This window comes from Adiantum capillus-veneris, chromosome 22 (genome assembly GCF_014529385.1).
Source record: "Adiantum capillus-veneris isolate H3 chromosome 22, ASM1452938v2, whole genome shotgun sequence".
Classification (NCBI taxonomy): Eukaryota; Viridiplantae; Streptophyta; class Polypodiopsida; order Polypodiales; family Pteridaceae; genus Adiantum; species Adiantum capillus-veneris.
The window spans coordinates 54445283-54517371 of NC_140952.1; the positions used below are offsets into that span (position 1 = coordinate 54445283).

General features: G+C 41.7%; 3 protein-coding genes and 1 pseudogene across 3 annotated transcripts; all 4 read left to right on the forward strand.

Annotated features, from left to right (window-relative positions):
• The first annotated feature begins 38493 nt into the window (after positions 1–38493).
• LOC147429377 (uncharacterized) lies at positions 38494–39088 on the forward strand (annotated as a pseudogene).
• A 347-nt stretch (positions 39089–39435) lies between these two features.
• On the forward strand, positions 39436–40459 carry LOC147429378 (uncharacterized). The gene is made up of 3 exons (XM_086495011.1): positions 39436–39570; positions 39612–39903; positions 40065–40459. The coding sequence occupies exons 1-3, from the start codon at positions 39436–39438 to the stop codon at positions 40457–40459; spliced, it is 822 nt and encodes a 273-aa protein (XP_086351137.1).
• Positions 40460–40497: 38 nt separating this feature from the next.
• On the forward strand, positions 40498–41355 carry LOC147429379 (uncharacterized). Its single transcript, XM_086495012.1, has one exon. It carries the CDS (start codon positions 40498–40500, stop codon positions 41353–41355), a length of 858 nt encoding a protein of 285 aa, XP_086351138.1.
• Positions 41356–42612: 1257 nt separating this feature from the next.
• LOC147429380 (uncharacterized) lies at positions 42613–44021 on the forward strand. Its single transcript, XM_086495013.1, has 2 exons — positions 42613–42838; positions 42937–44021. Exons 1-2 carry the CDS (start codon positions 42613–42615, stop codon positions 44019–44021), a joined length of 1311 nt encoding a protein of 436 aa, XP_086351139.1.
• Positions 44022–72089: the final 28068 nt, after the last annotated feature.

The following is a 72089-nucleotide window of genomic DNA, read 5'->3' on the forward strand; positions in this document are numbered from 1 at the left end:
ATTTCTTGGAGCAAATGGGACGTCTCTTACCAGGCTGCTGTCTTTTAGCATTGGCTATGGTTGCTAAAGAAGCTTTAGGGACCCACTTATATATTTTCTTTGTTATATGAGGATGAGTCCCGTCAGAAGCTATATGCATTGCTTGTAGCATTTAAAGGTACAGGCATTTCATCCCCCTCAGGTTTTACCCAGGTTGTCCCCCTGTTTCCCCAAGTGTCTATGGTTGCTGTTAGGTGGACCCAATCCACATTGTCCGACTCAGTCATCCCAGGTAGTACATCCATATAAGGAGAATCTTCCCCAACATCAGTGTCCGCTTTACACGTGTAACAATACTGCAATGGGGCCGAGTGAACTGTGGTGTCCTATTTATGATCAATTATAAACCTGTTTCCTAGAGGATGTGCTCGACCCGTCACAAGATCCACTCGAATGACAGAATCTTGGAACTGCAAGTAGACATGGTTTTTAGACTAGTCATGCACCATTTTTGCTTCCCTCATGAAAGGACGTCCTAAGATCATCTCAGATGACATAGTGTGCTTGGAGAAATCCATAACAATGAAGGTAACCCTTATTTTATGTCCAAACACCTTGATCTTGAGATCTTCTAGCATCCCAATAGGTTTAACAATAGACCCATTGGCCATCTTCACTACTATGGTTGTGGTCGCAAGGTGAGGTCTTCCCATAGTTTCCCAGCAATTTTTAGTCACAATGCTAAACCCAGCGCCACCATCAAGGATTCCCTTCACAGTTAATCCCTTAGTAGTGATTGGTATGGTCACATTGGATTCATCATCCTCAAAGTATTGTCCCAACTTGTTAACAGTTATTTCTATAACAAGTTTCTCATCTAGGTTGGGTTGTGGATCTATGTATTCCTCCTCTATTAGCATCTCTCCAGCTCCATCCATCTGTGCAAATTGTGGTAGCCCAAACTTCAGTTCTCCATTGAGGAAGGCTCGAAGAGCTGAGACTAGCTCAGGGTCTTTATATATTTTGGACATGATGGTGGTTCTAACTTCTGAAGACATGAAATCCATCAATTTGGCAATGTTTAACGGCACCTTTTGGCCTTGAGTCCCTTGACGTGGGGAAGATGGGATCTCCATTTCTTTGATAGGATCAGGTAGTCCCTCTGTAAACATTCTTTCCATCAAGAAGTGACTACGCCCACTTTCCCATGACTTTAAGTCACTTTCTTCTTGGATGACACTAGGTATGTCCAAGGGTCTATGGACTTGGTGAGGTTGTTGTTGCGTAGGGAACACGATGTCTGTAATCTGGATCTTCCTAGGTGTTGGTTCTAGATCCCTTTGGGTATCTTCTACCAAACTTCTTAAATGCTTGACTCGCTCAATCTCCTCTGTAGGGTTTGGGTAAGTTCCTATCTTCTTTTTGGATCCTGGCCATTTGGCTCATGAAGATCTTCCTTGTTGGTTTCTATGTTAGTGGTCGTTTTGGTCTCCATGGTTTCACCTGAATCAGAATCTTCTTCAGCGTCGTTCATATATACGGGGTCATCACCAGTCCCTATGTTGGTCTTTGAACTGGGGTCTGACTTCGCTGCTTTTTGGATCTCTTTCTTCGTGTTTTCTTCTTTTTCTGAGATTGGGCAATTGATGCCGTGTCTCTTTCCTCAAGAATATAATTTTGTTTTTGGAGCATCGATCGTGTGAGTACATTTACTGGTACCACGGGTGTACTTGGTGATGGCTCCTCGGTAACTTCAATCAACTTTAATGGCGTGATCTTCAGTGCATTTGGATTATTTGGACATTGGGCAATCAAATGATCTATGCCACATCGATTACACATGAGTATCGACATTGTAGACGTGCTCGCTTGATTGGTTTGCATAAGTGTGGCGTTCTTTTGTAGCCTAATAGGACACTCGGCTACACGATGTGGACCTCCACACTCATAGCATTGAAGAGGTGGTCTCTTAGTAGTGTAGTTGATATTTTGGCCTCTTGCCGCAAGAGCAGCTACTTGATATATAGGTTTGACTTGTCCCCAATAGTCCTTCATGTAGTATTGTGGACTTTCTTCAAGCGCATCCATCCCATAGGAGATATTAGGATCTATATCTTCCTCATAGACTTCCAAACAAGAAATAGATGACTCACAACCCACTTGATTCACAGGAGTGATTCTCGGATGTGGTGGTTGCAGTCCTAGCACTGGAGGTGGTAAGGGTGTTGTTTGAACAACATTTTGGGCCCTAGGGACCATGTGTTGTGCTGTTTGTTCAAGAGGTGGGGCCGGCATCAATGCAGGCACTCGAGGTGTGTCTGTCCATGCTAAGGTTTATTGGCCATCGCACGCTTAAATACTATGCAATCCTTAGCTTGATGACCATACCTCCCACATGCATTGCAGTTCCCATTGAATTTTACTCTAAAAGTAGGGCATTCACTGGTACTATGCGGTCCATAGCATACTGAGCACCATTGCTGCTCCCTTCTTGGATACATATGATTGTTTTGCGGAGCACGATTGTTCTAAGACTCTCTTGAATAGCCTTGGTGAGATCTGCTAAAGTCATCTCAGATATCTTTGGCTCCTTAGCAATAGGTTTTAGGGTCATTGGCTGATGCCCCGATGCTTGTGAGCTAATAGATTTAGGCTCAATAGACACTCTTTCTCCTTGAATCATTAAATTATCCTCCAATTGGATCGCATTGGTGATGACTGCTTCCCAAGTGGTGATACCTCTAATGACTATGCCATTGTAGATATCCTCATGTCGTAATCCCCTAATGAATCTATCAAGCAATTGGTTATTGTTGAAGCGCTCATTTGGATTACAACGAGAGTTCAAATGCTTCAAGCGACTTATAAAGTCTCTCACCGACTCTCCTTCCTCTCGTTGGGCTTTCTGGAGCTGAGAGGCTACACTCCAAAGCACTTCCTCTCGTATGTATTCTTTTAAGAACAATCTCCTAAGAGTAGGGTAAATCGTTTTTTCTTCCACCCTTAGGGTTCTATACCAATCCCAGCCTTTCCACTTAAGGTTAGGCTTAAAGCATTGCTCTTATGTAGGTCATTGTGTTCTCCTAGAGAATCGCATATTTGTTCAAACACTTCGATATGCTTTCTCACATCCCCGTCTCCACTAAATTTTTGTGTGAGCTTGGCTATTTGTACTGCCTTACTTCTAGGCTCTCTATCAGGAGCGTTACGCATATTCTTAGCAATAGATCGACCTATAACTTGAGCAAATGTTGCCAAGTCACCTAAGTGAGCATGTACCGTGGGTGAAGGCGCTCCAAAGACTACATGTGGAGTAGGTATTGGCATTGGGCTTGGCGCATAGGAAGCCCTTGGGTTCCACGTTGGGTACGATGTTGTGCCATGTGGTGGTCCATAGTTCATATGAGTGGCCCTAGGCATAGCAGACGTCGGATGTGACATGCCAATGCTAACTGGTATAGTCCCATGGAAATAAGAACTTGTGTATTGTGGTTGTGGAGCATAGGTAGTTGAAACAATGGGAGGGATAGGGACTACATGAGTGTGAGCCATAGGTGCATACGATTGGTACACCCTTGTAGGTACTGTTGTTGCAGGCATTGAGCTACCATGTAGTGGTGCTTTACTAACAAATGAGGTCCATGGCGTGTTTCTTGGCATGCCCATCATTGAGGTAGGCATGGTAGCTGTGGTGTCATCAAGGGAAAGATGAGCTAGACTTGGAAAAGTAAAGCTATCACTTGTGGGCTCAGATTGCATTGAGACCCCTGGCAAAACAACATATGGGGGATCGATGGGACTCACTGGGGGAGTCTCCATTTGTGATAGAGTGGGTTGTTTCCCTTTGCCCGTGTCTAAAAATCGCATAGGAACCGTCGAAGGTATGTTTATTTCTTGATTTTGCCTCTCAGACTGGATAATCCTATGGATGACATTGCAGATCATGTGTTGTTGTTCCTCTAGACTAGTGGCACTAGATGTGGATTGTACAACTTCTAACCAACCCACATGGTATGTGTAGCCCATGTATAGGTCGGTCAAAGTCTCTGTGTGTAGGTCATATTCCCAATTTTCATTGAGAAATACCCCGTCCAAACTTGGTGTACTAGAGGGTTGCCGTGAGGTGGATGCAATGCTGCTTCCCGTGTTTTGACTTTTAGTCATCACTGCTACCTTAGAGGCGACTTTGGAAGGTGGTAGCTCGATAGGGCCCTCATTAAATGAGGTAGGTAGAATGTCCACATGGACACTGTAAGGGAGTGTGGGGTCTACAGGAGATGTGAATGGTGATTCTACTTCCCCACCCCCTTCGTTTACTTCACTAGCCGTAGGTTCAGAGCGCATAGCTCTACTAAAAGTTTCCATCAAACGGCTAAAAACACTAGTTCCAGGTTGTTGGGCCCCACTAGGTATGGTTTCATTTGTTCCCCCGAGGCTTTGTGTAAGATGCTCTTCCATAATATCGTAGTCAGAGGAAGAGTCGCTAGCCGCTATATTTGGGTCTTGGGTTGCACTACCTTGCGTCCCGGCCGAGGGTGTAGACCCTAGCGTGGAAGGATAGTGAGTACCCCGTAAATCGAAGCACTAGCTAGTTGTTCGGACTCTAGCACACGACCAGAGCGTAGATACATGTGCTTTGGGTGCCGTACAAGTGTCGGCAAGTACCCTCAAAGGTTACTTGCTTTGTTTTGTGGGTGTTTTGCACCCCGTTTTCTACTTGATTTTTTCTTGTTTTTGATGTTTTTGAAATTTTGATTTTTTTGATTAAAGTGTGTGATAGCTCAAAACGAGCGTATCACTTAAAGGGTCGCTGTGTGCTTTACAACACAATTTTCGGGCATCTGACGTTCCGTTGGTCCTCAAAAAATCAATTTTTAGCTATGTGTGAAGCTAAAATTCGTTTTTTTTAAGGCGACTGAGGCCTAGGCCAGAGCGTGAGCTTGGGCTTGGGTTTGGGAGATATTCCCGATCTCGGTTCTACCTTTAAATTTTTTTTTTCTATTTTTTAAATTAATTTATTTTAAGGATAAGGTCGCCGCGGCCTGCGCGAGAGCACACACACACACACACACTCTATCTACCTACTTCTAACTAATATACCTACTCTTACACACTAACACACTCTATTAACTCTCACTAATCTACTTCCTACTTACTGTACACAGAAAACTAACTACCTTAATACACAGAGAATAAACACAGAACCTTTGAAATCTCTATTAACAAAGAAAACTATCTACCTTAATACATAAAGAATAAACACAGAACCTTTGAAAACTCCATTAATAAAAAACACACACAGTATAACACCAAATCCCTCTTCTCAACACACACACACACTCCTTCCTTACCTTTCCTACAATAGAAATTGCACCACGGAGAAGCACAGAGTGCTACTCGAGCTTCATATATGGCATTCCCCGGTAGCGGCGCAAAAAATGTGCGCGAATGTCGCACGTGTCAATGCAAGGAACTTGCCGATACACCGTGTGCGAGCCACAAATGGCTCCAAGCACACAACAAGCCTAAACTAGTAAGCTCAAAGAAGGCGATGGTGTGTCACTCACCGCTCTACGCTTGCTTCGTGGAGGATTCCTCGCCGCGAAGAAGAAGGAGACGCCGCTACGCCGCGCTCAACCGCTTCACCGCCGTCGTGCCTTCGTAATGCTCGATCGCCCACACACTCTCTCTCTCTCTCTCTCACACACACACACACATACACACACACACAAGGAGGTGAAGAAGAAGAAGATGGAGATGGAGCAAGAGCACTCTTCTATTGCACAAATGAGAGAATAAGTGAATTTTAGGGTTACTTGACTTTTATATGAGCTTGTCCCATTCACACTTGAGCGCCCATGCTTAGCCAACTAATCCCTTGAATGTTCCAGTTAGAGTGCGCCTCTCATCGGCGATCACTCTTACCCTTTTCCTATTGGACTGACAAGCCCAGTACCGACTCTACCAAATAAATAATACAATGTTTGCCGTAGGTTACAACGTCCGTCGTAGGTGATAGGGTGTCCGTGAGCCATGAGGGTTAACACTCAACTTAAATCCACTTGTCATGAGATAAGTCCCTTAACATGATTTTTTTTCTTCATAGAAACCAATGCTGATAAAAGTTCTCGTCTGCTTGAGCTTGACGAGAACAATACAGAATTGTCTCAACTTGACAAGAACAACATAGAGCTATCTGAGGGTTTCCAGCATGGCAAGGCTGTTGTAAAAAGTGGGGATTGAGTGGAGGACCCCAAGGCTGAACCCTTCGTGGTTGAGAACTATGGCAAGGAAACCATTTGACATGACTCCAGCAAGCTCTCAACTGACAACTAGGAAGGTAATGAAGTGCATATATGTAGTGTTTCATTTTTGTTCGAGCTGATTTCAGTTTTTTTCCCCTAAGTCTTATTGTGATCCCAGAGGATAAAGTGGAGGATGCAAAGGAGGTGGAGACATTACTAGTAATTGTAGATACCTTGAGGAAGAAACACAAGCGACAGCAAGAGGAAGGAGTGCATCCTTTAGATCCAAAGAAAAGTACTAATCAAGACCCCCCCAAAACCCGTGCACATCAAAAACTTTAAGTTCCATGTGCTTTTTGTGCTATTAACTTATTTTGAATATAAGATATATTTTTTGTCTCATGGTGTCAATCTTCACTCCAATTTAGCAGGTGTGTTTTTTTGGGCGCTGTACTAAAAATACAAGTGATTGGTAATGTTGGGCACTGGCATTATGCTCAACGAGACCTAGGGCACTTTGATCGGGAGACACCTCTAGTAACTCAGTTTCATGTCCCTCACCTTTCGGAGGATAATAGGCCTGCCTTGATCATTAATTAATGATCTGCTTATTGTCACTCATGACAAGAGAGAGGGACCAAGCACGCCTAACGTGGACATGATGCACTTTCGGAAGGTGAAGCAGGACAACAATATGAACCACTATGTGCACCATTTTGCAGAGTGGTTTGTTCTTGGGGCTAGCCAGATTGTTGAAGTGTACGTCTGGAACACAAGCACTTATCGAGATTTGGAAAAGAGGTTAGAATTGTGGTTCCCTCAGGCCCGCAGGTGCTTGAATGGGTGGATTGCAAAGGAGGAATGCAGTAGAAGCTCATGGCTTGACGAGCAAGGGGAACATATGCTCTTTCTAGTCTTGGGCACTTTTTGGAATGAGTTTCCACAATTCAACAAAGATAACACCCTCCTACTAGATGAAAAATATCCCAAGTGCTGCTTGAGCGATGAAGACTTTATGTTATCTTGCCTTCTCTAGAGGACTAGACAAAAGACCAATGGAAGAGGTTTATGCATCATGATGTTTTGCCATTTGTCTATGAGTGGAAGAAAACGGATAATCGATCAGAGTTGATCACTGCTAGTAAACTGGATGCTAGAAGAAGAGGGCGGCAGACTCTTTGAAAAGCTGAATGTATGAGGGAAAAATGAAAGTGCTGCCTCCATCACCTCCACAAACACGTTATAAAAGGCCGCCTTCTTCTCAACAGAAATCTTAAGAGTTGTGTACCTGTGATCTTTTATGTAAATACCCATGACGAGTTTGATAGTGTAGCTCATGATGAGGATTTCTTTTTGTAAAATAGGGAAAAAACCAACATTGTATTGCGGAATTCAATACCGATTTCTAATGTAGAAACATGATTTGCTATTCAATCGACCATTTTGTTGTGTGCCTTGTAAGATGTCTTATTATAAGTTGATTTTAAATTGTTTTATCAATTTTTCTTAGGGATTTTGTAGAAGATAATTATGAGCGGTTAGTGGGCACAAGTGCAAGCTATACCACTTGTGAACTGTGGACCACATGCAAGTGGTTGACAACCATTTGCATTATGTAAACTAGTAGTCACAAGCAAGGGGTAAAGAACCACATGAAAGAGGTTCTGAACCACTTGCAAAGGCCTTATGGACCACTTGCTAGGGTTTCTATTCCACTTGCAAGCACTTTGAAAGTGGTTCTGAACCACTTGCTAGTGGTTAAGATAGCAATTGCCAGTGGTTTTGAACCTTTTGCTAGTAGTTAAGATAGCTCTTTCCAGTGGTTTTGAACCACTTGCTAGTGGTTAAGAACCTCTTGCTAGTGGTTCAGAACCACTTGCAGTGGTTAAGATAGCCTTTTGCCAGTGGTTAAGATAACACTTGCTAGTGGTTCAGAACCACTTGCTAGTGGTTCTAGATAGCACTTGTAGGTGGTTCTGAACCACTTGCCAGTAGTTAGGAACCACTTGCCAATGGTTAAGATAGCACTTGCTAGTGGTTTAGATAGCACTTAGTAGTGGTTCAAAAGGAACATAAGTTTTTATGAGGAACAGATACAAGAAAGCGGTACCCAATTATACTTTATGAGGTCAATGTGTTTTAAATCGGTTTGCTATCAGAGGGCATGCTATTGTAGATGTGCTCATACACGGTATCACTCAAAGTGTAGACATTAGGTGCATTTCTCTCAGGATACAAGGGGAACTTAAGGCATTGAGCCAGGTGTGAGTACATGGAAACAGGAGGCCTATCCCCTAATAACAAATATCGATCGGAGCGTCCCTTGACTTTATCGTAAAAGTGCCCCTCAGCATAAAAGGAGTTCTTCTTTATCTGATTGTGCCATGCATCCTTCTGAGTTGCGATGAATAGCCTCTTTTCCGTGCAACACCTCAGTATATAAAAATCAAAGTCTTCCTCCTCAGTGTTGATTGCAAAGTTATTTCCAAGTTGTAATGCATCACTCAAATCATTGTGATGGCCAGCATACATAGGTGCATCAATCTCCTCGTCACTTGAAACATCTTCATCTATGTTAGCCTCTATTCGTATGATCCTCATGTACTGCCATGCTTCTACATGAACTTTGTTTGCACATCTTCTCCATTGACCATGCACACAAGCATGACAGAAGCAAGACAGATTTCTACAGAGCAGTGCATTTGTATATGTTGAAGAGAAACCATTCACACAATTCATCGAACGTGATCCACTGATTTTCTTGCAATCGCATTCTATATCTCTCAGCACATCACCCACCTTGATTTCCCAGAAGACCCTATCAACCTTGTTTGCGGACCAACAGTCTTTCCTATTGTTCATTAGGGTGAGGTAATTGACCACTATTGGTGCATTATATAGGGGGTGTCCATCCACCTTCAATTGCACATGGGTTAATGTCCTCTTTATGAGACTGCATCAGCACCGTCATGTTCACCTTTTCCATGACCTCACCCAAAATAGTTGTGAACCATTCACACAATGCATTGAACATGATCCACTGATTTTCTTGCAATCCCATTCTATATCTCTCAGCACATCACCCACCTTGATTTGCCAGAAGACTCTATCGACCTTGTTCGTGGATGACCAACAGTCTTTCCTATTGTTTATTAGGGTGAGGTAATTGACCACTATTGCTGCATTATATAGGGGGTGTCCATCCACCTTCAATTGCTCATGGGTTAATGCCCTCTTTATGAGACTACACCAGCACCGTCATGTTCACCTTTTCCATGACCTGACCCAAAATAGTTGTGCATCATCTCAAGCCCAGTAAGCCGAGAAAACCTTGCAATAAAGAAGAAAGGCCATCATGCTTTGAATTGTGATGCTGCACCAGACCATACCTGTAAGGAAATGGGTCCTATGGGCAAGGCCATCGGCACGGCCGGACAGTGTGTACGCTAGGGGGAGGCTATAAGATAGCACGTTTGGGTGGAGACTAGCACACACATTACCACCGCCCTTTCACTGGTATCGGAGCTATTTTTGGAGAACGGGAAAAGCGGGTTGCATGTGCATGTGACACACTGCTTCTCTCCCACATTTCGTAGAGAGCGACGTCTCCGTTGTACAACAAAAAGAAGGTAGGCACAGACACTAGAAGGAAAGGGAAAGCTTTAAACTTCAAGGAAGTAGTTTGTGAAGAATCAACAAAGGTGTTCTTACGACGAACAACATGAGAAGCGCTACAATTCCCGCAAGGCGAGGTTTGCATGCAACGCAAATCGCAGAGCGTACAAAACACAAAGACTTCAATTTCACAAGGTACAAGTTGACTTTTTTTTCCTCTCTTTATAGTAGTGTGTGTTTACCATGGCCAGTGAGGATATCCCACCTACATACACTTTTGATTTTTAGCACGTAGATCAAAATCAGGGCACCACGGGTGCTGGTGACACTAATATGCATGACGACGATGATCTAGGAGATCATGGCCTTGTAGATATGGCTGATTTCAAGACTTTGAAAAATCGCCAAAGCGTACTTGAACGCAACCTCTTTGCACTCAATGCAAATGTTACCAATCTTACGGAGTTACTTGTGAAATTTATGAATTCACAGACGGCTCAAGGAGCCACAAGTGGCACGGTTCAAGGGAACCAAGCTCGCACGACTCAAGGAGTCCAAGAGACAAGTGCTTCTGAAGATGCAGAAGGTAGCAATGCATTACTTAAGAATATCACCATTCCTGAGTTTCACGGGGAAGAGCGTGATCGCAACAAGGATGCGGTCAATACGTTCTTACATAGATGGAGTGATATTCATAGATTGAGACACACCCCGGATATAAAGACGACTATGAAAACAAGTCTATCTCTTAAAGGCAAGGCCTATAAGTGGTGGATGAAAATTCCAATAGATGCTCGTCCTCCGTCTGGGGCTGCATTTCAAGCTTCTTTCTCCAAAGAGTTTTTGGACTTCAATGAAGGAGATAAGAATTGGTTAGCATGGGATGCATACCGCATGTTTGGCCTCTCTCACACAGTACCTTTCAAAGTATCGAGAAATCATATTAAAACTGGAAGGTCTAGATGAATTCCAAAAGATACAGGGTTTTAATAGGGATCTTGACAAAGACTATCGTCTTCATGTCAAGACCCAACATCCAAAAACTTTGGAAGAAGCCAACAGTCATGCCCAAAGATATGAAGATGACCAAGAGGAGAAAGGAAATGTTCCTACTCTAAGGATAAGTTTGCTAAGAGCAATGTGGCTAAGAGCCAATGGCGAGAGAGATCTCCCACACGTTCCAAGAGGAATAAGAGACAATCTACCTCTCCACACCCAAAAGAGAGCTAAGAAGCCTAAGCAATCACGAGATACTCCATGTAGGTCTCTCAACACTGCTGATTTTGAGCGTGCGAAGAAACACAATTTGTATTTTAGATGTCTTTTGGACCAATATAACAATAAACATTGTTCTCTTTTGCAAGGCAAAGAAAAGGCCATGCACACGGTGCAACACCTCACATTAGATTCATCTCCTAAATATTGTGTTATAGAGGTTCTTCATATGGAAGAAAAGCACAAGTGTTGTGTGCTTGCTTTAATGTGACAGCCCACCTTTGGCCCCCGTGATTTGATTCGTATGCATGGCACTATTAGCGGACAATGTGTTCCTATTTTAGTGGATGATGGTGCAACTCATAACTTCTTGAACTATAAGCTAGTCAAGAAATTGAAGCTTACACAGACTCCCTGCTCTCACAAGTATGTGGTGGAGCAGACATCTGGGAATGATAAAGAAGTATGGGACATGGTAGTTCAAGGGGTTGAACTTACTGTTCAAAATCATACGATGACCCTTGATGTAGTTTTAGCACGGGAGTGGCTGCATGGTTTAGGAAACACATTGCACACTAGTTATGAACACAACTCCTTATCCTTTATGGCCAATGGTAAACATGTGCTTTCGCTTGGTGAAAAAATATACCATCTGCCCCTCTTATATGTACAGTCGAGTTTTCTATTTTAGAGAAAGCAGATTTAATAGATGAAGTCTTTTTGTGTTACTGCTTGTCTCCAAGTCTTGTGACTTCTCAAGAGCAAAGTGCCGTGAATTTTAGTAATGGTATGCAAAGTGCAATGAATTCTAATGATAAACAAAGTGTTAACAAATCTAACGAGCAAAGTGCTCTCAATTTTAATTCTATAGAGCAACGTGCAACTGTTGTAAAACAACCATTACAAGAATTAAAAGATTCTCCATCCCAACATAACTCTAGTTTACTTTCTCCTTTTGCACGGCAAAACCTAACTCACTTACTCATGGAGTATAGTGATGTATTCACAAGTGATTTACCATTGGGTTTACCCCCTACACGTGATGTACAGCATGGCATAGATGTCTTGCCAGGTACTAAACCGGTGACTAAACCACTTTATCGTATGAGTGCTATAAAGAGGCCAAGGAGGTTGAGAGTTAGTTGGCTGACTACCTCGCTCGTGGTTTCATTAAACCTAGTACTTTGCCTTGGGCATCACCAATTCTATTGGTAAAAAAGAAAGATGGTACTATGTGCATGTGCGTAGATTATCGCGGATTAAATGCCATAACCATCAAGAACAAGTATCCTCAGTCTCGAGTGGATGAGTTTTTTTATCAACTCCATTGGGAAAGATACTATACAAAGATAGATCTTTTGTTTAGGATACCATGGTGCGTATCCTTTTGCAAGATATCTCCAAAATTGTGTTTAGAACACGGTAGCTACGAGCTCATGTGTTGTATGCTAAGCAAAGCAAGTGCGATTTCTTTAAAACAGAGATACATTACCTCGGTCATGTGATCTCTTATTCTGGCATCAAGATGGACACTGACAAGGTCGCTGAAATTCTTCGATGGCCACATCCCAACACGGTTGAGGAGCTTCAAATATTTTCAGGCATGGCTGGATTTTATCAAGAGTATATCCGTGATTATGCCAAAATCATTGTTCCTATGACATATCAACTTAAAGCAAAAGGTAAGACCTTTTCTTGGGAAGAAGCCCAAAAACGCAGTTTGGAACAGCTCAAGGTAGCTATAGCCACTTCTCCCATCCTAGCAATCGTTGACCCACTTAAGCCGTTTGTGGTAGAAACTGATGCTAGTGATAAAGCAATTGGTGCGGTACTTCTCCAAGAGGGAAGACCTATAGTCTTTGAAAGTAAAGAGTTAGATGGAGCTCAACATAATTATTCTGTCTATGAGAGAGAGCTCTATGCCATAATTCACGCTTTACGAAAGTGGCGACACTATTTATATGGTGCCAAGTTTGAAGTAGTTTTTGACCATGAGAGTATCAAATGGTTTACTACTCAAAAGGACTTGAAGGGCCGTAAAGCTAGATGGGCAGAAATCCTTCAAGATTATGATTGTAAGCTCCGATATCGCAAGGGGCGATATAATGTAGTAGCGGATGCACTAAGTTGGATGCCTCATATTAATTCACTTGCTTTCACGGAAATAAAGAGTGGATTTTTGGAGTCATTAGGTGGCAAGTGTGCACAAGATCAATCATATACTAAAGTGTGGAGTGCAGTTTTAAAAGGGATCCCTCACACTCACATGTCTCTGTACATCCAGATCAACATGTCTCTACACGCGCAGATAAAAACTCCAACACATAGAGCTCCACCCCTACTCAGGAAGAGCTTAAGTGGAAGAATTTTTTTCATAGATGATGGCTACTTATTCCACAAGGGTAGAGTATGCGTGCCAAAGGACTTAGACACTAGGCGCCAAATCTTATTTTAGTGTCACAATAGTCCAAGTGCTGGTCATCCAGGTATTTGTAAGATGTATGCCTTAGTTCGACGGCAATTTTATTGGCCAGGCTTACATCATATTGTTCAAGAGTACATACTAAACTGCCAATAGTGCCAAGTTAATAAGGCAGAGTGCCTCAAGGTAGGTGGCCTTTTACATCGTTTTTAGAGATTCCACAAGGTAAGTGGGAGATTATCTCTATGGATTTTGTAGTAGGACTACCTACTACAAATCGTGGCCATGATGCCATATGGGTAATTGTAGACCATCTCACAAAGATGGGTTGATTCATTCCCACTAAGAATATGGTTCAGCCACCGGAATTAGCACGGCTATTTGTAGAGCATATATATAAACTCTACGGTCTTCCAGCTAGTATCATTAGTGACAGAGATCAAAAGATCGATAATCACTTCTGGAGAGCTGTGTTTCAAAAGTTGGAAACTAAACTTAATCTAAGTACGGTTGATCATCCAAAAACAGATGGTCGAATCAAGTGCTAGAGGATATGCTACGAGCGTACGTTGGCAAGAAGCAAACCAATTGGGAAGACTACTTACCTATATTGAAATTTGCTTATAATAGTTCAAAGCATGTGACTACAGGGTTTAGTCCATTTATGCTTTTATATGGATTTCAACCTAGATCACCTGTTTTGGTGGGGTTGGCTAAGGAGAAGATACAACAAGCGAAGGATTTTCTCCAAGACCATTTTGACATGCTTCGAGTTGCTCGACAGAATGTTAAGCAAGCTCAAGATCGATATAAAAAGTACGCAGATGAGCATCGTCGTCTTGCTACTTTTGAAGAAGGAGACAAGGTTTTCCTCAAAGTTCCGGAGCATTCAGAAAGTCTGAAGACGGGAAAAGTTGCTAAACTTTCACCACACTATTGTGGACCGTTTACCATTCTCAAACGTATAGGTCAAGTGGCCTATAAGTTAGCTCTTCCAGAGCACTCACGAGTTCATCCTGTTTTTCATGTTAGCTGTTTACGAAAATAGCTAGGACAGAATGGTAATGTCATTGACACAGGTGTGTTAACTGACCTTATCAAACCGCCAAGCATCCCTCATGAGCCCGAAAAGATTTTGGATTCTCATGAGCTTTGCACTAGACATCATGTCAGACGACAGTTGTTGGTAAAATGGCTAGATAGACCTGAAGAAGGTTCTACATGGGAGAATGTCTCCGCACTTAAGAATGTTTTCCTAAATTCATTTTCAAGTACAAAAACGATTCTCCAAGGGGAAGGTAATGTAAGGACATGGGTCCTATGGACAAGGCCACCGGCATGGCCGGATAGTGTGTACGCTAGGGGGAGGCTATAAAATAGCACGGTTGGGTGGAGACTAGCACACACATTACCACCGCCCTTTCAATATCCAGTGTCGCTTTAAACAAAAACCCTGGTCCTTCAACCACTGGTCATGCAAAAGAAAGCAGTGTTGAATGAACAATGTGTCATGCACATTGTCATCGGATATATAAAAATGGAGAATTTTTATGATGTCGCCCATTGTCGAGCGCACATAGTAGATGTGGACCAAAATGCTCACGTGACCAGAATACAAGTACATGGATTGGAACTCATTTTGAATTCTAAAACTGTAATTTTCTGCAAAGTCCATGATAGAGACAACGACATCACTTGGAAAACTCTGTAGACACTCTTTGAATTGGTTGGGTTGCCATCTGTAGATGTAGCTATGTTTGATAAACTTGGTTAGCTTGTCTTTTATGAATGAAATGAAAGTGGAGCACCCAATCTCTGACTAACAAGATCTTTCCTTTTGTGGTGCTGGCCATTTTCATGTATAGATTGTGTCTCCACACCAACAAAACCTTTGCAGCCACCTGAAAGTTGTCGTTGTGTACTTCAAGAGGAAAACATCTGAGTTGTTTGGCACCGCACTGATCGCATTTTCCCATCAAGCAGATGTGTAAATGAAACATGGAATTTTTTGGTTTGGGACACAAAAAGGACTCCCATAGTGTTGTGAGGCTCTCAAATTTGACTTTGCAGCCACACATATACTGCCACTTATTGCAGGGTCACAAACATCACAAGCACAACGAAAAGATTCTTCATGTACTCCAAACCTACCTTGATGCATTTGGTTGAAAGCAACGTAGACACCTTGCACATGATATTCGCAGCACCAGGTATTGCGGTCCTGCAATTTTCGAACAAAAAAGCATCTCAGCAAAATGTACACAGTCGGATGCATTTCTTGAAACCGCCTGTAAAATTCCACCTGCACAAAGAAACAGGCAATAAAGAGTAATGTGACAACAAATAACCAAAATGGTTGGTACCATCACCTACAAGTTATAACACCCACTCTCGTGTTTGTGAAAGCACATAAGAGGAACATTTACCACTAAGAAGTTGTTTTGCATGTTTGAAAGGGAGTTTAAACTTCTTGAAACCATTTGAAGCACTCTAAACCACCTGAAGGTGATTGAAAAATGTCATCAAACCACTTTCAATCACCTTCAGGTGGTTTGAAATCTTCCAAGTGCTTACATAGGTTCTCACTTAAGCACTTTAAACCACCTATAGGTGATTGAAATTGTCATTTAACCACTTTCAAGTGGTTGTTTACCACTCTCAATCACCTTCAGTTGGATAACACCCAAATCTTGGGTTTTTAAAAGCATTCAAGAGGAGGAACATTAACCACTTAGAAGTGGTTTTGCATGTTTGAAAGTGGCTTTGAACTACTTGAAACTACTTGAAGCACTTAAAACCACCTAACGGTGATTGAAAAAGTTCATCAAACCACTTTCAATCACCTTAAGGTGGTTTGAAATCTTTCAAGTACTTACATAGGTTCTCACCTGAGTACTTCGCTGATTTCAAACCACCTGAAGCACTTAAAACCACCTGAATGTGATTGAAAAGGGTCATCAAACCACTTTCAATCATCTTCAAGTGGTTTAAAATCTGCAAGGTTCTCACCCAAGCACTTAGCAGATTTCAAACCACCTGAAGCACTTAAAACCACCTAAAAAGATTGAAAGTGGTCATTAAGTGGTTTGTTTTTCACTTTCAATCACCTTCAGGTGATTTGATAACTTCCAAGTGCTTATGTAAGTGCTCAAATAAGCACTTGGAGGATTGCAAGTGGTTTTTTAAATACTTTAAAGTGTGACAAACTATTTTAGCACTTTGCAAAGTACAAGCTTCCGCACTAAGGGGGTTGAAAGCAATATTTTAGGTACTTTAAATCACTATCAATACTTTAACTGCTTTGCAAAGTACTTGAAGGGGGATTCAACCACTTTTCGATTAATTTCTCAGTTCTTAGAGGTTTTTTACAGTTTGATAGTGGTTAAAAACGCTTGAAAGTAGTGAACAATGGTCACTATACTACTTGACGGTGGGTTTTTTATAGTTTGATGGTGGTTGTGGTAGCTTGACAATGGTAAACATTGGTCAATATACTACTTGGAAGTGGCTGATAATACTTGAGGTTGATCCAGCAAATGCAATGGACGCATAAGGACAGCCTTTCTGCCGATACGCCTTTGGCATATGTCCTTCTTGTTTGGAGAGACTCGGGTTAACCTCCTTAATGTCCTCTGTGATGTTTGTAGAATGATGAGCTTGCCGTTGACATGCTAAGACTGGAAAAGGACCGTTCTCATCCTCTAAATGGAGTCGTGCATTTGCAAAACCGATGTTTCTTATGTGTATGCCCAAGGACTTTGCAAGTGCTCTATCCGTAAAGGGATGTGCATCTAACTCGTCCCTCGAGTTAATGCATGCCATCACTGTTGCCCTCTTGAAAAGCATTTCTGTGGCTGAGTGCGTGGCTGAGTGCGGGACCTTGACTTTTAACAAGGTGTTGCGAATGTTGGAAAGAACTGCTATCTGTATAGAATGTGCCGAGTTCTGCAGGTTGCAAAATACTGGTTGTTGGAGTAACTGTTCAAAAATCTCTCCTTGAGGTTTGGTTGTTAATCCTTGCATCTGTTCTTGCCAGCACCTTGACATGGCACGAAGAATCTTCCTTTTCTGCTTCTCATTGAGTTGGACATCATTCGGCTTGTCAACATAGAAAGTCTAGTACCTTTGCCTCTCTCTTTGTTACCTTTTCTTTGCCACCCAGTAATTGCATAAGCAACCTGTGAACTGCTCGGGAAACTCTACTCAACTGTGTACTGGTAGGCACGGGGCCGGATCAAGAAAAGCTGAAGAAAAAGAGCTCAGTGCATGAACATACATCATGAAGAGCCCATACATCAACAAGGCCAAACATGTCAGAGACACACACACCTAACTAGCGAGAAGGCTCCATGCTTAGAGAGAGAGAGAGAGAGAGAGAGAGAGAGAAAGTAATATAGAACAAAGGATTTCCCAAAAAAAAAACGAGAGAGAGAGAGAGAACTAAGCACACATAGCAGAGAACCGCACGTAGAGGAAAGAAAGTGAATGTGCTGCAGAAACACCGCATAGAGAAGGAGAGAACGGCGCTTTGCTCTATGCAAAAACCACGCACAGAGAATACCCTAAATTTGTATGCTTTGTGCCCACGCAAAGAAGGAGACAAAGGGGGTGCTCGTACGTCCAACACGTCCAAAAACTACACGGGGCGGGTAAAAAATGCATACCCCTCTTTTAAAAAAAATTCCCCCCATCTTTATTACTCATCATTGAGTTTCCTCCCCCAAAAATCAAATGTAGACTCAAAAGTTCCCCAAAACTACTATTAAAAGGAGTGTCCAAGACAACCCTTTTTGGACCACCTATACATGCTTTCATCGAGATGTTCAGGGTGCACATTGGCTAGCGAAGACCTCGGCCACCTTTTCATGGAATGGCCGTCTATTAGAGGCCTTGCAAGAAAGATGTGCAAATGGATACAAAGGATGTGGAAGATAGGGTTTTTCAAGAGGAATTTGTGCCTTGGTGGCAAACAGTTTCGAAGTTCTGCACTGCTATTTTTTACTCAAATTATCAGATATTGTTTCTTCAGTAGTATCTGGAAGGCTAGGAACTGTCGTGTCTTTGATAGCAACCTCTTTGTGGCTAGCTTCTCAGAGATTGTACAAGAAAGCAAGGAGATAATATATGTGGTAAGTAAAAGGTATAGCTCGGATGGTTGGCTTAGGGCAACCCTCGCCATCAAGTCGTGCCCTACGCAATAGTAAGCTACTGGGTACTTGTAACTGAGCTTTGTTGTAACCCTCTGTCCCTCAAGGCTCGGTATGAGGTTGAGGCTGATTTGTATATCTATTGGTGACTTCATAATAAAACCATTCACAATTGTGAGTTTTGCAAAAAGAGAGAGAGAGAGTTTTATATCTATAGAATATCAACCAATGAAGTATAATATCACATCCTCAGTAACCGTTTTCACAAAAAATTGACCTTTAGTATATTTTTAAAGAGCAAAACTTGAAAATTCACGGCTACTTTGGAGGGTCACCTTGATGGAAACCAACTAAGTTTGGAGGATTTTAGTGCAAAAACCGGTAAAAGCCCTAAAATTTTCACTTAAAAACGAGAGATCTTCAATATGCTCCTTTTTTCCATTGGTTGCTAAAGTTTTAGGTGAACGTTGCTCACTAACTTGAGGGTGTTAATGACATTGATACCTCAAAGATGTCGATCATTAACAAAGGAGTCATCTACAAAAAGGAATTTGAGTTTACTGTTTGTGGTAGCTTTTGCAAGTAAAATGCGTGGTGGTTGTCATATTCAATTTGAGTCATGAGCCATGACTCTCTTAGGGTGCACAAAGGCTCTCTTAGGGTCGCAGATGCAATGCTTCCGACGTCCAAAATGGTGAGAAGTGAATCTTGGCCTACTGCCAAGTGTTGCATGAACCTGCCCATTTGAATCGCAGAAGCCATTGGCACCTCCCCATTGCCATTGAAATTGAGAGGCCTTTGTCCTAACTGTCATTGTTGGTGATGCACGGGTTGCTTGATAGGAGGATCTTGCATTGGCCTGCAATGCTTTGCACTATGTCAGAAGGATTTTTTAGCTCCCTCTCTCCTCCTTTGTCTCACTATGATGGCAATAAAATGCCTGCATTTGCTCGAGATGCAACGGTAGCCGTCTGCTTCACATAGTGATTGTTTTGACACCGTATATAGTGCATGTGCTCAATCTATCTCTCTCTCTCTCTCTGTCTCTCTCTCTCTACAAGCTGTGGGCAAACATCAACTTCCAAGTAGGGGAGGTTCTCTAAGCCTTTGTCTCTCACTCAACTCCCATGGACTCCCACCTGCACTCTATACCTATTTGTGGGTAGTAGGCATGTCCTCTATTGCGACCCAATTCTTTGTTGCCTCCTATATTGTCTACTCTATAGAGAGAGAGAGAGAGAGAGAGAGAGAGAGAGAGAGAGAGAGAGAGAGAGAGAGAGAGAGAGAGAGAGAGATGAGAGTCTTGCAATCTTTGTTATGAGCAATTACAGAGGCAAAAAAGCCAAGGATGAACATCAAACCATCACGTCTCAAGCAAGAAAACCAAGACAACATGTGAGCATAGCCATGCTCAAATTCTTGTCCTCTTCCTTCTCAATTGATGGTTTTCTACTGACCTGCTTTGAATTCCCTTTGGCGATTCAAAATTGGAGCTAACAAAGGGGAGGCTATGGGCATAGACGACATTGTTTTAATGAAAAAGGAGATTTCAAGGGGCTTATGGCTTCACCATGAGGAAGAGATCCGTTTGGAGCTTCCGACTAGAATTAGAGGGAACTAGAGTGCTTGTTTAGCTACGTTTGCATATCGAATTAAAGTTGATAAAAATATTGAATACTACATATGCCATCTCAAGACTTCTCAAATGAAAAAAAAATGATTATTTGATGCTATTAATTATGTCTAAGATATTTATTAATTGGGAGGAGAGACATCAAAATGAAGAGAGGAAGAGAGAGAGAGAGAGAGAGAGAGAGAGAGAGAGAGAGAGAGAGAGAGATTTTTCTCAAGCTCAATGTTCTTGATCATACAAGATGTTAATGTTATTAATTGTTTGTTGTTCCTTTTTTATGTTAAAAAAAAAAGAATGAAAACATGCAAGTCTGCTTGCATGGGGGAGTTTGCACAGTCCTCCTTAATTTTTATAATACGAGGGAACATGCCATTCCCATGGTAGCATGCAATTTTCAGTGCGTTCATTAACTGCATTCTGAGTGTCAAAAATATAAAAAAATATAATGCTTGCTCATCGTGCGATTGAATGTCTATCGTCGATGTTACGAGACTGGGCACCCTCCTGTTGCATGTGGTTAACTGCAGTTGGGGTAGCTGGCTTAATGGTTAATTTTGTGTTGTCTATTTGATTTTACTACCAGTGAGTGTATGATTATTTGTAGATTGGAATTTTGGGAGTTGAGAAGGAGGCGCCAAAAAATAATAATCATCTCAGTCATTTTATTCTTGCACAATATTTTAGATCTTTTATCAATAAGCCACTATGGCTGCTTTGTAAATAGGACAGCGAGAACTCACCCTAAGAGGGTCATGCAATAATTAATGTGTTCTACTCATAGCTAAAGTGTGTTTAAAGTGTAAAAGGCTTGTCGGTCCAATAGGTGTGTAGGTGATCGCCGATGAGAGGCGCACCACTTATCTTATTTTTACAGTAGTTTTACAATGATCGGCCACTGTGAGCATCCGTGTGAATGGGCCAAACTCTTATAAAAGGTCCATTTGACCTAAAAATCCTCATTCTCTGAGGTGTAAGCTAAGAAGTGCTCTTGCTCCATCTCTATCTCCTTCTTCTTCCTGTGCTTACAGGTGTGTGTATGTGTGTATGCGAGAGAGAGAGAGAGAGAGAGAGAGAGAGAGAGAGAGAGAGAGAGAGAGAGAGAGAGAGAGAGAGAGAGAGAGAGAGAGCATTGCGGCGACGAGGCGTTGAGTGCGGTATCGACGGTGGCTCTTTCTTCACAGGACAGGATCCTTCACGACGGAAGCATTGAGCGGTGAGTGACACACCCCTACCCCTTTGAGCTCGCTATGCTCTTCTAGTTGTGTGTTTGCAGCCTTTCAAGGCTCACACACAGTGCACATGCAAGTTCCCAGCTTCGACACATATATGAAAAAGCGTACATTTTTGGCGCCGCTGCCGGGGACAACCTTACATTAAGCTTGAGGAGCACTCAGTGTTACCTTTGGAGGCTTTTCTTCCATCTGTTTTCTATTTTTTGCCGAGTCTGTGAGAACTATTAAGTGACTATAAAGGACAAATTAGCAGGTTTTTGTCAAATTTTGCTAGTAGTTGTAAGCTCTGTTAGTGCTACATTATATTGGTTTTTGCTGGTTTTGCAAGATCTGTATTGTGCAGGTGATAATAGAGCTGTTAGTGAGTGTAGACAGTGAGAAGTAGAGTAGATAGTGAGCAACAAAGTTGACTGTGTGTGAGTGTGCAATTCTGTGTTAGACAATTAATTAGTTGCAAGGAGGTTAGACAGAGCTCCTAGGAGTTGCTGTGTGTGCGTGGGAGCTCGGCGTCCACGCGGCCACATTATCCTCAAAAATGTTAAAAAAAAAGTAAAAATAAAATAAAAAATAAACATAAAAAAAAAACGCTCAGGATATTTGCGACTCAAAAGAAATTCGGAAATTAAATTTAAGAAAATATTATTCTAAAAGAAAGGGCCCAAGCCTAAGCCCCAGTCCTCAATCTTATGATATACTACTCACACTACCTTATATATAAAGACTAGGATCTCAAGTGAAGGGAGGGTATGTGGGACAAGTTTCTCAAGTCTTCCACCATCCCCTTCACACCCACCCTTTGGACTTACTAATTCTAGCCCTCTCCCCACCTAGAAAAAGACTAGTTTTAGGATTCCAAGGCCTGTACGTAACCGAATTGGGAGTCGTAAAGCACGACACATTCCCCTAGCTAAGACACTCGTTTTGAGCTATCACACGCCATATTCCATGGCTTGGTTAAAAAAAGGGACCAAAAATACAAAAACAATTGGGTTGTAAACACCTAAAAAACTAGGTGAGCGGCCATCACGGGCACTCATCAACACCTCTAGAGTGTTGGCGTCACATGCACCTATTCTCTGGTCGTGTGCTAGAGGATGAGCACATCGAGAATGTCTCCGTTTACGCGGACACTCATTATTCCTCTACCTTAGGCTCTAGGCCCTCAATAGGAACCCAAGGTAGTACCATTCAGGACCCACATATTGCGATTAGTGACTCTTCCTCTGACTACGACGTCATGGAGGGTCACCCAATGCCTAATCCTGATAGCTCAAGCCAAGACATGCATGCCATGGGTCCACGGTCTAGGCCGAGCGTGCTTAGCCGCTTGAAGGAAACCTTTAGTAGAGCCACTCGCTCCGAACATGGGGCTAATAATGTAAATGAGGGGGGTGAGGGAGTAATATTTGTCATTCATGACCAATATAGACGCCATGCTGCTGGAGAGTATGCACAGGAATACTCCATTCACTGCACCCCCTTACTCTTTAGAGCTATCCCCCTTTGAGGTTATATTACCTGATGGTAGAAGCCTTGCCGAAGTGCAAGAGGTTGAGTGGTATATCATTGCAGCTAGGGAAAACAGAACCAAGAACTTACGTAGGGTAGAGCAAAGGAGAGATTTAAAAGCGGAAGCCCCTATGTCAACATCTTTGCCAGGCGAGCAATCGAGTGCTCCTGAATTAGCGACCACTAACGGTGAACCCATAGAGAGCCACATTGCATCTAGTTCAAAGGACGCCCCTAGCACCTCAATCCTAGATGGAGCGTTCTTAAATGAGAACTAGGAGTATGAACTACAAATGGAAACTCTAACCGACCTATACACAGGTCACACCTATCACGTGGGTTGGTTAGATGTCCTACAATTCACAACGGGTGCTACTAGTGTAGAGGATCAACAATAAAGAGTTTGTGAGGTCATCCATAGGGTTATTGAACATGAGAGACAGAACAAGGGGATCCACATGCCTTCAATGGGTCTCATGAGATTCTTGGATACAGGGAAGGCTAAACAACCAACCTTATTGCAAATGGAGACTCCCTCGGTGAGTTCAATGGATCCTTCATATGTTGTTTCGCCAGGGGTCTCAGTGGAATCTGAGCCCACAAGTGATAGCTTTACCTTTCCAAGTCTAGATCATCTTTTCCTTGATGACACTACGACTACCATGCCTACCCAAAGATGGGCATGCCAAGAAACACACCATGGACCTCTTTTGTTAGTAAAGCACCGCTACATAGTAGCTCAATGCTTGCAACAATATCTACAAGTGTGTACCAATTATATACACCTATGGTCCTCGTACCCATGTAGCTCCTACCCCTCCCATTGTTTCAACAACCTATGCTCGACAAACACAACATCCAAGCTCTTATTTCAATGGGATCATACTGGCTAGCATTAGCATGTCACATTCGATGTGTGCTATGCCTAGGGCCACACATATGAACTTTGGGCCGCCACATGGCACAACACCGTACCAAACTTGGAACCCAAGGGCTTCCTATGCGCCAAGCCCAATGCCAATACCTACTCCACATGTAGTCTCTGGAGCGCCTTCACTCACGGTGCCTGCTAACTTAGGTGACTTGGCAACATTTACTCAAGCATCGATCAATCTATTGCTGACAATATGTTTAACACACCTGATAGGGAGCCTAGAAGTAAGGCATTATAAATAGCCAAGCTCACACAAAAATTTAGTGGAGACGGGGATGTGATGAAGCATATCAAAGTGTTTGAACAAATATGCGATTCTCTAGGAGAACACAATGACCTGCATAAGAGTAATGCTTTAAGTCTAACCTTAAGTGGGAAGGCTGGGGATTGGTATAGAACCCTAAGGGTGGAAGAAAAAACGATTTACCCTACTCTTAGGAGACTCTTCTGGAAAGAATACATACAAGAGGGAGTGCTTTGGGGTGTGGCATCTTAGCTCTAGAAAGCCCAACGAGAGGAAGGAGAGTCCGTGAGAGACTTTATTAGTCGCTTGAAGCATTTAAATTCTTGTTGTAATTCAAACGAGCGCTTCAATAATAACGAATTGCTTGATAGATTCATCAGGGGATTACGACATGAGGATATCTACAGTGGCCTAGTCATTAGAGGTATCACCACTTGGGAAGCAGTCACCACCAATGCGATCCAATTGGAGGATAATTTAATGATTCAAGGAGAACGAGTACCTGTTCAACCTAAATCTACTAGCTCGCAAGCATCGGGGCATCGACCAATGACCCTAAAGCCTATTGCTAAGGAGCCAAAGATATCTGAGATGAATTTAGCAGATCTCACCAAGGCCATTCAAAAGAGTCTTAGAGACAATCGTGCTCCACAAAACAATCATATGTATCCAAGAAGGGAGCAACAATGGTGCTCAATATGCTATGGTCAGCATAGTCCCAGTGAATGCCCTACTTTTAGAGTAAAATTCAATGGGAATTGCAATGCCTATGGGAGGTATGGTCATCAAGCTAAGGATGGCATCGTATTTAAGCGCACAATGGCTAATAGACCAACCTTAGCATGGACGGACACACCTCGAGTGCCTGCATTGATGCCAACCCCATCTCTTGAACAAACGTCACAACACATAGTCCCTAGGGTCCAAAATGTTGTTCAAACAACACCCTTACCACCTCCAGTGCTAGGACCACAACCACCACATTCAAGAATCACTTCTGTGAATCAAGTGGGTTGTGAGTCATCTATTGCTTGTTTGGAGGGCTGTGAGGAAGATATAGACCCTAATATTGCCTATGGGATTGATGCACTTGAAGAAAGTCCACAATACTATATGGATTGAGTTTACTAAGGAGCCATCACAAAGTACACATGTGGCACCAATAAATGTACTCACACGATTGATGCTCCAAAAACAAAATCATATTCTTGAGGAAAGAGACACGACGTCAATTGCCCAATCTCAGAAAAAGAAGAAAACATGAAGGAAGAGATCGCAAAAAGCAGCAAAGTCAGACCCCAGTTCAAAGACCAACATAGGAACTAGTGACGATCCCATATATATGAACGACGCTGAAGAGGATTCTGATTCAAGTGAAACCATGGAGTCCAAACGACCACTAGGAAAGAAACCAACAAGGAAGATTGTCATGAGCCACAATGGCTAGGACCCAAGAAGAAGATAGGAGCTTCCCCAAACCCTACAGAGGAGATTGAGTGAGTCAAGCAATTAAGGAGTTTGGTAGAAGAGACCCAAAGGGATCTATAGCCAATACCTAGGTAGATCCAGATTACAAACAGTGTTTCCTACACAACAACAACCTCACAAAGTCCATAGACCCCTAGCCATACCTAGTGTCATCCAAGAAGAAAGTGACTTGAAGTCATGGGAAAGTGGGCGAACTCACTTCTTGTTGGAAAGAATGTTTACAGATGGACTACCTGACCCTATCTAAGAAATGGAGATCCCATCTTCCCCACGTCAAGGGAGTGAAGGCCAAAATGTGCCGTTAAATATTGCCAAATTGATGGATTTCATGGCTTCAGAAGTTAGAACCACCATCATGTCCAAACTATATGGAGACCCCGAGCTATTCTTAGATCTTTAAGCTTTCCTTAATGGAGAATTGAAAGCCGGGCTACCACAATTTGCACAGATGGATGGAGCTAGGGAGATGCCAATAGAGGAGGAACACTTAGATCCACAACCCAACCTAGATGAGAACTCTATTGTAGAAATACATGTTAACAAGCTGGGACAATACTTTGAGGGTGATGAATCAAATGCGACCATACCAATCACTACCAAGGGATTAACTATGAAGGGAATCCTTGATGGTGGCGCTAGGATTAACATTGTGACTAAAAATTTGTGGGAAAGTATGGGAAGACCTCACCTTGGGACCACAACCATAGTAGTAAAGATGGCCAATGGGTCTATTGTTAAACCTATTGGGATGCTAGAAGATCTCAAGATCAAGGTCTTTGGACTAAAATAAAAAATACCTTCATTGTTATGGATTTCTCCAAGCACACTATAGCATCTGAGATGATCCTAGGACGTCCTTTCATGAGGGAAGCAAAAATGGTGCATGACTAGTCTAAAAACCATGTCTACTTGTAGTTCCAGGACTCTGTTATTCAAGTAGATCTTGTAACTGGTCGGGCACATTCTCTAGGAAATACATTTATAATTGATCATAGATCTGACACCACAATTTACTTGGCCCCATTGCAGTATTGTTACACATGTAAAATGGACTCTGACGTTGGGCAAGATTCTCCTTATATGGATGTTCTACCTGGGATGACCGAGTTTGACAATGTGGATTGGGTCCACCTAGCAGCAACCATAAACACTTGGGGAAATAGGGAGACGACTTGGGTAACACCTGAGGGGGATGAAATGCCACCACTCGTACCTTTAAATATGATAGAAGCAATGCATATAGCTTCTGTTGACCTACAAGATGAAGGCTTGACTGACATTGGAACAAGTAGCGTCTCACAAGACTATAGCCCACACAATTCAGAGTCAGGGCCCAGTGGTACCCTAAATGACAATCTATCCAAGGGAGAAGAAGACACAAATAGCGATTCATCTAGTGACTCTTCACTAGAGATCTTCCGTAATCGAAAATTAGAGAAGAAGAGTAAGAGATATAAGAGGCGACAATATCGAGCAAATGTGCGTCCTACAATAAATGAAAAGAAATCTACCGTGGAATGGCTTAATTATCTACGGGCATGTGATGCTCATCTCAGAAGTTGGTAGATAACTGGGTGAATACCTTCAAAGCGTTATGTGGTGTAGTCCACAATCCATTGACATCGCACATCTAGAGGCTATAGAGAAGCCAAAGTTGAGCTGTACCATAAGGAGATGACAAAATCGAGAATTAGCTCAACAACAAAAGGAAGCGGAAGTGAAATCACAGTCCACCCAGAACAACAAGATCCCACAGACTTACACCTTGCACCTGATCATTTCAAATTGTACACCACAGAGGAGTGTAAGGTTGTGCATACAAAGGCTCAAAGAAAACCTATCGATGGAAGCAATGGAGTCTATGACGGTCCAGTGATAGTTAAGGAAATAGAGTTATTAGACCCAGGAGAAGAGTCGAAACCTGTTTTCATTGCCCAAGATCTGATAGAGATTGAGGAGTATGTACTTAAAGAACTTCTCAAGAAATGCAAGGATATATTTGCTTGGACATATCATGATATGAAAGGTGTTCCACCTTCCGTGGTCCCATGAATAGCATGGCAAAACCAGTCCATCAACGACCCTACCCAATTAATCCTAAGTATGCAAAGATTGTTCAAGAAGAGATTGAAAAGCTTGTGAAATGCGGATTCATATACCCTATTGAGCACTCAGAATGGGTGACTCCAATAGTGATTGTGCTGAAAAAGAATGGGAAACTCACAGTGTGCGTGGATCTCAAGAAGGTCAATCGGCTATTCGGTTAGCCATAATGCATGGAAAAAAGAGCCTGGCTCAATCGTCTCTGATTAGTGATGACCCAGTGCCAAAAGAATCTCTCTCTTTCTCTCCACATGTGCCCTCCTCCGCCTTTTTTACTCAAAATATTTCCTTTCCCTTCTTGTTTTCCATTTCATTTTGCAAAAGACTTTTTCCTTTTCCTCTTTTGCTTTTCCAAGTGAGGTATCTTGGTTGATTTCCCTTAATGAGACATGCTTGCCAACCTACTAAGTCACTACGTGACTCAGTCAAAATTCAGCAATCCATTAATTAGTTTGCTAGATTCCCTTGGAATCTGGGAAGTCAAACGAAAAACAACCCTCTTTGGAAAACAAAAACTAGGAATTATGCGCTGTGCGGAGTGAGCCGCGCTTGCCGTCGCCACCTTTGTGCCCTGTTCTCCCTTTCTTCGCCATAGCGGGATCCTCTCGCTCTCATGTAGCCCAATTCTCTCTCTCTCTCTCTCTCTCTCTCTCTCTCTCTCTCTCCCCCCCCCCCCCCCCGTTCCTTCGCCATAGCATTGCTCGGTGATGGTGCATGCCATGGTCGTAGCAACCCAACTCACTCTCTCTCTCTCTCTTCTCTCTCTCTCTCTCTCTCTCTCTCTCTCTCTCTCTCTCTCTCTCTCGCGGGTTCGTCCTATTGCTCCCTCTCTCTCTCCACCTTCATGTTGTCACTTCAAGTAAGCTTCAGTTTGCAGCCTGCACCCGAGACATCTAACGCTTGCACTCGGGGGCTCTACTATTGTTAATGCATCGATACTACGCTATCACCTTTTCTGCAAAACCTCATCATCACCTCGCTCACTCCTCCCCTTGTTGCCTTGGTGCATTATTCTGCCTAATTTGTTCATACATTTCACATGGACCAAGAAGCCAGTCGACGTCTCAACAGAACGAGCTCCATCTTCTCTATTGCACATCCACACCCCATTCCATATTGTCATCCACCAATATTGACGCCCTCTACACTGTTCTTCCCACCTCGGCTCCCCCCAATCGCAATGGCCTCACCTTTTACTTCACCACGTGTCGGCTCCTCTTGTTTTACCCTTTGAACCTTTAGAAGCATCTTTCCAGATTCTAGTTGATTCACCTGTTTCTGAAAATTGGATGGGTCTACTAAGTGCATAAGTGAAGAGTGAGTTTATGAAATGAAAAGAAAGATGATTATCGAAAGTCAAAAGACATATGAAGGTGGAAAGTTAAAAGACCTCTTGTGTCCATATAAAGAGTTATTTCTCTTCTCCTTTATTTTTCCTTTGAATTTTTTTTCTCTTTAAAGCATCCTCTCTCTCTCTCTCTCTCTCTCTCACACACACACACACACACAATGATGTATCCGTCTTTCCCAAATAATATTGTTATGAATCTATGTGTTTTGTCATTGCTCGTTGCCATATACTATAAACTAACTATAAACTAACGTATCGTTTTTGTTATTAAAAAAATCTTTAAATTAAACATATCTTTTAATTTTTTTAAGCTTTTAAAATACCTTTATGTACATTGGGACTACCAATCTCATAATAAAAAAACCCTTTCAAAACATTCTAGTAAGTGAAAAAGCGAGTTTAGGAAATGAAAAGCCTCATAGAAATGAAAATTCAAAAGACATTTCATCCCATGTAAACAGGTGGTCAAGTGTCGGTCACGCGTGTATCTACACCTTTACCTTTTCTTCTTTAGCATTCCTTTAGCCTTTTCAACGAAGTTTCCCTGCAGTCTGTGACTAGTGAATTTAGTTTTCTTCAAGCCAACAGCTAGTCCCAATCTTGAAAAATTAAAAAGTCTTTCAAAACACCAAAAGCTAATATTAGGAGGGTGAGCTTAGCAAATGAAAAGTCCTTTGAAAATAGAAAGTCAAAAGATTTTTGTTGTTTATATAAATGAGATGGCCAAGTGCACATTAGTACATTTGTGTTTTTCTTTGCTTTTTCTTCTGTTTAGATTGCTTTTGCACTACTAACTAGTGAATATATTTATTTTCTAGTCAGTTGTAGGCGTGTCCAATTTTGGAAGGAGCTCATTAACGGGTATCTTGAGAGATCCTTTGGATAAAGTTGAAGTGAAAAAGAGGCAATAGACACGTGGAAAGAGGAGAGAGAGAGAGAGAGAGAGAGAGGAGTCTCATTTGGAGCAGGCACGTGGAAAGACGAAGAGAGAGAGAGAGAGAGAGAGAGAGAGAGAGAGAGAGAAATCGGAGGTGACTTGCGACTCCGCCTGAGACATGCGATCTCATTCGTCTGACGGGAGAGCGGGAGAGAGAGCGAGAGAGCTCGCCTGAGCTCGTGTGGTTGCAGGAGGGTCTCGCGATGGCTCCGGATGCAGCACAGAGGGCAGAGCGAGAGAGACTGCGAGAGAGCTCGTGTGAAGGTGCATGCGGTGTGTGCAGTTGGAGCAGGGTGTGGCGATGGCTGCAGATGTAACACAGAGGGCAGAGTGTCACGGTGCATGTGATATACAGAGTATATGATGAGTGATCGTCCGTAAATTATGGTAGGATTCAAAATGCCATCATAAATATGAAAATTTAAAAACTCACGGCTGCAAAACGAGGATAGAAAGTAGTGGCTTCAACATTGTGAGTAAGCAGCCAAAACGACTTTTTCAAAAGCCATTAATTAATTAGTTTGGGGGGGGGGGGGGGGGGGGGGAAGAAAAGAAAAGGGATGGGTGGGGGAAAAAAAGGGAAGAGAAGGGGGGGGGGGTGTATTCTTTTTTTTTATGGCTCAAAGGGGCTCAAGGACCAGCGTAGGCATATAGCCTAGTGGTTAAGGTTGAGTTTCATACTATATACGTGATGTGTTCAAATCCTACTCAGTAAAATTGATTTTAAATGGTGACTTGCATGGATATGCTAATTAGAGATGCTAAAGCATCTTGGGGAGATTCTCTGTAATGAAAAACAAAAGTAGAGCCAGTAGTAGTACATAGTGAATAGCAAAAAAGCAAGCTACATCATCAAACCAAAGCAACTTTGTGCAACCAAAGAAGCAAGAAAGCAAGGATGTGAACAACTAACCTTTACTCGTACTAGGTAAAATACCAACAATCCCCCATTTTTTCAAGAGAACCCCCCCCCCCCCCCCCCCGGGGCCGACCGACTTTTCCCCAATTTTGCCGCCACTACTAGACTTCATGCACCCCTCCGCCCACCCTTCTCGTCTGACTTCACCTCCTCATTGCCTCTATGCTGTGTTGATGCTCCACAACAAAGGAGTGCATGATGTTGTTTGTGTGTGTGTGTGAGAGAGAGAGAGAGAGAGAGAGAGAGAGAGAGAGAGAGAGAGAGAGAGATACAGAAAAAAAGGAAATAATAGCATCTATGTATGATTTAACCTTTTAAATTTTTCATAATTGTATCCACATCTATACTATCATAAAACAGGGAGGGATTCCGCTCCCCCTGCCACATGGTGACATGTCCTTGCTCCGGTGCATTCCTCCCCCTGCCACATGGAGGCATGTCCTTGCTTTGACGAGTTCAAGATAGTGCACTCTGCACGATTCAGGAAACAATGTGCACAGTGCCATCAAGAAGATGAGAGAGAGAGAGAGAGAGAGAGAGAGAGAGAGAGAGAGAGAGATGGGGAGGGGCCTGTAGGGCCTAGCGGGTGGCAACTCCAATGGCTGCCAGAGCCATTAATGCATAATCAGTGCCCAGAAGCGCTCACACACAATTTCTTTCTTTTCATGCGCACTTGGCGGCCACCACACTGCCACATAGGCTACCTCACACAGGGAGTGCTCCTCGTCAAGCACCCCCTCACGAGTCGCGACCTCTCTATAACTCTCCCTCGAATCACCGACGGCGTTCAGGTTGAGTTCCAACGCCAGTCGATTTGAAATTTTGGGAAAAATTTAAGTGAAAAAAAGGATTTTGGGGTAGGGTGAGGTACCCACGAACTTGGTAGGCACACATCTATTCTATCTTGGCACTACCTTGGTCGACATGTCATGCCAAGTACGCTCCACTTCATAAAGCACAAAAAGTGTTTGATGAGCTTCCTGTTCGGGATGTTGTCTCTTGGAATGTATTGATTGTGGGATATGCCCAACTTCAACACGGTTAAGAGGCTTTGGGCTATTTTCCATGGATGCGAAACGAGGATGTCGCTTTGATAATCGCATATGCTTGCATCTTGAAGGCAAGGGCCAAGTGTAATAATGTACAATTGCTCCTACTGATATGGACAAAAGAATTCACAATGATATTATTAGTCACGGGTTGTTGAAAGAAAATGTTGTTCTTGGCACTGCCTTGGTCGACATGTATGCCAAATGTGGTGCACTTCATAAAGCACAAAAAGTGCTTGAGGAGCTTCATATCTAGGATGTCGTCTCTTGGAATGCACTGATTGTGGGATATGCCTAACTTGGGCAGGGCCAAGAAGATTTGGGTTGTTTTTGACGGATGCAAAGTGAGAGTGTCTCTCCGATGCAATCACATATACTTGCATCTTCAATGCAAGTGAGAGTGTCTCTCCAATGCAATCACATACACTTGCATCTTCAATGCAAGGACCAAATGCAATCATATACACTTGAACCTGCCGATATTGTCAAAACACTTCATGATGATGCTATTAGTCAAGGGTTGTTGAAATAAAATGTTGTGCCTTGTACTACCTTGGTCAACATGTATGCCAAACATGGTGCACTTAATAAAGCACAAAAAGTGCTTGAGGAGATTCTTGTGAGAGATGTCGTGTCTTGGAATGTAGCCGGCCACTATTGACCCGGCCTTTGATTGTGCGTGGGCTCTAGGAACCTCATTGTATGCAATTTAGCTGAGTCAAGGCTTAATATCTCTCAAGTAGATATAGCATTTGATATCACAATTGTGGGAAAAATGGCTTCAATAAATGCATGGTTCGATTATGAAGTTGTCGCAATAGCTACAAGGGGTTGTTGAAAGAAAACGCTGTGCTTAGCACTACGTTGGTTGACATTTATGCCAAATGTGGTGCACTTTATAAAGCACAAAAAGTGCTTGACGAGCTTCCTATGCGGGATGTCATCTTCTGAAATGCACTGATTATAGGGATATGCCCCACTTGGGTAGGGCCAAGAAGCTCTGGGTTGTTTTCATCGGGTGCAAAGCGAGGGTATCTCTCCGATGCAATCACATACGCTTGCATCTTGAAGGCAAGGGACAAATGTAATCATGTACACTTGCACCTGCAGATATGGGCAAAACAATTCATGATGATATTGTTAGTCAAGGGTTGTTGAAAGAAAATGTGGTGCTTGGAGCTATCTTGATCAACATGTATGCCAAACATGGTGCACTTCATAAAGCACAAAAAGTGCTTGAGGAGCTTCCTATGAGGGATGTCGTGTCTTGGAATGTAGCCGGCACTGTGTGGAAAAATTGTAGAGATGGAGATCAACAGAAGAGGACTTGATTAGAAGGAGACCTCTATGGGAGGAGAGCACGCAAGTATCAAAGAAGGGCAAGAAGGCCAATTTAGAGAGAGAGAGAGAGAGAGAGAGAGAGAGAGAGAGAGATTCTCTTCTATTGGCACCCCTGTGATGGGAAGGTGTTTGCTTTTGAGGTCATATAAGGGTCTGTGAAGAGGCGGCAAAGAGCATCTTTTGCTGCCTTCCTTCTGATGAGGATTCAACACAAAGTTCTCTCTCTCTCTCTCTCTCTCACACACACACACACACACACACACACACACACACACACACACACACACACACACACACACACACACACACACACACCATGCCATTAGTGGCATGATGGAGAGCAGTAGGCCCATAATTCTGGCCGCCAGGTAAGGAGGTAGTAGGATCACATAGCAAGCTTTGCAGAATTTGTTCATTCCGATAAAGGTATTGTCCGTGCCATGGCAAGAAGAGCCATGAGAAGTGGACCTAAAGCGGAATGCTAACATTTTTGCCTGCCTGTATGCGAAGTTGCAAAAGGCATAGTGAACACCTACCTGCATGTGCAGGCTTCAAGGGTCATAGTCTGGCAACGCCTTCATTATCTTATATGTCCGCGGTGATTCGGACGACCCTCCCTACCAAGTGTGAACACTTGCTGACTCCAAACAGCATCCAACCACACGTGGTGGAGAGAGAGATAGGGGGGCAAAGAGTGGCGCCCAATGTCCTCTATGTGTGTAACAAGTTGGGCATTGAGAACTGGACGAGAGAGAGAGAGAGAGAGAGAGAGAGAGAGAGAGAGAGAGAGAGAGAGAGAGAGGGAGGATGTTACAAACATTGCATGGAGTTCTAACATAGAGGCCATGCCGCCGCCACTTTACTAGTACTCATAATAGACAAAAATCCCTTCAAAAGTTCTATAGATTAAAGAAGGTTTGCAAAACGTGTTTCACTATCGAAGTGAATATGGAGGGTTGGGAGGCACGTGCGGTTAAAAGATGAAAAGTTTCTCTTTCACTTCACCTTTTAGCAGAGACATGTGGGTGTGGGTGAGCCACGACACTAAGTGACACATAACATTAAAGAGGGGGGGGTAAGGGGATCGACGGCGCGGAAGTAGATGCGGGGAGCCCGAGGCAGATTAAACCCGGATGCGCGGCAAGTCAACGCGAAAAGGAACCCGGGCGGCGACTCGATTTGAACCCATGCCTCGTTGCCCAGATTGTGATGCATGGGATAACCATCCCACCCGCGTGCACATGTTGTACCCATGGCCCGGGTTTTTGGGGTTTTATTATTAAAACATAGGCGCTGCCCGGGTTTAATCTGTGGCCGGGTTTAGTTTTTAAGTGCCCATCTATGGCTGCAACCTCTCCGATTTTGGTGCGCGCATTTCTCTGCCCTCGATCCCCTTACCCCCCCCTCTTTAATACTATGTGTTATTTAGTCCTGAGGGTGAGTGAGTGCTAGTTGAATCGCTTCAAACGGCTAAAAAAAGAAATGAAAATTTTCTTTCACTTTGACCTTTTAGCTTTCGTTAGATCTTAGCGTGTGTTATTCAATACAAATAGCTACTTACCAAAGCAAATGCCAAGGGTTTGTGAAATCGAGACGCCAGGGTCTCCATCTCCATGTTGGAGCTCCAATCCAACGCACATTCTCACATGATGGTAGTTGCAATTGTGCTCTCATCAAGCCAGTTTCTCGAGGCCAAACAAAGTTGTTGATTGTCCCTTGCTCTTGATAATCTTGAACACCATTGTCACGTAGCATGTAATGCCTACGGATAGGTTGATCGCCTTCTGAATGTTGAGTTGGAAAGCGGGGTTCAAGGGGAGACCGCCCGACCAAAGCGCCTGGGTAGCTGGACCAATGTGGACGGTAGGACACACATTATAAAAGGTACGGGAATGAGGGGCAACCCTCATTCTTCTCATGGTTGGGTAGTGAGCTATCGACTTGACCCTCTCATGCCCGTAGTAGCATTATGCTAGTGTAACATTGGTATCAGAGCAACCCTCGATTTTGGGGATGTCGGGCGCATGAAGTGAGCCCCGTAGAAATTTAGTCCTTCATCTTACTCTATACTAAAGGACGTAGAGCATCCTAAAAATACTCTGTTTTAGGCATTCCACGCGTGGCAGTAGAAAAATGGAGAATTTTTGAACTGCAAACGAAAATCGTGCGCACGTAATTGGTGGCCAAAGATGGCGCTGCTCCAACTAAACACACGGTGCACACCGCGCCAGAGAGAGAGAGTGAGAGAGCCTGAGAGGGAGAGAGAGAACCCATGTGCATAGAGTACAAGCTTCCTGTTTTGTGCGAGCAGCTTCTCAGCAAGCACTTCCTGTTTCGTGCAAGCACCTGTGTTCCAAGTATGAGAGAGAGAGAGAGAGAGACCAACACCTTTTAATTGAAGCAATAAGGTACTAATTTGTTGTGTTTGTGTGTGGAGAGAGAGAGAGAGAGAGAGAGAGAGAGAGAGAGAGAGAGAGAGAGAGAGAGAGATCACAGCTTGAGATCGCCATGCCAGTCCACATTTTCCATGATCTAGAATGTAGCGGCCTCATTGATGTTGTTGGTCTTGATGAGCACTTGCCATTATAGGCTACCATAGCATGTTGTCATGCAACTGCTCTCCCATATATGCCAATAGGCTGCCATAGCATGCTGACCCTACGACACTATGCTTTCAAAATGTGCTGCCATGCAACAACCCCTATGTATGCTTGATCAGGTAGATTTCTTCTTCATTGGCAGGCTGGTCTCTTTGCATCAGCTTCTCTTCGAGCATTGTGCCTCTCTCCACCCTACATAAGGTGCCGTGCCCAATCAAGGAGTCTCCCTTTCTCTCTCCGACAGCTCTCTCTCTCTCTCTCTCTGTCTCTCCCCCCCCCCCTCTCTCTCTCTCTCTCTCTCTCTCTCTCTCTCTCTAAGCTCGCCAGCAGCAGTACCCAGCCTCAATTAGGAAGCTCTCTCTCTCTCTCTCTCTCTCTCTCCCTCTCTCTCTAAGCTTGCCACCAGCAGTACCTCAGCCTGAAGGAAGCTCTCTCTCTCTCTCTCTCTCTCTCTCTCTCTCTCTCTCTCTCCTAAGCTCGCCAGCAGTAGTACCCCGGCCTGAAGGAAGTTCTCTCTCTCTCTCTCTCTCTCTCTCTCTCTCTCTCTCTCTCTCTCTCAAAGCTCACCAGCAACACTCCGACTGAAGGCTCGCTAGAAGTGCCCCCTGAGCGGCCTCTCTATCTCTCTCTTAGCCAAGCCTCTCCTCAAGCTTGCGCATTAATGCAGCTAATGTTTTTCACATTAACGCACATTATTTAGCCTTACCTTTTTAGAACTCAATTTTTTGGTTGTGAGGATGTCTAGATTGATGTAGACTATGTTACCAATGACTGATTGCCTGGAAGAAAAATTTGTGGGGAGGGACTGATATTGTACATCATCTTTATGAAAGTAATACACTTGCGCATGTTAGCTACTCACAGGAGAGCAATGTCGTATTGCTATCATCCAAATATCAAAGGTCACTATCTTTTATAGTGTAGAACTTAGTAGTTATGGTGTTTTCTATTGGCAAGCACAACGGATCTAAGATCAACTGATTTCTATAGGTTGAGTGAGCTATCGCCTTATCCGAGATCATGTGATTTCTATTGGTTGAGCTATCAATTGTAGGGTCCTTTGTCAAAGCGGCTTCAATGTAGGGGAAATGGGGTCGTAGTCAAGGTGCAGAGGTGCTTCGCTCTTACAGTTCATGTTCCCCCTCCGCCTTCTGACGTTGACAGACTGAACTCTGAGCTTCCGCTTGCACGATCGTTCGCACCCAAAATAGTGAACGGTACTTTACCTGTTGAGCCTCTGTATGAATCTAGGTTTGCCTGCACTCGCCTCTCTACGTCCCAAGGGATAGGCGGATCAGCCGGAAATGGGGATCCTTCCCTCTCAATGAATCTCTATTCCAAGGCACGTATGTCATTCATAGTAAGGTATCACCTTATCTGTAGGATCCCCTGTCAAAGCGACTTCAATGATAGGGGCAATGGGGTTGTAGTTGAGGTTCTCAGCTTGCAGAGGTGCTTCGCTCTTGCAGTTCAAAGCCGCTTCAATGGTAGGGGCAATGGGGTTATAGTCGAGGTTCTCAGCTTGTAGAGGTTCTTCCCTCTTACAGCTCATGTTTCCCCTCCGCCTTTTGACATTGACAGACTGAGCTCTGAGCTTCCGCTTGCACGATCATTCGCACCCAAAATGGTGAATGGTGTTGAACTTGCTGAGCCTCTGCATGAATCTAGGTTTGCCTGCACTGGCCCCTCTACGTCCCAAGGGATGGATGGATCAGCCGACGATGGGGATCCTTCCCTCTCGATGAATCTCTGCACGTCTGTCATTCGTAATGCAGCATGCCAAAGAAGCTGCCAGGCAGTGCCGTGTTCGCATCGAAGACCTGCAGAGTCTACATTTGCTCCACGTTTGTGGAAAACCAATCAAAGAGCTGGTTGTCATCTCGAATGAGCTTACTAGATGTTGATGCTTCCGTTCGCAGGGCTCTCAACTGATCCTACGGTTGCAGTTTCCAGTTGATGCAAAGCTAAGGCTTCTCTTGAAATGCAATTTCCTACGGTTGCAGCTTCCAGTTGATGCAAAGCGAAGCTGCACATAGCTGAAGCTTCCCTCAATATGAAACTCCCTATGCTTGCGGTTTCCAGCTAATGCGAATGTGGATCTGATCAGTAAATGCTCGCTATTTTCCATTGAATGAGAAACTAGCATCATGAAACTCTTAGGTGCTTATCCCAATCCAGGCAATGTTGAGTTCGATGCGAAGGTACAACTAACCTGCAAATGACACCACAAAAGCCTCGAAGGTTCCCTTGAAATGAAACTTCCTATGCTTGCAGTTTCAAACTAAAGTGAATCCAAGCCAAGCAACATTGAGGCTTCTCTCAAAATGCAAAGCTCGGGCTTCTTTGGAAACGCAACCGCTTATGCCAAATGCAATCAACACTGCTTCTATTTTTAGGCTTTTTGTTTGCCTGTTTTCGTTCTACTCGCAATATTATGTACTTCCAACATAATAGTTTATTTCAACATGTTCATATATCTTTAAACTGGCATGAATGAGATACTTAAAGAGCCTTCCTTTTTCTTTCAAATATGGATAGCTCTTCCAATGTTGCCTCTCCAGTCATCGTTACTGAAGGTTTTTATGATCCTAACGAGGTCATCATGCCAACACTTCCTGGGCCTAATACAGTGAGGGGTGCAAAGCAACTTGCATGCTCGAGAAGTACAGGGTGAATGTTCATCCAAGCGATTGAAGACTATTCAAGAATATTGTGAGCGTAACGATGCAAGCCAAATGCAGTGCAGAGCTTGCTTGGAGGACATACGAAGGCATTTGCAACGACCTGAAGGCGAAGATCGTGAAAGTCTTCGAGGGGAGTTGTTTCAACCTTGCAACATTTCAAGGATGACATTGCACGCTTGGAGACGAACCAACGCGAAATGTTTAGCTTCATGGAGAACTTCCAGAATGAGACACTTCAACAATTTTCTTTGTCCTTTATAGCACACAAGCAACATGTTTTAGCTCTAAAGGAACATGTCACTGCATTAGGCGGTGAACTTATAAGCTTAAAAATGGCAATAAATCGATTAAATGCCACTGATAAAAGGCTTAGTATTAAGGTCATGCCAAAGCCTTCGTGCAACTAAGCATGAACCGTTTGTTTTCCTTTGTAGAGCGTGATGAGACTCTATGATGCATGTAATAAGTTGAATGTTGGAGGCTTTTATTTTCTATGTATGTGGCTCTGCTCCATTGTTGCTTTCAGACGAGAAAAGCAGAGAGAGAGAGAGAGAGAGAGAGAGAGAGAGAGAGAGAGAGAGAGAGAGAGAGAGATTGATGAAAACAATAGTTTCAATAGAAAATAGAAATTGTGACATGAACACCATAATATCATTCTCTTGAATAGAGTTGATAAGCTTTGTAGGGAATTAGAAAAGATAGGTTGTCTTTCAAATGCATTATTTTGATGTATGCTTAATAACAAAATATGTTTGCTATGCGTTCTTATGTGTCATCCTTTATGCACAATGCTACAGAAGAAATGCCTTGATCGAGACTCCTCAGTGACAAACAAGTCCACCGTCAGGAAGCTTTGCGCGTCACACGGTCAAGACGACGTAGTTGGGCACGTAGTAAGGTATGCATTAGGCAAGGGACGGCATGTTTTATACAAAATGACCATAACCAACAAGCGATGCATGAAACTCATCATGGGTCACCGTATTCTGTGCTTGAAAACAATGGGGGTCATGGTGTTTTGCGTTATGAATCACATGATACCATGAATGGGGCAGCGGAAAACTATGTACTTGGTCATGGGAATCGCCAAACGCAGGTAGTGGTTCATAATGAGACCGAGGCTACAAGTGAAAATGATAGTCACAATATGGAGTTTGAGCGCACACGGACACCTGTTACATGTATTATATGTGATGTTCATAGAATAAGGAAAGTGTGTGGATCTATGATGCACCGAATAGACCCACCAACCCTTGGTAGTTTTCATCCTACTACTTTTACATTGCGTCTTGGCTATTGCACTTTACACCATTTGGGTAATTTTACGTTTAGGTGCCAGTATTGTGATGCTCATCTATGGAAGTGTGAGACTAAGTTTAGGGAGACCAATTTGTGGGTAAGTATTGTTGTGCGGCAGGAAAGGTTCGCCTGCCATCTTTGCAAGATCCTCTAGAAGCTCTAACGGCTCTTTTGAGTGCTGATAATCAACATAGCAAACTATTTAGAAAGAATATACGAGCATATAACAACTCTTTGTCTTTTGTATCTTTGGGAGCTCATTTGGATGAACAATTACCTAGAGGTGGTGTCTATTCCTTTCGTATTAACGGATTGATATTTCATCGCATTGGCTCATTATTGCCCGGGGGTGCACAACAACATCCTCCACGATATGCACAATTGTATGTGTATGATACAGATCACGAGTTGGATAATAGATTGCAAGGGATGCCTTCATTAGATGTGCAAGTGATGCAAAAATTGTTGGAGATGATGCATGAATCCCTTATGCATGTATGCTACGTGCAATGAGAGATATTCTGGAATCGAGCCCACATATTGATATAAGGATGGTCATTGCTGAGACAAGGTCCACCTCTAGACAATACTCTGTCCCAACTGCAAGTGAAGTTGCCGCTATTATGCCTGGTCAAGGAGCAGACATTGACATAGGTCATCGAGACATACAAGTGTTCACCCATTCTAGGGTTGTAAAGAAGATCTCAAATTTGAATAGGACATATATGCCTTTGATGTACGTGCTATTGTTTCCAAATGGAGAGGATGATTGGCACGTTGGAATTCCTCTCCTCGGTGGAAATTGTAGGGACAAGGTTACTCAAAGAGATTTTTATGCTTATAGACTTCAGGGACAAGAAGACAGTACCCAATGTCTTCTTCGTGGTGGAAGATTGCTGCAGCAGTATATTGTTGATGCTTATAGTTCCATCAAGGAATCTAGATTAGTATGGGTGCGTGAGAACCAAAGTACACTACGTGTTGAGTTATACCAAGGTCTTGGAGATATGGTTAATGTGCACGATGATAGAAGGGAAATGCTAGGTAGAGATGTTGGAAGAAGGGTTGTGCTACCCTCTTCTTTTGTAAAGGGCCCTAGATTTATGCATCAACTTTATCAAGACTCAATGGCAATTGTGCAAAAAATGGGAAAACCCGATCTCTTTATTACTTTCACTTGCAATCCTAATTGGGTTGAGATTAGTGATCCTTTATTGCCAGGGCAAACTGCCCAAGATCGACCTGATCTAATTGCACGTGTTTTCCATGCAAAGCATAAAGATTTAATGGCATTAATCATAAAGAGAGAATTTTTTGGGAGGGTAGTGGGATTTGTATCTGTCATTGAGTTTCAAAAAACGAGGTCTACTGCATGTCCACATTCTCTTGATTTTGGAAAGTGGCTTTAAGCCGGTGGATGTTTCCCATTATGATAGGTTAGTGTGTGCAGAGTTTCCTGATAGGGAACAATTTCCAGATTTGTATGATGTCATATGTCGTTCAAACATTCATGGGCCATGTGGAGCATTCAATAGAAAGTCTCCTTGCATGATAGATGGAAAGTGCAAGCATCACTATCCTAAGCGGTTCTCGCCTTCGACTATGATTGGCGGAGATGGTTATCCTTGCTACATGTGACGTGAAAGCAATGGTACAGTACGAGTTAAGGAAAATCTCCTAGATTTTCGATGGATTGTCCCATATAGTCCTTATTTGTCATTGCAATATAAGGCCCACATCAATGTTGAAGTATGCTCAACAATTACAGCTGTCAAGTATTTGTATAAGTATGTATATAAGGGTCATGACAAGGCCGTTATGCACTTGCGAGATGCAGATGGAGTCCTTGATGAGATTAATTTGTACTTGGATGCAACGTATGTGTCTGCTTCAGAGGCATTCTGGCGTATTTTCTCTTATGGGATGCATGCTGAAAAGCCAGATGTACAAAGACTGTAGGTTCATCTGCCTATGCAAAATAGTGTAGTCTTCAATGATGAGGATAATTTGCAAGATGTATTGACTCAAGATAGAAACCAAAAAACCACTCTTACAAAATGGTTCAAAGCTAATGAATTGCATGAAGATGCACGATCGCTATTGTATCTTGATTTCCCGTGTGAATGGGTTTGGAACCGCTCATCCAAGAAATGGACAAAAAGAAAACGAGGGCATGTTATTGGCAGAATATATAATGTCTCTCCCAGTGTTGGAGAAAAATATTTCTTGCGTATGCTTTTGACAATTTTTAAAGGATGTACGTCTTTTGAGGACCTTCGTACTGTTAATGGAATTTTATATCCTTCCTTCAAGGAGGCTTGCCTAGCTAGGGGATTGCTACAAAGTGATGACGAGTGGAGTGCGTGTTTACAAGAAGCTGCATTGCAGCAAACTGGTGCTCAGTTAAGGCACTTATTTGCAATAATTTTAGTGTTTTGTGATCCATTGCACCCTGGACAACTCTGGGATAAGTTTGCTGCAGAGCTTTCAGAAGATTATACCCATCAAATGTATCATGATTGTGATTTTGCAAAGGACTTGGCATTGCTGCAAGTAGAGGAAATCTTACAGCAATACAGAAAGCATTTGTGTGATTTTCAAGGCATACCGATACCAAACATGTTAGCAGGACTAGACTAAAAAATGGGTTACTACTTGAGGAGGTGATGTTTGATGCAACAGAACAGGCATTGGTAAATGCTGACATGGAAAGAACCTTGAATGAGTGCCAAAGAAGAGCTTATGACACAGTTTTGAATGCAATTGATCATGGTGCGGGTGGCATTTTCTTTTTGGATGGTCCTGGTGGCTCCGGGAAGACCTATCTTTATAATTGCTTGCTTTCTCATTTGCGTGGCTGTGGTATGATTGCTTTGGCATGTGCATCTTCAGGTATAGCATCTCTCCTTCTATCCAAAGGCCGTACAACTCACTCCCGATTCAAGATCCCGTTGGATTGTAATGCTTTAATAATACATGTAACATTGCAGTGGATAGTCTTGAAGCAGAGGTTTTAATGCTTGCACGATTGATTATATGGGATGAGGCACCAATGACACACCATTATGCTTTTGAAGCACTTGATAGGACTTTGCGTGACATTATTCGCAATGACAATGTATTTGGGGGTAAAGTGGTATTGTTTGGAGGAGATTTCAGACAAGTTCTTCCAGTAGTAGTCAAAGGTTCTCGAGAGGATATTGTTGATGCCACATTATGCCGCTCAAGACTCTGGTCACATGTACAAGTGCTCTTCTTAACTCAAAATATGCGTGTTATCCAAGGTTGTGGTGATGTGTCCGAGCAAGAATTTAGTCAATGGCTTCTAAACATTGGGAATGGCTCCACTGGAGAGACTCAGTTTGATGAAAATATAAAGCTGCCTGAGCATATGCTATTGCAAAATAGTGGACTTCAAAGTCTTTTATCTTGGGTATACAAAGATATGAACACAAGTGATGACTATATTAGGTTTTTTAGGGATCGTGCTATCTTGGTGCCTAGAAATCAAGAAGTTGATGTGATAAATGATTGTGCTTTGGGATTGTTGGATGGGGAGCAAATAGAATATCTCAGTGAAGACTCCATCGTATCTTCCATGGATGGAGATAACTTTACATACACTACTGAATATATTATAAATAGCTTGAATTTTGGGCGTGGGTTTCCTCCGCATCGTTTGCTTTTGAAGAAGAATGCACCAATAATTTTGCTTCGAAATTTGGATCCTCGGCGAGGGTTGTGCAATGGTACTAGATTGATTTGCAACAACTTTCAGTCTAAAGTGATAGAAGCAGAAATTATAACTGGCACTAATTGTGGAAATAGAGTATTTCTACCTCGCATTACATTCATACCTACCTCTCTCCAGCTTCCTTTTGATATGAGACGAAGACAATTCCCGATAAGGTTGGATTTTGGTATGACCATCAATAAGTCGCAAGGGCAAACTCTACATGTACTTGGTATTTACTTGCATACTCCAGTCTTTTTGCATGGTCAATTATATGTTGCTTTATCAAGGGTGAGATCTTGCAGAGCTTTGAAGGTCCACGTAAGTGAGGATAACATATAAACTCTTGAAAATGATGGAATGAGGCCACCATCTCTCACCTGTAATGTTATGTACAAGGAGGTATTACAGATGGCTAGACAAGGTGCAACTTGGATATGATATCTGTTGACAAGTAAAACACTTTTACTATATGATTTTTAAAGATTATCTGTGTCACTCCTTATTTTGTAATAGGAAATCAAAAGTTTCTATAAAAACATAGCATGTATGTGTGTTGTATGAATATGTGGATGTTTGTGTGGTTTCACTTTCAAGTGATTTACTATTCACGATGTTTTTAAAATATGGTCCGAATCTTTTCTTCATAGATGCCACGTCAAAGAAGGCATTGGGCATCATCTACTTTTAGCTGGATGCTCCATCATCCGCCACTTCACATCCATGGTAAGTTCTAATTATATTGTCTTCAAAATTATCAATTTGATCCTCAACTCATACATTCCTTATGTAGATCCACCTGGTTGGAGAGGACCACTCACTGCACATGATGTAGTGCACATAGTTGAAAGTTTTAAAGTTGTTAGGTAAGTTAGCTCAATTATGTAGTGTTCTTTTTTCTATTTTGTTTTGTTGTTAAGCTTATTCTTATCAAAACATATTGTGTTGTAGGAATCATTATTATCGCGATCATATTTTGGATGGAAGTACATGAATTTTTTGGAGGCTCCCAAGGATACTTTCACATCCATGTGGTGTTGAATCGTGCAGCAGGTTCAGCTCGCATACGGATCCGCGAACTCGGTAACCACTTGCTTGCAAATGCAACGTACTCCTACAGGGATACACATGAGAATTGGCGAATTGTTTTATACACCCTCCATGAGGGACATCATCGTTTGGGGAGAAGTATTCGTTGCATGGGTCCTTGGATACTACGGGCACCAAATGCAATATCTCGAAGATTATCATTTTAATGTGACAATTCTTTGCCAATTTAGATACTTAGTCGCTTTTAAAGACTTTAATTTTTTTAGAGACAACTCTTAGGTTGTGCTAATAGTTCTATTTGTGCTCGATGCAACGCTTTGAAGATTGTTGTTTTGATGTGACAACTTCTTTTGCCAGTTTAAATTTGGTTGCTTTCAAACAACTTCATTTTTAGATAAGAGTGTCAAGTTGTGTTGATCGAGGCTATTTGTAATAATTAAAGTGGATTGTGTCTTTTCATTTACTCTCTCTCTCTCTCTCTCTCTCTCTCTCTCTCTCTCTCTCTCTCTTTCTATGTGCACACAGATATCATTGTACGTTGTGTGACTCACGGCCTTTTGCAAATGTTAACACATTCTCTCTCTCTCTCTCTCTCTCTCTCTCTCTCTCTCTCTCTCTATGTGGACACGGATATCATTGTATGTTGTGTGACTCACGGTCTTTTGCAATTGTTAAAATAATCTCTCTCTCTCTCTCTCTCTCTCTCTCTCTCTCTCTCTCTCGCCCCTCCCTCCGTCCGTAGGACGGGTTACACACTAGTTTTTATTATTGGGAGATCGTGGAGTTGAGAGATAAGGGAATCTTGTTCAACTAGGAAGACGAAGTAGCAAGGGATTGGAAGTGTTCTTTCTCCCCTTCTCTCTCAATCCTCTCTTGCTCTCTCTCTCTTTGCCATGTGCACCCAAGCTCCTTCACTCGATCACTTTCAAAACTTATCCTCTCTCTCAGCTTTCTCTCTCTCACTCACTATCGCTCTCTTGTCGGCGGGTGTTATTTGTTGCCCCTCCTCGCTGCTATCAATGCTGCAACACTTGAGAGCAGCCTAAGACGTCGCCTACCACCTTGGGGTTGGGGTGTATGCATTACGGTGGCTTGGGGTGTTCCATTACCTCCGGTTGTGGCTCGGGGCATTCCAGTGCCTCCTTGTCGTGCCTGCCAACAAGCGCGGTCCGCTACTATCATCGCCTACAGCACCGTCGACCGCTGCCATCACCATCGTCGGCCTGTAGCACCATCGATTGCTACCACCGTTGCGTGCTATACTCTTGTATGTATGTGCCGCCATCTGTTGCCCCAACGCTTACAGTGCTGCTCCCCGATGTCATTCACTCCTCACAGCAGAGAGCTCTCCATCCCTGCCAAGCTCGTCGAAGCGTGAGGGTCAAATTTCTTTTTTTTTTTCTTTGTTGCAAAAAGCAGAGAAAAAGCCTTGTCAACTTTTGCCTAAGCCATGCAGCCTTCAATTCAAGGTATTGAGGAAAACAGTTCCAAAGTAAAGCAATTTGCTTGTGACCAGCTAAGGCTACTCATCAGGCCCAATCCAAGCAGCTACAAACGCAGTGAAGCAAAGCTTCAAATTAAGGTAAAAAGGGGCCTTTACGTGGGGAAGCAAAGAGGTGTCTAAGCAACATACTCCATCGCAAAGCATGGTTTCAGCTACATCAGGCTCCACCGTTTGCAAGTTTCATCGGTACATTGGATCCGGCGATGACTACGAGCTCCATCAATTTTCGCACAATCAACTCCCATAGTGGAACTTTTTGTCATTGATTTCTACGCCAAAAGCCGTCGATATCTACGCCAGTTCACGATCGAGGGGGATTACTATTCTATTATAGCTCATTTTTTTTAGTGTTTGTGTGCAAATCCTGATTGTTTTTTTTTGAGTTTAGTGCATTTAATTGCTAATACATAATAAAAAAATGCTTGCACATTGTAGTGTGTCCCCACCACTTTCTAACTCTCTAAGGTTTTCGGGCTTGTTGTCGACGATTTTAGGCTTATACCCAATCAAACTATCTAGCCGTAGGTGCCAGGTGCTTTTTCGCTCCGAAGCACGTTCATCGGCCACTTCACATGATTTGCCAATGCCCTCCACGATCGTAGACCCTGTCTTTGGACCCGGCATAATCATAGAGGTCATTGAACCTGTTGCCCACTTCTAGACAATGAGCTAGAGTTTATGATAACCTACATCGTCGAGGGTGATGATCAAGAACCCTTGAAGGACGATGATGAGGATTATGACCTAACCGGTCCTATTGATATCCTTATGAAGATGGAGCTCTCTAGCAGGATATTCAAATATTTTCATGCCAAGTTGAATACCTTAGAAAAGTTACAGGCTGATGTAGTCACAATGGTGCAAAACATCTCCACATGTCTAGACGCACATATCGCTGCTTCAGTGGCATCTCCTCTTCCTCAAAGTAGGAGGGCACCCATAACACAATGAGCGTAGCCTCACTAGTGGTTACGGGGGGTCCAGGCCCGATGCGCTTACGGGACCATCCATAGAGACACCCTCATCTTTACTTAAGGAAATCAAATTGCCCAGTTTTGAGGGCAAGAAGACGGAAAGGAATAAACATTTTGTGAATATATTCCTAGCAAAGTGGTCTGATATCCATGCACTACAAAAGCACCCTACTCTTGTGAAGCCCATAGAGGCTAGTTTCCTATTGAATGGCAAGGCGTACAAGTGGCGAATTAGTTTGACCACTCATCCTACCCCTTGGGCAAAGTTTAAAACCATGTTTTGAAAAGAGTTCTTGCCAGGAAATGAGGAAGAGAGAAACTGGGAGATATGGGATAAGTGCTCAATGCAAACAAATCCGTAACACAATACATCTCAGACTACATAGAGAGATAGTACTCAAGTTAAAGGGAATCAATGCATTTCATACTTTACGGGGCTTCAAAAGAGGCCTCACAAATGACCACCTTGAGTACATTGAGCCTCTTGAACTGAAGGACTTATCTGAGAGGATCAAATACGCATAGATATACAAACAATGACATCAAGCACTATGGTGCATGAGATGGGGCAAGTCGGGCAGGGAAAAATGAGAAAAAAGGGATCATGGTTTAAACAAAAGGGGTTTAATAGTGATAGGTATGAGGGAAGGAATCACCAAGGTAGTCAGGGTGGTTGTTGGACTAAAAAATCGCGACCATTTAAAAAGAAACGAGAGTCCAAGTTGCAAAAAAAAGAGAGCTATGTTAAAGCGCAAAAGAAAAATCACTACTTTAGCTGCAATGAAGTAGGGCATACCAAAGCCAAATGCCCAAAGCTCAAAGCTAGCATGATTGATAGTGAGCCTTAGAGAGATGATAAATCCTCTAGGCAGTTTCACATAGTGAAGACACTTCCTCTCAATTTCGAAGATTTCAGGGAGGTGATATTCTGCCATTATGACAAGTGCCATGCTCGTTCAATGATACCAGCTATGTGGCAGCCTAGCATAGGTCCGGATGACATGGTGGCCGTAGAGTCATTGTTTTCATAGATGATGTAGCTAGCCATAACTTCTTAAACTACTCATTGCTTAAGAATTTAAGGTTGCCCAAGACCATGCGCGATCATGAGTACATTGTTGGCTTGGACAATAGTTATATAAGATGATATGGAATACTGTAGTCTTGGGGGTTTTATTAGACATGCAAGACTACAAGTCTAGCTTAGGTCATGCATTTGGCTAGGGCAGATGTGTACCTAAGTAGGGAGTGGTTGTACAACATAGGTCCTACTCTAGCGATGAGCTATTTGCACAACACACTATACCCGACGTTGTGTATGAATGAGTTGTTTGATCAACACTTTGGGTCAAAGTATTTTTCCAAAATTGACCTGAGATTTGGTCATCATGTCAAAATTAGATTAACAGATGTTGTGAAGATAGCATTCAAGACCCGTTTTGGGCATTTTTAGTTCTTGGTTATGTCATTTGGGCTAACCAATGCGCCAACAACATTTTATGATGCTGATGGATAGCATTTTACATCCATACTTAACAAAATTCATAGTAGTTTTCATAGACGATATATTAGTCTATAGTAAATCTCAAAAAGAACACTTAGAACATCTGCATTTGCTGTTTGAGTTATTGGGAACATCATGTCAAAATTAGATTAGAAGATGTTGTGAAGATAGCATTCAAGACCAGTTTTGGACATTTTCAGTTCTTGGTTATGCCATTTGGGCTAACCAATGCGCCACCGACATTTATGATGCTAATGGATAGCATTTTACATCAATACTTAAGAAAATTCATAGTAGTTTTCCTAGACAATATACTAGTCTATAGTAAATCTAAAAGAGAACACTAAGAACATCTGCATCTGGTGTTTGAGATATTGGGAATACATAAGTTATTTGTGAAGGAAAGAAAATGTGATTTTTGTGAGACCAAGATTCATTATCTAGATCACATTATATCTGCAAAGGGAATGCGGATGGAACCTGAGAAAGTTGAAGCTATTCTCAAGTCACCAACATAAAAAATTCTCAAAGAACTCGAGATTTTTCTTGGTGTGTCGGACCTTTACCGACAATACATAACGGACTACGCGAAGATTGTAGTCGCATTGACAGATCAATTAAGCTCAAAAAGAAAGAATTTAAGTTGTGGGCAAGTCCAACAAAAAATCTTTGAAAAGCTTAAGGTAGATATAGTAGTTGAACCTGTACTGACTATAGTGGATCCAAATGAGTTGTTTGTCTTGGAGACACATGCAAGTAATGAGGTTGTAGGAGCCACACTTATGCAAAGAGAACGCCCAATTGCATTTGAAAGCAAAAGGCTAGATCAAGCTCAACGTAACTACTCGACCTATGAGTGAGAGTTACTCGCTATAGTACATGCACTTAAAAATGGAGACACTATTTATATGGGGCCACTTTTGAAGTTTGGATAGACCATGAAAGTCCGAAATGGCTTTCAAGTCAAAATAAATTGAAGGGTAGAAAGGCTTGGTGGGATGAGATCCTATAGGAGTTTGACCTTCAAATACGTTATCAAAGAGGTAAATATAACGTAGTTGTGGATGCACTGAGTCACATGCCACAAATTAGTGAATTAAGATTCACATTCTTCAAGAATGATATCTTGGAGTCATACATGGCTTATGTGAGCACAATCCATCCTTTACAAAGGTCTTGCGACGCGACCATCGTCCTCGTCGGCACATAGTGCTAGTCCGGAGAGACGGGTCATAGGTGCGACGAGCTAGGAAGCGAGAGTTAGTATGGAGAGACTAACCGAGACTTCTGGGTATAGTTCAGAGTTAGAGAGCTCTGACATAGACCCTTTATAACCTTCTATAGCTTCGACTTCAAAGGGGGGTGATAAAATTCATTGGTGGAAAGTCGTCCGAAAGAGAAGTATGCTAACTACTCCATTGATGACGCGTACTTACTCTACAAGGGTGGAGTGTGTGTACCAACTATTGGTGACTTTCAAGCCCACATTCTTAAAGAAAGTCATGATAGTCCAAGTGAAGATCATCCCGAGATTCAGAGGACCTATGCAATAGCTAAAATGTAATAAGTGTGAGGTTAATAAACATGAGCTTCTCAAGGTTGGGAGACTACTCCACTCTTAGGAGATTCCTAAAGGGAAATGGCAGAGAACTTCCATGGATTTCATTTTTGGTTTACCCAAGACTAATCGAGGGAATGACTCAATGTGGGTAGTAGTGGATAGGTTAACCAAAATGGCAAAGTTTATTGCCATGAAGAAAATGCTTAAAAGTCAGAGTTCACAAAACTCTTTATTGAACATCTCTACAAGCTATATAGCATGCCCACATATATAGTATTAGATAAAGATAGAAAGTTCAATAGTCATTTTTGGAGGGAAGTCTTCAAAAAGTTAGACACTACTCTGAATATGAGTTCAACATATCATCCACACCTTGATGGTCAAACAGAGAGTGTTAACTAAATCCTAGAAGACATGTTGTGTTCTTATGTATGTAAGACGCAGTTTAACTGGGAAGAGTATTTACCCATTTTGGAATTTTCTTATAACATTTCAAAACTTGCAACGATTGGATTTACACCATTCATGTTGATGTATGGTTCCCAACCAAGATCTCCTATGGCTGTAGGCCTAGAGAAGGAGAAGATTCAATCTATCAAGGATTTCCTTGAAGGCAAAGGAAAGTATTCGTAGTGCACACGATTGTGCTAAGACATATGTGGATAAAGGACAAAGAAAGATTAGCTTTGCAAAAGATGACTTTGTTTTTGTAAAGGTTCCTTCAAAGTCAAAAACCATGAAAATGAGAAACTGCAAGAAATTTCTCAGAAAGATTGGAGACGTGGCATATAAACTTGAGTTATCGGAGAGTTCTCAAGTTTGCCATGTCTTCCACCTCCGTAAACTAAAGAAAACAATTCACGATTTGAAGAACGTATTTTCTCCAAAAAATTTGGTTGACTTGATAGAGCCACCAAAGGTAACACATGAACCAAAAAAGATTCTTGGGTATCGAGATAGATAGACACGTCACAAGGTGTACTAGTTACGTGGAGAGACTTAGACGAGGAAGTGGCAACTTGGGAGCATCGTAGTGCGATTATCAAAAGCTTTTTCCATGTTGTTTTTGAGGGAGAAAATTCTTTATAAAGAGGGGTTAATGTCACTTAGCCTATAATGCCTGCAGATAGGCCGATTGCCTTCCGATCGCTAAGTCAAAAAGCGGGATTTAGGGGGATATCGCTCGACCAGAGTGTCCAAGTAGCCGGACCAATGTGGATGGCAAGCCACACATTATAAACAGTCGACAAATGAGGAGCAAGCCTCATTCTTCTAAAGACTAGGTGGTGAGCTATCGACCAGACCCTCTCATGCCTGTAGTGGCAATATGCTAGTGTAACAACCACCAACATGGTAGTTGCGATTGAAAGCTGTATGGAAGGTAGTCTGTGCAAAGGTGGTGGAGGAGTAGTGCTTCCTATTGTGAGGACAATAGCAATGCCACATGCCACAATAGCGACCAAAGAGAGTTCATGATGAAACCTAATTTATTGATTTTATTTTATCTTGAAGGAATTAGGAGCCTTTTTCTTAGAATAACTAGGTATGCATAGTATACAAAAGATACTAATTTGGACAATTGCTTTATGATCTTTCCCATAATTGGTGGAAGTGTACCGTGGCATAAGAACCTCTATTTAGATGGGAAGTTGTTCGTTATTGTAGTTCTTTTCAAACAAATTGTATCAAATTTTACTAGAATTGTCCAAGGCCTAGAAGAGGATTTAGCTAATTGGTTTGGAGTGTGCCTTCCCCTGCCTTGCACACCTGCAAGGCCATATAGCAGGGAGGCTCCTGGTATTCATGCAGCAGGGCGTGGGGCACTACGGGCGTGTTGGAGAAGGTTGATAGTAGGTTGGCTTGCCCTTGGGGTTGGGAATGGCTCGGGACTGAGTATTCTAGCCGACTTCCCTTGTTCGTCGCTCTTCTTCCCTGCTAACCCTCTATTTTTGGGATCTCGGGGGAGGCCTTCTCTTGCCTCTCCCTGAAGAGGACAATAAAGGCCGGATGCTTGTGCTTCTCCTGGTGGGCACGTGCTGACATGTGGCAAGCGGCTGCATACTCGTGGAAACCAGGCAGGCATGCAAAGGGGCGTGACTCCCTAAAGGAGGTTCTGATCTAGCTACGGATGTTTGGTGAACGATGGTCGTGTTTCTTCTTTTTTGTGCTTGTTTGTGCTGAGTCTTGGCGGCATCTGGTGGATTCTGCTCCTCAGCAGTGGCTTCTCGGTGATTCCCATGGGTGATGGGGACTATGGACCCCGCCCCATTCCTGTATGGCTTTATTATGTATTGCTCAAGAGGGTGGCACCCTAATCAGCTGATGTATGAATGGTTGTTTGTCTGTGGCTTATGGTCTATCCCAAGTTGATGTATCTTAAGGATGTCCTTGTTATGGAGTGACAGTCCATGCAGGGGTAGTGGCAACCTTGTGGTATATTTGCTCTAGTTTGTATGGTGCTTACTGCTGTAAGCTTTTGTGGCTCGTGATGAGCACAAAAGTTCATGTAATTTTTGGTTCTGCTAATATAATCACCCACATATTGCGGGTCAAAAATAAATAAAAATTTGTTCAAGGCCTTTTGTTAATGTACAGTAACAATACTTTTTTGGAAATAGAAAGTTGAAGCTAATTTTAGCAAAAACTTACAAGTTCTTGTCATGCCCGTGTCGAACCATGACCATAATTACATTGGCGGATAGGAGAGCCACCCCATGGCAAGAGATTAGCTCATATGTTTATGCAAGAGAGTCAGTCATAACGGTCCCTAAAAGCCTTGTTCCACTCATCAAAGTTTATATATTTCCTGATGGTGATGATTGCCTCCTTACTTTCTTGAATTATCTTCGTAAACTTAGTTGTTTTCAATGTGCTCTTGAATATCCAATTGTTCCTTGCCTTCCAAACATGACAAAAATAGCAATATTTCATAATTTGCATGGCGATCAGTAGTGCTTGACTCTTAAACACCTTCCCTCCCAAGAAAAGGTCATTCTTCAAGAATCCTATTTTCTAGGTTTTTTGCACCCATTTGCAAATTTTTCTAGCTAGGCCACAAATCGTCGTGCACTCCTTGAAAAGGTGAGTGAAGTCTTTGCTAGATGATCTACATTGTGGATATCTATTCGAACCAATTCCCCTAGTGAACACCTTCACCCCAGTCGGCATGGCTTCCCAAATAACCTTCCACACATATACCTTCATCTTATGTGGCCATGGCGGGTGCCAGATATTCCTCACAACTAACTCCCATCTTGACTCTGGCCATTGCTTTCCCCACTGCTTATTAAGCGGAGAGAACCAAACCTTTGAATACATTAGCATACAATACACTTCCTTGGTTTGAGGTTTAAGGAAGTGTTTGTTCTGAGGCCACTGCCAACATTTCCACTCGAACTTGGATTCACAGTTGTTAACCCTCACGGCTCACGGACACCCCATCACCTACGACGGACGTGTATTATGTATTTGGTAGAGTCAGGTACCGGGCTTGTCGGTCCAATAGGAAAAGGGTAAGAGTAATCGCCGATGAGAGGTGCACTCTAACTGGGACATTCAAGGGATTAGTTGGCTAAGCATGGGCGCCCAAGTGTGAATGGGGCAAGCCCATATAAAAGTCATTCTAAACCTAAAATGTAGTATTCTCTCATTTGTGCAATGCAAGAAAGGTGCTCTTGCTCCATCTCCTTCTCCATCTCCTTGTGTACTAGTGTGTGTGTGTACACTTGAGAGAGAGAGAGAGAGAGAGAGAGAGAGAGAGAGAGAGAGAGTGTGTGTGTGTGTGTGTGTGATCGAGCATTGCGGCGGCACGACGGCGGTGAAGCGGTTGAGCGCGACGTAGTGGCGTCTCCTTCTTCTTCGCGGCGAGGAATCCTCCACGGCAGGAGCATAGAGCGGTGAGTGACACACCATTGCCCTCTTTTGAGCTTACTAGTTAAGCTAGTTGTGTGCTTGGAGCCGTCTGTGGCTTGCACACAATGTTAGGCAAGTCCCTTGCTTCGACAGTGCGGCAAGGAGCGCACAATAGTTTAGAAAACACCACTTGTTAACCTGTTCTAGAGCTCTGCTAATTAGTGACCCTTCTTTTTCCATTTAGGTTATATTGGAGAGCGAGCTCGTCCATGCCTTTCCAATTATTGTTTTAATCCCAAAGTTGGCCAAGACGTTTGGTACCTTTGTTATTAATTTTCCTAGCAACTTCTGTCCAAAAAGGGGTCAGCAAGATGCTTCTAGCCTTGGAGAGCCAAGGGGACCAGTGAGTTATGGTATTCTGAAAGTACGTAGACAACTCCTCCCATTCCAAGGACTCCATTGCCTTGTTGCATTTTTGAGCGAGTTCACCCATCATACCCCAAGTTTAAGGATGGCCCAATGAGGGACAAGCAGCTTGTCATGCTTGTCAAGCCCTTTCCATTGACCACCTTCTGAGCATACCTTAGAGTTATCCATCATAGCCTGAACCATAATAGCCCAAGCCTAGTCCTGTTTTGCGAGCGCAACCACAAGCTTGGTGCAGTGGGCTTCCGCATGAATGCTAGGGTTAAGAATCCTGAGACCGTCTTGCTCCACAGGTCTGGCAATAGTCTCCCATTTAGCCCACTATTAGGGCGTCGAGTCTTTAGTATTTTTCTTCCACAGGAATCTCTTAACTGGTTTCAAGAACTCTTTCCAATTGCATCTAGCCAGCTTAAACAATGGCCCATTGAAGGCTCTAGAAGGGAGTAAGAAGAAATTGATAACTTTTATTCTGCTAAAAAATGGGAGGATCACATACTCCCACCTTCGCATTTTGCTCTTCACTTTCTCCATCACCCATAATAATCTTTGCTTGTGGGTTACATCTACACCCAAAGGGGTTCCCAGGTGCCAAAAAATGCTCCCTTTAGTTACAATCTCCCGTGTCCACATTGATGGATTGAATTTAAGTCATTTTCAAAGAGAGAGATCAATCTCGACTTACACTTTGACCCTGATGCTAAGGCAAATGTTTTGCACAATTTCAAGGGCCTTCCTAATGACTTGAGGGCATGCTTTGAGAAAAAGCAGGGATTCATTCGCAAAGAGATTAGCTAGAAGTTGGTTGTTTTTAGGTAGAGTTGGTCCTTGAATCCCCCCTTTAGCCGCATTGTCTTTGAGTAGTGTTACTAAAATATGGGATCTAATGGCAAACATTAGAGGGGCAAGCGGGCAGCCTTGAAGGCCCCCACAATCCTTTCATTGAAGAGGAGCTCCGATTGGCTACCACCACAAAGAGTGATGACCAGTCGGCACATCCAAGGCCCATGAAAGCCTAGTGACTTCATGACATCTTTGATAAATGACCACATGATCCTACCATAGGCCTGATCCAGATCCAATTTCCAGTAGGACACACTCTTGCTTAGTGGCGAAAGCGTACTTGATACGGACCATTGCTAATCTTCAAGTAGAAGTTTGATAAAGGGGATAAAAATAATAGAAAACTTACAAGCTATATTTAATTCTTTGCTAATCTTCAAGTAGGAGTTTGATAAAGGGGATAAAAAGAATAAAATACTTACAAGTTATATTTATTTTCTCTCAACTCTTGAAGCATAGTTTACAATTCATAGACTAAATGCTTTGATATAAATTATAAAGTTACTTTTTGCTCATTTCTTATTTACACGATCAAACTTTACTAGGTTATAGGAAAAAAATGTGTTTGAATGAATGACATATAAGTCCATAGTACAAACGTTTTTGTGCATGGAGTCAGTGGACATACCCCACTTTTGATCAAAGTGAAAATGGATGGCATCGACAAATACCCCTCTAATTTATGGAAATTCCCAAAATACCCCTCAAATTTCAAAAATTCCCAAATAATCTTATGGATGGCATCATGGCAGGTGTATTTTCTTGGGGAAATTACCAAAATATCCCTCTTTTGCATGGAAACAATGGAGATAATCAAAGTGAAAATGGATGGCTTTGTGGCAGGTGTATTTTCTTGGGAAAATTGCCAAAATACCCCTCTAATTTATGGAAATTCCAAAATACCCATCAAATTTCAAAAATTCCCAAAATTCTCTATGGATGGCATCGTGGCAGGTGTATTTCCTTGTGAAAACTACCAAAATATCCCCTTAATTTGTGGAAATTCCCAAAATATCCCTCTAATTTGTGGAAGATGCCATGTGTCGCGATTCGAGAAGAGAGACATTTTTTTGTGTGTGCAGCTGCAAGGGAGCGCAAGAGCCACAATGATCTGTGATGTGTCGAGCAAGGGTTGGAATCTGGATCGGGAAGGGGTGGGGAGGCCAGGAGAAAAGATGTCTTGCTTCTTTGAGTTCTCTCTCTCTCTCTCTCTCTCTCTCTCTCTGTGTGTGTCTCTCTCTCTCTCTCTCTCTTGCTTGGTTTGGTCGCACTCTCTCTCTCTCTCTCTCTCTCTCTCTCTCTCTCTCTCTCTCACACACACACACACACACACACACACACACACACACACACACACACACACACACACACACACACACACACACACACACACACACATAGTTGAATGCACGGCACCAAGCCTCTGTGTGTGTGTGCAAACTGGATGCATGCAGGAGTAGGGAGGCGAAGACGAAAATAAGAGAGGAAGGGGGGAGGGAACTCTGCAGAGAGGGAGGTGGTAATGCACGTGCATGTGAGCGCAAAACAGGAAAGAGGGTGCGAGAAGACAGAGGAGGCTCTCGACCCTCCCTTCGAACATCTAGAGGGTTTCTCTTTGCTATTTGCATGCGTCACCGAAATGTTGTTAGGGGAGATGGTGGAACACAAAGAGAGAGCGCAATCATTATTGGCAAGAGAGAGAGAGAGAGAGAGAGAGAGAGAGAGAGAGAGAGAGAGAGAGAGAGCAGACGAAGCGAGAGGGAGCGTGCAAGGGACAATGGGATGTCGTTTTCTTTGGGAAACTAGCAAACGGGGAAGGAATCTATCTAGATTCTAGATATTTAAAGAGTGTAGAGTGAATAAGTAAGTAAATAGGTAAGTTGAACAAAAGTTTTGTTAGAGGGAATTGGAGAGATCGCTTTGGGCACGAGAAAAGGAAAAGGAGAAGGTAGAGTTTAGATTGAAAACAGAAAGTCTCTCTCTCTCTCTCTCTCTCTCTCTTTCTCCCCCCTCTTTTGACATACGTCCCTTGCTGCTAGGCGGAAGACCTACCTCTCTCTCTCTCTCTCTCTCTCATTGTGTGTGTGTGTGTGTGTGTGTGTGTGTGTGTGTGTGTGTGTGTGTGGCGCTCTTGCCTCTTGGCATTGTTGTTTGCAAAGTTAAAGTCTCCCTCTGTGCTTGTCTTGCTGCAACAGATCTCTCTCTCTCTCTCTCTCTCTCTCTCTCTCTCTCTCTCTCTCTCTCTCTCTCTCTCTCTCTCTCTCTCTAGTAGAACATGCGGTCAGAGGGGTCCGATAGTGTGGCATGCTACAGGTTTGGTCACAGGAAGGGGATACCGAGATTGGAAGCAAAAAAAAGATGTTTTCATGTTCCTTTGCGTGCAGGCCACGCCGCAGGTGAAGTGGCACCATCTCTAGCTCTGTCTGGCTTGTGAGCAGGGCCTCTCTTTGTTGGGGAATCTGGGGGAGACCGGTTGCTTAAAACAATTCAACACATGCTCACAAACATCACCATCAACCTCTTTTCCCAATTTCCAAGCACACACACACACACCTAGACTATGACACACACACACACACACACACACACACACACACAAAACAAAAGCATAGAATTGACAGAGACAAGCTTTAAGAAGGTGTAAGAGCATGGAAGAGAAGATGTAGACTTAATTAAGGAGTACACAGAGAAACAAAATAGCTTAAGACAAGGGATATGGAAAATTGAGAGCATCTACACAAGAAAGGCCTAAAATCATAGCCCCAAACTCCTTGGCACCTCTTTTGTGGAGTTGGTATTTGATATTTGATTTATTATTGGTGCCAAAATTAGAGGTCCCTCTTTTACACTTTAGTTCCACTTAAGTAATGAGTGGTACATACTACTTATTGCATGACCCTCTTAGGGTAGGTCCTCATTGTTCTATTTACAAGGAGCCATAGTGGCTTATTTCTAAAATACTGTGCTAGGATAAAATGACAGAGAATTATTATTTGTTGGTGCCTCCTCATCAATTCCCAGAGTTGCAATCAACAAGCCATCATGGACTCACTGTTAGTAAAATTCAAATAGACAACACATAATTAAACATTAAGCTAGCTATCCCAATTGCAGTTAACCACATGCAATAGGAGGGTGTCCAGTCTCATAACATCCCTCCCACCAGGGATAACAACTGTCCTCAGTTGCTCACTAAAGAATCAACTGGACCGTGAGTGATGGAAAGTGTGGAGAAGGTCTGGAAGTTATGAAAAAAAATTCAGCATCCATTTGGCATCCTCTCGAGGGTGGCCTTTGAAGGTCAAAAGATAGAGGTTATAATCGTGCCAGTGTATGTGGTGGTTGTCTTGTGATCAACTATTGTGCAAGGTTTAGTTGTTCTTCTTGGTCCACAAGTAAAGGTGGATCCTCATAAATGTGATGTGTAGGTAGGGGTCCTTAGAAAGGTCTTAAAAGACTAATGTGGAAAGCATTGTGAATGTGCCAATGTGAAAGTAGGTCTAAAAAAAATGAAACATCATTAATCACAACAGAAATTTTGCAAGGTCCATAAAAACAAGGAGCAAGTTTAACAAAAACATTAGTATCAACACTTTTGATCTTTTGTTTTCCAATGCGAAGCATAACATAATCACCTTCTTTGAATTGGTGTGCCTTGCTGAGAACCCATCTTAAGAGGGTCATGCAATAACTAGTGTGTACCACTCATTACTTAAGTGGAACTAAAGTGTAAAAGAGGGGCCTCTAATTTTGGCACCAATAATAAAGCAAATGTCAAATACCAACTCCACAAGAGAGTTTTAGCCCTTTCTTGTGTAGATGCTATGAATTTTCCATATCCCATCTCTTAAGTTATTCTGTGTTCTCTGTGTACTCCTTAATTAAGTCTACATCTTCTCCTCCATGCTCTTACACCTTCTACAACTTGTCTCTGTCAATTCTATGCTTTTAGTGTGTGTGTGTGTGTGTCAATAGTCTAGCCGTGTGTGTGTGCGCTTGGAAATCGGGGAAAGAGGTTGACAGGTTGATGGTGATGTTTGTGAGGCATGTTGAATTGTTTTAAGCAACCGGTCTCCCCCGGATTCCCCAACATTGGTATTAGAGCCTCATGTTCGAGGAAATCGGCAATCAAATTCCAACTCCAAAGAGAAATTTCCAATAGGCAATATCAGATCTGCAAATTGAAGCTAATCAGTGATCAATCGATAAATCAACAAGTCGACAAATTAATGAGCTTAAAGACAACGACATTTGGTATGCTCAATTTAAATCTTAATTGATGGCTCATTCATGTCGATTGTGAAAGCACAAGAGAGCAAGAGTCGAAGAAAACAGAGGACTTGAAGATTCGGAAGAGTCTTGGGTTCAAAAGAATTGGCAATCGAAGTCGGATTTTTTTAATAAATCAATGACATGAACTTCATAAGCTATGAAAAAATTGTGAGGGTTTTCAAAGAAGGAAAAGCGGAAGAAGAAATCAAGCCGACAAGAAGTAAGAAAATCAACCCAAGAGCTAAGCAAAAACCGGCTCTCTACGGTCGTGAGAAGACCCGTCTATGTACACACTCTAAATCCTTGAAATCTACCTCTGTCGGAGTGGGTGTGGGGACAAATCTCTGTCGACAAAAGCTTCAATGTCGCCCATCCCGGAAACGAGCAAAACCAACATTGTAGTTGTCGCCCTGGCCTTGGGAGCAACTTTGTCTTCAGGTACGCAGGCCGAGAAGCTTCACAGCGGCCACTTTCAAGTACTTTTCCCTGCGCGCCATCGTTGTCCATATTTGCTCGCTGCCTCATGACTTTTCTACCCATGCATTCACACCGTTTAACAATTTAAAGGTGTGGCCGTTAAATAATCACCCAAAGCCTCAAAGGTTACACACTTTGAGAGGATGGTCACCCCCCCTTAGGTTGGCAATCGAGCATCAAAAGGAAGCTGATCGATATTCCTTGTTTCATTTGCCTACCAACAGCAACTCATTACCACCCAATTGTCACAAATTTCAGCCGTTCCACTTTAACCAGGACAAACATCAAGATTTTGAACTGGGCGGTGACTAATCGGAAACCATCAAAGAGCGAGCACCATTAACGACTATCATCTACAGTGGAAGGGAGCTCGAAAGTAAAATCAATTCAGTTTTACTGTGACCAGTAACATAAATTGACGACTGTATTGTGATTATTTTTGGGATACGGGAGATTGGACGCCGCGAACTCGATAGACTCATAGACCAACCATCTGGCCGCTCAGCTTTTCGGCAATTTTCTCGTACATTGCCATTCTGGACTGGACACCAACACAATCTTAAGTCAAGTACAATTATTTCTGTCATTTCTTTTACTCTCTCTCCCTTATTCTGCATACTGCATCTATAAAAATATCCATATAGCCATTTTAAATTTCAAAACACACATTTAAAAAAGAAAGCAAGTTATTATGGCACACCTTCCACAACCACCCACAATTCTGAACACCTTGCCAATCTACAACAATCCCTCATGTATAAACGCATGCAAAGGCAAGAGCTTGAAGATAAATTTTTGCATTTTGCACGCATAGAATCTACACCGGCACCCAAGCAAAACAAAATTAGCAGAAAAGCCTTCACTTTCAAGAATTTTGATGGCACTAAAGATGCTAGCATGGTTCTAGCATGGGTTAGTGAATTAGATGACTATTTTCATGATGAAGACTTTCCCGAACGTGAAATGATGAAATGTACATCAAATCATCTCACTAGTAGCGTTGCATTGTGGTGGAACGCCACCAAACACCATGGTAAAAGACCACGTACCTAGCATGCATTCAAAAAGCTGTTTTTACCTCAATCTTGTCCACACAGTATAAAGCTAAAGCACGACACCAGTAGTATTTAATTCGACAGGGTCGAAATGAAGATGTCCAAGGCTATACTGATCATTTTTGGAACTATTAATTCAATTGCAAGCTATTGAACATGTCAGTTGCAAGAAATTAAAGCGTAAATATATCTCTGGCTTATCGCTACAAATTGGTACTGAGGTAGATATGTTTGAACCAGATTCACTGTCAAACGCTATTTTTTTTGGCCCTTAATGTAGAAAAGATGAAAGGTGGACAACCCTCTCACACCGAACAAACTGCTAACACTAATCGTAACAAGAGAGCTTCTTTCTCTCCTAACTTTGATAGGAACAAACATCAAAGCTGTACCTTTTTCAAGAGATGCAGATTTGACAATTCTCCTACAACTGAACAACCTCATAGCAACAACAACAACAACACGCAGAAATGACGCAACCAAAATTCTTTCAACCAACGTCCTGCTCAAATCTCTAATGGTAATAAAAAGGTGAAGTGTTTCAAATGTTTTCAATATGGTCACTATGTAGATAAGTGCCCAAAAAGTAGTGCTAAGAGCAATGGCCACTCCAATGGCTAATCCAATGGTGTCAACAAAAATCCAAGCCAAAAACCCTTCAAAAACAACTGCCCCAATGGAGTTACTGTTAACCTCATCAAAGATGCTAATCTTGACGAAAATGAAGTGGAAGCTATTACGGTGAGGGATATGATCTTGAATATGATCACGATGACAACCTACCTTCAGGTACTCCTATATCTTGTCACACTTTGTTTAAAGTGCAAGGTATAGTCAAGGGTAAAAGTGTCACCATTCTTTTAGATGATGGCAGTAGCCATGATTTAATTTCGCACGGTTGGCAGCACAACAACTATCTCTCTCTGAAATTTCTTCACCTCACAAGGTCAAATTAGTTTTTAATAATCAACATTTTAATTGTAAAACCCAAGTCATTGTTGAAGTTTGCAGTGGTGAGCACGTACATTTTTGGTAGCACCATTGCATGGTCTTGATATGATTTTGGGAATGCCATTTTGTGATGAATTTGATCCGTTGATTAATTATAAAACCCATACTATGTCTCTCACTCATAATAATAAAAAATTCTCCATCCAAGCAACACTAGCAAAATTTCCACTCCTTTCTTACACTCAAGACAAAAGAGCCATTCAAAAACAAGGGAAAACATACCTTGTGATGGTAAATCAAACTTTTGCTGAAACCAAAATCTCACATAACTCTTCACATGATTATTTTCTCTCACAATTTCAAAATTGTTTCATGCATGATCTACTACTTGGAATACCAACTTCACGCCTGTAGATCACAAAATTGATATAATACCAGTAGTGAACCTCCTTGTAGAGCACCTTATTGTGTAAATCCAACTGCACACAGGGAGGTACAAACTCAAATCACTGACTTGCTTAATAGAGGACTTATAAGACTTAGTAGTCCACCATACTGAGCTCCAGTACTTCTTGTTGAGAAGAAAAATGGGACTTTACGTATGTGTATTGACTACAGGGCTTTAAACAAGATCACCATCAAGAATAGGTTTCCTATTCCTAGAGTGGATGATCTATTAAACAAACTAAAATGGGCAAACATCTTTAGCAAAATTGACCTCAAATCAGGGTATCACCAAGTCAAAATGTTTGATCATGATGTATACAAAACTGCTTTTTGAACACAAACGGGACACTGAATTTCTTGTCATGCCATTTGGTTTGACAAATGCACCAGCCACATTCACATGCATGATGAACAGAATTTTTATTGACCATCAAGATTTTGTGATTGTATTCTTTGATGACATTGTTGTATTCAGTGAATCGAAACAAGAACACAAAGAGCACTTAACACTTGTATTTGAACTGCTTGCACACAACCACTTGTATTTGAATTCTAAAAAGTGTTCATTTTCTAAACTAAAATTGAATATTTGGGACACATTGTATCGGGCAAGGGAATCCATGTAGACCCTAAGAAAATTGAAGCCATTCAATCATGGCCTAGACCCAAAAATTTACATTAACTTTGTTCTTTTATTGGTCTATGCAGTTATTATAGGAAGTTTGTACGTAAATTTGCTTACAAATCTCATTACCTCACTCTCCTATCAAAGAAAAATTCTCCTTCTGTATGGATTGATTTGCAAGAAAGTTCCTTTAATGCACTCAAGAATGCTTTGATAAATGCACTAGTACTGTAATGCCTGATTTTGATAGACCTTTGTCGTTGTCACTGATGCTGGTGGAAAAGGTATCGGTGCAGTCCTTATGCAAGATAACCATCCACTTGCATTTGAAAATCTTAAATTTAAACCATCTGAAGAAAAATTTAGTACATATGACAAAGAGACATGCTTTGAAAATTTGGAAACACTATTTAATGGCTGCTAATTTAATCATCAAAATTGATCAACAAAGTACTAAGTATTTACTATCTCAACCCTTAATAGATGATACAAATATTAAGTGGGCTGCCTTCATTCAAAGTTTTCAACCAAGCATTCAATACCAACCTGGTAAGGAGAATGTTGTAGCTGATGTCTTGAGTCGAAGACCCTCTCTTAATAATCTATCAACTATTACAAGTACTTCATTTGATTCAATGCCTGGCATAAATATATGATCGAGAACTCTGTCCACACATTTTTGGAATACACTATTCAAGAAAACTTTTTTTATTTCAAACAAAAATTGTGTGTATCTAAAGCTTTTTGTGCATTGATCATTGAAGAGTTTCACAAACCACCCTATGATGGACATATAGGATTTGCTGCTACTTTTCAAAACTTATGTCGTGATTTCTTTTGGCCTACTATGAATACTGATGTTAAACAGTATGTTTCAACTTGTTTAATTTGTCAAAAGGTCAAAGCAACAACATGTAAGAAATTGGGACTTTTAGCCCCTCTCCCTATTCCTGAAAAACATTGGGAACATATTTCAATGGATTTTGTCACTGGATTTCCACTCACTATTCACAAGCATGATATGATTGGACTATCATTGACCATTTTTTTAAACAACATACTTCATTCCTTGTAAGAAAACACTCACAACACATCAAGCTGCACTTCTATTTCTTAAGGCTGTCTTTTCACATCATGGTTTGCCTTAAGTTACAATATCTGATCGAGATTCAAAATTTTGTAGTGCTTTTTAGACTACTATTTTTGAAAATCTTATAACAACACTTGATTTTACTTCTGCATTCCATCCTGAGCCTAATGGTCAAACCGAAGTCACTAATTGTACCATCATTGACTTGTTAAAAGCTTATGTTTCTTCTCAACCCAACAAATGGTATGATTACCTGTATATTCTACAGTTTTCATATAACAACACCCCTCACACTGCCATAGGTAAATCTCCATTTGAAATTGTGTATGGTCATTCTCTGCCTACTCCTGCTTCACATCTTCCCAATATTATGCCTGCCACTGATGATTTTACTTCTACTTTTCATTATATTTATGCAAGTGTGCATTCTGCTATTAAACACTCCCAAGAACTTTACACTAAGCATGCTAACAAGCACTCATCAATGGTGGGTGCTAAAACACCAATCAATGGACAACATTAGAACAATTTACTTTAACCAAAGACTTCCATGCAATCCTTTAAAAATTATATTCAACAATAAGGCTGCTTTCTTTCTTTTCTTCTAAAAACCCCAAGTACAAGTCCGAAAAAGATGTTAAACGAGATTGTATGAGCAAAGAGACCGTCCCTAGATAACTATAACTGATTAAAAAACTTTCAAAGCAATATACTCTTTTTGATCATCTTAGGCCATAATTATGGTCAATTTTTCGAGTCCAAGGGAAGTAAAAACCAATCAGTTTTTTTTAAAAATTTAATCTTGCTACCCTTTATATTTAAAAAACTTGAGTTTTAAAATCAATAGCGTATGGACGGCTTGCTCTTTCACCTACATAACCATGCCACGAGAAGGAGCTACATGTTGCTCAATCAATCTTGTGGCTTCAAAAAACCAAACTAGAGGAAGTGCTTCCTTGGTTTAATCCTTAAAAACCGATAGATCAAAGTAGTACATAGTAACTAAAAACCAAAAAAGGCCATTAAAAGCGTTAAGAACACAAGCTCAGCTTATGAAATTCCATCCCAGGAGGAGAAAGAATCCAACCAGTTAATAGTTTTTATAAAATACACAAATAAATTTACAATAAATGCTAATGTCTCTAGAAAAACCAATAAGTTCATAAACTTTTAAGATCATGTCGTTCATATCAAAAAAAGACCCAAGCAGGGCTAGGCACCAACCTGAGAAACAATGTCATGCTCGATTATCTCCATGCTATAAATATTCATACACTTTGATGCCACAATGTCGAAATGCCCTTAGTCCTCTCTTTCACATACACACACAATGCAATAAAAGGCTAAGTGAGGGGAAAGTGTTTCCCTCACCTTTTAAATAGGGTGTGTTTCCCTCACATTTTAAATAGGGCAGCCACCACCAGTAGTTGGGTAGAGACCCCTGCCAAATCAACTGATGAGATTCACACAGCGCCCAATAGGGCACACCATGGTGAGCACCTGTAGATCCTCAGAGAAATTGTATGGTGGGTGAGAGAGGCTGCATGAGATCATGAAGGCAATATAGAAAGTTGCAAATTATTGGGTGTAGGAAACACCCACCAAGGGGATAGATGCGATGTACACGATTAAGACAGAGCCCTCATACCACAAAAGAGCACAAAGCGTTGAGTGCCCACGAGGGGGGTGGGTATTTATTCACAAGGGTCAAGTTGTTTCCCCAACAAAGTGAGAGGACCATAGTTACCCCAACATAGGAGTCAAGTTGTATCCCCAATATAGGGTTTTTTTCACACCCAATGACTGGGAAAAATCGAGAGGAATTTTCCTTCACTAGCCTAGTAGCAGCCCAAGAATGGATTAGGCTAAGAGTACAAGATCTCCAAAGGTTGCCAAGGGATAGTGCCTTAACATATTCAACTCTAAAAGAAAACAAATTCTAGCCAATAGTGATCATGTTCCACAAATTTAGTATGAGATTTAAAAGTTTTTTCCATTACCTGGGGAAGAAAATACTTAGTTTAGCTGAGAGGTGTCACTGGGCTAGCAATAGGATAAACCTAGATTAGGTAAAGGGTTCCAAGATCCCATAAACTATCCAAAGATATTGTATTAGGTGAGAGTAAGTGTGTGGATGCTAGGTTTAGGTTTTAAAACAAATCATAGCAAATAGTGATATGTGTGTGTTGCTATTTTAAATTAATACTTAGAACACAAAATAACTTATCAGTTCAAAAGACGGTTGGCTTTAGACAAAGTACAAGGAATAGCACAAAAACGTCTCAGCCAGCCTCATTTTTGCACATCATAATGAGAATGAGGCATCATTTTGGTGATATGTATGTAAAACATTTAAAGAGCAATTGATACTAAAGTGACAGAGGCAAATTATGTCGTTGATGGATAGCAGCCAAGCCAAAAAAGATCCTAAGTAAAGATAGAGTCCTCACTTGCATTCATATAAACGAGACAACAGATTCGTTAGCTTTGAATACGTATTATAGGTGTCAACGAACCTATCAGTTGTTATCCATGTCCTACTTAAAACCTTTTTAAACTTATGCCTACCATCCATGAAGAGTTTATTTCACCAAGTATTCATTTCCAAAAAAATGTAATAATGCTGCCACAGTGAGCCTTGAAGGTCATTACTCCAAAAAATGTGTGTTTTAAAAAAAATTTAAAAGAAAATTTCTTTGGTCTTATGATTAGAAGGCCATCACCCCTTCCAATACAAGTGGTATCGTCATAATAAGTTGTAAAAGTAGCTAGTTAGCCCAATTTTTTAAATGAATTTATACATAATAATTAGATTAAATTTTGATCAGAAGGCCATCACCTCTTTTGATCCAAGTGTCTTACCCATTTCCTACCCCCCCCCCCCCTTTTTTAACAAGCTTTAAGATTTTCCTGTTTTGTAAATAAAGAAAAAATGATATGACCATATCTTAGTCCAAACCATGAATGGGCCAATATTTCAGGGCAAACTTTTATGTTGAAAATATGTACGGTTAAAAAGTGACTTAGCCCTATAATTCATGTGCTATAAGCAAGTTCCTCAACCAACTACTAAATAGCCACTTAGTAAGGTCCATTCATAGTGTTTAAAAAGAAATTCCAACCACCACCCAGTAATGTACGTGACACTATATGCCATGCAAACCTTACAAACTGAGGAATAAATTTATCCTTTTGAGCTAGTAAAACCATATGCTAGTACCAAATAGGCATTGCTTTCAATATGCCTTATATCCAAGTTATTAGTGTGAAAAAATTGTCATTAGCCAAGTATCACAACTTGACAGAAATCCTAAGAGAGTAGGTGATCCAAGAAACCCTATTTCAAACCTTCCATAGGGTATAATATTTCAAAGCTCAAAGTACGAAGTCTTAATATCACTATATTAGCAAGGCAATTTGAGCCAATAGAAGTCCAAGAATTGCTAGGTCACATGTCTCTCTTAGTTTTCAAGTAAAGGATCGGTATTCCTGTAAACAATTGAATGATGAAAGCATTAGGGGATAGTAGTGTTTCTCATCCTTAATCATGAGTCGAAACTCATAATTACTACCTGGCTATATTATCAAGGGGAAGCCAACTCTAGACCAAAGCAAGCTCAACCCTTGGCTAAGTTCAAACTAACATGAGTTGAAATTCATTACTAAAACCAGTTATATTATTAAGGGGAAGCCCACTCTAGACCAAAGCAAGCCCAACCCTTGGTTAAGTTTAAACTAGAGTAAGCTTAAAGTATCAAGCCATCCACGCTTTTCAAGTTCAGAGTGAGTACTACCATGTAGTGCGGTGAAAAAACTGAGAGCCAACCTATTCAAGGGTTCATTATTTTATTGAATTTGAGATTTCCAAAGTATTTCATCTATGTTGATACGTAATAAAAAATGCCAGACATTATCATCAAAAACCATAAATGCTACAGCCAGTAAGTCAAGCTCCATAGGGTATTGTGACTGCCTAGTTTAAAGTCCAACAAATTTTCTCCAATACCAAAGGGAAAAGGTAAACTAGATTCAATGAAGCCTTTCAACAATTAGCTCAAAAGGTTTCCACCCCACCATTAACTTATCAATAGAATCAACCAGTCAAAGCATTAAGATTCTCATGGTATAGATTTATCCTTCCATAGCCAAAAAGCAAAAAGATCCAGCATTAAGCCACCATCAATCAGTCAAGGCAAGAATAGTCTATATATATTTTATTTTATTTTAAAACCATCATCAACCAGTATGTACAGTATCAATAGAATTCTGCAAAAACTAGCCCAGGAAGCAAAGGCTACCATCCTCCACTTTTCAGAATTTACTTGGAAGATGTTTAAACCCCTGCTAAGCACTACAATAGAAGTAGGCAGGGTCCCATATGAAAACCCAGTCATGGCCCCATATGCAAAAACCAGGCAGAGCTTTTTTAACCCATCAATTTTTCCTCAGCCAATAGGGCTATAGAAAAAGTTAGAGGAGAAACTTAAAAAACACATTGTGTAAACAATATAACAAATCAAATCACAGCAACAGTAGTTACACAGTAATTAGTTATCAAAAGCTTCTGGCCTTGACCAGCCCACGCAGTAGAGGCCCACCTTATCCCATTAGATTTCCATAATGCAGACATCATCAGTAATTTCAATAATGTAGTCAGTGAGCTAGTAGGCAGACCATGTACCTCATTCCACCTTATGCAGGACCAAAAAAAATTCAAGGCTAAGTGAGGGGAAGATAACCCTCACCTTCGTAGAGTAGGCAACCCTTCAACTACTGAAGAAAATCCCATCAGCATCTAGACCAACATGGCGTAAGTATACACCAACAAGATGAGCTTTAAGTTCAGCATCGAGTCCAACAACAGGGTCCACATATCCCCACAAAGTGCCAAAAGCTGTGTGTGTTGTTGTCATTTAATGTAGGGGAGATCCACCAAGTTAATAGTGCACGTGCACACAGTATTGTTGGATAGGAAACAATGAATTTATTGATGGATGTACATGAATATAGTCGGTGAATAAGCCAGGTTGTAGGCTGAAGTAGATTCAAGAGAAGAGATGTATACAGTAGGCCCTGATTGGGTGTCGGGGGTAAGCCAAGGTTGGCTTTGCTGTAAAACCCAGAGAAGAAACGCCTCTACTACATAAAGGTAGTCCCGCCAAATGATGGAGAAAGTCATTAAAGGCACAACCCATCATATCTGGGGAGGGGTGTTTGCCTTTAAAGGGATTGTACCCTAATTTTTCCAGGGTCATTATACCCATCGACTAATAAGTGTTTTTAGGGGGTATTCCTACCAACTGTAGAATGTCATCTTAGTATAAACATGCTTAGGTGTACATACATCCTAGTGCATATAAACCCTAGCAATATAAGCTAAAAAAGGGGTTTCGGACTAAAGGAGAGTCGCACATTTTAAGTTTTAAGTGGAAGGTTCCATCGGCCCGAACTCCTCAAAGGGTCATGTATGGCGAGTTCTATCTAGTGTATATAGGTACAAATATTCCAGGCCAACTGGTAATATCATGTAAAATAGTTTAGAGGTAGGCTTCCACTATCCAAAGTCTTATCACGTCGTTTACTTATTCAAGTTGAGCATTACACAAGACAGTATAACCATTAGATCCCATTATTAAGACCAAAGTAGGAGTGAAGTGTGTGCGGATTCAAAAGGAAGCAACCCATGCATATTAAAGTGACCAAGTGTGTATGTGTGTGTGTGTGTGTGTGTGTGTGTGTGTGTGTACGCATGCACGCGCCTGCCCTAACCCAGGCACCATACTCAATGAGTTGGCAGTAGGCCCATTGAGTGTGGGCCTACTGCATCATCACGTTGATGAGAGTTAAGTTTGAAGTAAAAGAGTTGTACCAAAGCACAAAATCCATGAATCTTATTGGAGCAATAAGTGATAGTGTTAACAGTGAGGATTATACTCCAGTTGGAGTTTTAAGGCTTTGTTAGCCAGTAAAATATAGTATGGATTCCGTTTCAATTGAGTTGTAGAGGTTTTCCATGCTTATACCAGTTACCATCGATAGTCTTCAAATGAATCGTCCAACCAAGAGTAGTCTATTTATGGGTAAAAATGATCCTGAAATCATAAGAATTGACATAATTAAACAAGGGTAAGTAATTTTGGATTAACCTACAACCTGAAACCAGCAGAGTCAAAGACTGCAGTTGTTGTGAGCAGGAATCCAATCTATAGACAAGAAAAAACCACCTAACACCTGTCAACCTAACAAGGAATTACCGACAGTGGGTTGATCCAAGCCTATAGACACAAATCTCTAAAGCCAGCATCTTGGTTACCCAACAAGCAGGGGAAATATTGTGTGTAGCATATTTTAAATTGATACTTAGAACACAAAAGAACTTATCAGTCCAAAGGACGGCTGGCTTTAGACAAAGTGGAATAGCACAAAAATGACTCAATCTTTGATTTATTTTTGCACATCATAAATGCAAACGAGGAATCATTCTGGTGATCTGTATGTAAAACATTTAAAGAGCAACTGATACTAAAGTGACAGAGGTAAATTATGTTGATGACAGATAGCAGCCAAGCCAAAAAAGATCCTAAGTAAAGATAGAGTCCTCATCTGTATTCATATAAACAAGACAACATATTCATTAGCCTTGAATACGTATTACAGGTGCCAACAAACCTATCAGTTTTTATCCATGTCCTACTTAAAACCTTTTTAAACTTAGAGTTTATTTAACCAAGAATTCATTACAGGTGCCAACAAACCTATCAGTTTTTATCCATGTCCTACTTAAAACCTTTTTAAACTTATACCTACCATCCATGAAGAGTTTATTTAACCAAGAATTCATTTCCAAAAAAATGTAATGATGCTGTCACAATGAGCCTTGAAGGCCACTACTCCAAAAAATATGTGTTTTAAAAAAATTTAAAAGAAAATTCCTTTGGTCTTGTGATTAGAAGGCCATCACCCCTTCCAATCCAAGTCGTATCTTCATAATAAGTTGTAAAAGTAGCTAGTTAGCCCAATTTTTGAATGAATTTATACATAATAATTAGATTAAATTTTGATCAAAAGGCCATCACCTCTTTTGATCCAAATGTCTTACCCATTTCTAATCCCCCCCCCTTTTTAACAAGCTTTAAGATTTACCTATTTTGTAATTAAATAAAAAATGACTTTGACCATATCTTAGTCCAAACCATCAATGGGGCAATATTTCAGGGCAAACTTTTTTTGTTGAAAATACTTACGGTTAAAAAGTGATTTAGCCCTATAATTCATGTGTTATAAGCACTAACTAGCCACTTAGTAAGGACCATTCACAGTGTTTAAAAAGAAATTCCAAGGTGGCACTATATGCCATGCAAACCTTACATTACAACTAAGGAATAAATTTATCCTTTTGAGCTAGTAAAACCGTATGCTAACACCCAACATGCATTGCTTTCAATATGCCTTACACCCAAGTTATTAGTACAAAAAAAATGTCAGTAGCCAGGTATCACAACTCGACAAAAATACTAAGAGAGTAGGTGATCCAAAAAATCCTATTTCAAACATTCCATAGGGTATAATATTTCAAAGCTCAAAGCAGGAAGCCTTAATATCGCTATATTAGCAAGGCACCTTGAGCCAACATAAGCCCAAGCATTGCTAGGTCATATGTCTCTCTTAGTTTTCAAGTAAAGGATCAATATTCTTATAAACAATTGAACGGTGAAAGCATTAGGGGCTAGCAATGTTTTTAGCCTTAACCATGAGTCGAAACTCATACTTACTACCTGGATA

What these genes read in the sequence shown, in the direction of transcription:
- LOC147429379 (XM_086495012.1), top strand. Translation starts at nt 40,498, where the DNA reads ATGGTCATTGCTGAGACAAGGTCCACCTCTAGACAATACTCTGTCCCA.
- LOC147429380 (XM_086495013.1), top strand. Translation starts at nt 42,613, where the DNA reads ATGTTTGATGCAACAGAACAGGCATTGGTAAATGCTGACATGGAAAGA. An exon ending in TTTGGCATGTGCATCTTCAG is followed by an intron (nt 42,839 to 42,936) that starts GTATAGCATCTC and finishes GTAACATTGCAG; the next exon opens with TGGATAGTCTTGAAGCAGAG.
- LOC147429378 (XM_086495011.1), top strand. Translation starts at nt 39,436, where the DNA reads ATGCTACAGAAGAAATGCCTTGATCGAGACTCCTCAGTGACAAACAAG. An exon ending in CATTAGGCAAGGGACGGCAT is followed by an intron (nt 39,571 to 39,611) that starts GTTTTATACAAA and finishes GCGATGCATGAA; the next exon opens with ACTCATCATGGGTCACCGTA. An exon ending in AATAGACCCACCAACCCTTG is followed by an intron (nt 39,904 to 40,064) that starts GTAGTTTTCATC and finishes GTTGTGCGGCAG; the next exon opens with GAAAGGTTCGCCTGCCATCT.